This window comes from Chenopodium quinoa, unplaced genomic scaffold (genome assembly GCF_001683475.1).
Source record: "Chenopodium quinoa cultivar QQ74 unplaced genomic scaffold, ASM168347v1, whole genome shotgun sequence".
Lineage (NCBI taxonomy): Eukaryota > Viridiplantae > Streptophyta > Magnoliopsida > Caryophyllales > Amaranthaceae > Chenopodium > Chenopodium quinoa.
This window is the reverse complement of record NW_018742309.1, coordinates 5,262,348-5,334,436: the sequence shown is the minus strand read 5'-3', so window position 1 is coordinate 5,334,436 and position 72,089 is coordinate 5,262,348. Positions and strand designations below refer to the sequence as shown.

The window sequence follows — 72,089 nt, the reverse complement described above, 5'->3', positions numbered from 1 at the left end:
TGGTAAGTGGCCGCTTGATAGGTTGGTCTGTATACACGACGACTGCATGTGCCAAAAAGTAGGGCTTCAATTTTTTAACAGCCATGAAGAGTGAAAGACCAAATTTCTCCACTAAGGGATACCTCAACTCGGCATTTTTCAGTACGTGACTGACAAAGTAGACCGGGAGCTGACAACCGTCTCTTTCAGCAAGGAGAACAGCGCTTAACGCATGATCAAAGACGGCCAGGTACATGTAGAGTACTTCTTTGGGCAAAGGGCTGACCAGCCTCGGCAAGGAATGCAAGTGAACTTTCAATTTCTGGAAGGCGGCCTCAGCATCCGGCCCCCATTCAAACCTTGCCTTTTTCTTAATTGCCTGGAAAAAGTATAGGCATTTGTCGCCTGATCGGCTTAGAAATCTTCCCAAGGCCGCCAGACAACCTGTTAACTTCTGAACCTCTCAGATGGTACGAGGCGATTGCTTGTCAATGACCGCCTGCACCTTCTCAGGGTTCGCCTCTATTCCTCTCTGATTGATAAGGAACCCGAGAAATTTCCCAGACTCAACTCCAAATACACATTTCTTGGGATTGAGCATGACATGGTGCCGCCTGAGTGTGGCGAAAGTTTCTCGGAGGTCCGACAGATGATCTTTCTGAAGTTTAGTCTTGACAATCATATCATCAATGTATGCCTCGACATTTCTCCCAATCTGATCAAAGAACACAGTGTTTATCATTCGCTGGAAAGTAGCCGGAGCATTCTTAAGACCAAACGGCATGACCGTGTAACAGTATAACCCCTGATCAGTGACGAAGGCCGTCTTCTCCTGATCTTTCTTCCATAAAGGAATTTGATGGAAACCAGAATAGGCGTCCATAAAGCTCATCAAAGCATGGCCGGCTGTTGAGTCGACCAGGTTATCAATTTTAGGCAGAGGGTAACTGTCTTTGGGGCACGCCTTGTTTAAGTCTGTGTAGTCTACACACATTCGCCAGGTGCCATTCGGCTTTTTAACAAGCACCACATTTGCAACCCAGTCTGGGAAGTAACATTGCCGAATGCACCCTGCATCAAGTAATTTTTTAACTTCGGCGGCTGCCGCCTGACTTCTTTCTTCGCCATGGTTCCGCTTCTTTTGCCGTACCGGCTTCTTTTTCGGATCCACGGCCAGTTTATGTACCGCCAGATCAGGACTAATGCCTAGCATTTCATGGACTTCGAATGCAAAGATGTCCTTGTATTCTTTCAATAGTTTGTGAAAGTCATCACCAAGGTCTCTCAGAGCAGTCGTCCCAACTTTGACTGTTCGGTCAGGACGTGAGTCGTCTAAGATCAGGTCCGCATGCACACCAGCCGGCTGAGGGCGGAACTCATCCGACCGCTCCTCTGCCAATGATTGCTATTTTCTTTCTTTTCTTGCGGGCCCTGTCTGGGATGCCTTTCTCTTCTTGCCGCCTGCTTCCTGAACAGGCGCACTCTCCTTGACATTGTCAAGGTCTGTTTTTTCACCGCTTGACCCAGTGGCCATAACAGTGGTCTTGACATCCGAGAGATAGCACTCTCGGGCCATCCTCTGATCTCCCCTTAGGGAGCCGACTGTTCCATTATCCCTCTCAAACTTGAGCAACATAAGAGATGGGATTATAACAACCTTGGAATTATTCAGGGTTGGTCGACCCAGAATCATGTTGTAGGCCGAGAGTTCTTCTACTACCAGGAACCGGACTACCATGTGTCGTCCTTCCCCTTTTTCGCCCAGGCGGATGGGTAAATCCACTCGTCCCAGTGGGTGGACGACTCCTCCTCCAAACCCTACTAAGGGGTGGGAGGCCGGATGTATGCAATCAGTCTGATATTTTAGTTTCGACAGACATTTGCTACTGATGAGATCTGAGGAGCTTCCGGTATCTATGAGGATTCGGCCAACTCGCTGGTTGGCCACTTTACATTCAATAACGATAGGGTCGTCATGCGGCCCTCTTACCCCTCCTAGATCTTCTTCAGTGATGACAATCTCAGGAAATGAATATTTGGACGGTCGTTCTTGGTGAACGGAATTTACATCTAACCGCCTGATATTGTCTTTGTTGCCCCTAATAGTGAGGCCGCCTCTTGAGAAGCCGCCTGCAATGGTGTAGACGACTGCATCATCTGTATCGGAGCTGTCGGCCTGTTGATTCTTTTTGGCCGACTGCTTTTTTGAGGAAGTGTTCCCCGTAGATTTCTTGACATAAGTGTCAAGATCACCTTGCTCAGCCAGGCGGTCCAGATACCGCATGAGACTGATGCAGTCATTGGTGTGATGACCAACATCATCATGATAAGCACAGAATTTATCTTGGTTCCGGTTGTTTGCAGAACCCTTCATGGGGACCGGCTTCTCAATTGAGATATGTCCCTTGATTTCTTTTAGGATAAACTGGTTATCCTTGTTAAACGCATACTTTGGGGAGTATGGTTTGAATTCTTTTTTCTTTTTCTGGGCCGGCTGTTTAGAGGAATCAGCCGCCCAGACCTCTTTTCTCTTCTCATCTTTGTTTGACGACTGTTTCTGTCGTCCTTCTCTTTTGTCGAACCTTTTCCCGTCCGACTGTTTTACCGTACAAAGATCAGTCGCCTGTATATAGGCTTCTGCTTCAATCAAGGCCTCTTGAAGAGTCGCCACCCTCTTTCAAACCAAATCAAATTTGAAGGTAGACCCGTCTTTGAGACCCCTGAAAAAGTCCGTATAGGCTACCTCATCCGGTAACCCTTGAATTTGTATTCTCATCAAGTTAAACCGCCTGATGTAAGAACGAAGCCCCTCCTTCTCGCACTGCTGAATTGTTCCTAAATCAAGGGTCGTTTTCTTCGCAGGGATGTTCATGGCGAAGTTGGAGGTGAATAAGTAAGCAAGCGTCCTGAAGCTATTTACACAACCAGTCGGCAGGTTGCCGAACCATTGTTGTGCGATTCCTTTGAGAGTCGCTGGGATCATCCAACCCTTGAAGGTACATCAGGTTGGTGAATGCCATCAGATGGTCTTCTGGGTTAGTAGTGCCGTCATAGGCGCCTACTAGTACATTTTTCACTTTGGTCGGCTGAGCGGCTTCAGTAATTTCCTTGGAGAAGGCCGACGGCTGTTCACCAAGTCTAAGCAACCGTAGCTGCCAGTCCATAGGTTGGACGTTTTTTGCTGCAGGTCCACCAAACGGAGGTGGCTGCAAAAAATACTGTTGTTGCGGCACAAATGGTAAGTTTGGTACCGCCTGGTCGCTATGAAAGCCGGACTGACGGGAGGTGCCGCCTGACTGACTCTCATGATACGACTGAGTATGCCTCATCGAGGCATTTCGCAGACTATCTTGAAAGTTTGAAGTAGAGGCCGACTCTGACAATCGGTCACTCTTCTTCTGCTCTAGCAGTAGCCGAGCGTCTGTGAATGTTTGCTTCGACCCGTCCGCCTGAATATGACGAACAGGTTTCCTATTTCCTGTAGGAAAACGGAATTTTGTGAAATCAAGGGTAGGTGGCTCCCGCTTCCTAGATTTAGGATGAGGAGTCGCCTCTCGCCCTTGAACTGGCTTCCTCTTCAGTGAAGTGGAGGGTTTCTTAGCCGACTGCTCCTTGACTGGAGCAGGCGGCTTCTTATTGATCAACTCTTGAATCTCTCCCTTGAAGTTCCTCATGAAGGTCATGAGTTCGTTCCTTGTGATGGGAGCAGACCCATCAGTCGGCTGTTGCCGATCAGGCGGTGCGCCTGCTGGCTCACTTCTAGTTTGAAGATGTTCCCGTTCCCTCCTTTCGGTATGACGGGTACGTCGGGCCCTTAGGGTCCCGTCTGAAGCTGTGTGAGCTTCAACTTCAAATTCACTCTCGGTATCATGGTCCGACTGAACTTGAGGTTCGTCTAGGGGACGCCTCTCTTCAGGAGTCGGTACAGACTTGGATGCCATCTCAGAAGTACTCTCCCCACAGACGGCGCCAAATGTTTCGGGGTTTTCTGATGTCCTGCGGGAGAGTTACAATTCCGAGACTGGAACCGGACGCCTGTACCTGCAAAATAACGGAGACTCCTGGTGGTGGGAGCTCCGCCTCCAACGGTCAAGTTAGTACTTGATTAAGGAGTAATTAATGCGGAAATTAAAGTGATTGGGTCTCTCTAGGTGAGAGTGTTTAATGTAGGTAATCTGCTTTGTTAGCGAGATCAGCCGGTTATTACTGTGTGTAATTAATGTGTTTTTTCGTTATCCCTCCTTAATGAGGATTAAGGGAGGTATTTATAACCTTGGGAAACGTGCCCATCCTAGGTTTAGGTTAACCTAGGGCTGATTGGGCTTCCCTCGGAAGTTGGGCCTGGGTGGCCGGGTTCTCCATTAGGCATGGAGTATGCCACATGTCATGACATAACAGGTCCAAGGTGGACAAATAAGCGTGTGCCACGTGGCAAGCCCTGACAGTTCCAACTGGGGGACACTTGGCAGGACCTGATTGGCCCACGTGGCGCATTCCGATTGGTAGGAGCAAAATCCCCTAATCAGATCCTCCTAAAAAGAAGTCGGTAAGGCAAAAGAAGAGGAACCATGGTGAAGAAAGAAGCCAGGCGACAGCCGCCGAGGTGAAAAAGCTTTAAGATGTTGGGTTCATTCGGCAGTGTTACTTCCCATATTGGGTTGCCAATGTTATGCTCGTAAAGAAGCCGAATGGTACCTGGCGCATGTGTGTAGATTACACAGACTTGGACAAGGCATGTCCGAAAGATAGTTATCCCCTTCCAAAGATCGACAATCTGGTCGACTCTACATCCGGCCATGCCTTGATGAGCTTTATGGACGCCTATTTAGGCTTCCATTAGATACCCTTGTGGAAGAAAGATTAAGAGAAGACGGCATTCGTCACCAATCAGGGGTTATTCTGCTATACTGTGATGCCTTTTGGCTTGAAGAATGCGCCTGCTACCTTCCAAATAATGATTAATACAGTCTTCATTAATCAAATTGGAAGAAATGTGGAGGCGTATACTGATGATATGATAGTCAAATCCAAACTACAAACGGACCATCATACATTCGCTACACTTAAGCAGCATGCAGGTCGAAGAAAGTTGGTGTAAAAAAGAGAGGGGAAGCTTAAGCAGCAGGAGGGGGTTGTTTAGTATCAGCAGCAGCATCCTTTGGGTCCCTAGCCGGCCGTTGTTCTTATTCATTATCCTCCCCGTCCTCCTGATCATCCTAGTCTGACCCCCCGGATGCAGAATTAGACGACTCGCCCTCCTCCTCTTCTCCACCCTGGTTTTCGCCCATAATCTTGGCATTATATTCCTGGGTGCAGGCGGTAAACTGACTCTTCCAGCCTTCATAGCTGGAGTCCGGGAAAAGTGCTGCCTAGGTCATCTCCATGATGATGTTGCAGTCGTCCACCATGTCATTGACCAAGGCCTGCTTTTCCTCCTCGGCTTTGGAAGTGTATTTTTTGGCGAGCTGGTTTTCCTGGTTGGCTAGTCGCTGCTTCAGTTTATCCACCCAAGACCGGAGGCCATCTGCTTCCTTCTCCGCCTTTTGAAGAGGCTCGAGCTTGGCCTTGAGGTCCTTGACCTTCTGTTCCAACTCAAAGACCCGCTTCTTTGCAGCGTCCAAGTCAGCCTTGACCTGCAAGTTGGCAGTCGCCTGTGAATATAGTATGTCATTCGTCAATATTTCATTTTGGGAAATCTAAAACATGGCCTTGTCTTGAGAAGAGGCGAAGCGAGCATTTGCAGCCTTTACCTCCTTGGTCTTCTCATTGATTGTTTTGCGAAGACCATGCACTCGCAGCATAGACTACACTCGGCCAAAAACAGACGTCAGTTACAGCTGGCTCACAAGTTATATTAACAAGAAATATAAATTTTTTACAAGTATACCTCAGCAAGAAAAGCGAGGATGGCATCCAAGTTGAGGGTGTCGACTCCTCTAACCGCCTCCCTGTCCTCAAGGGAGACAGCTCTCAGCATGGACTTGGCCAGCTTTACAAGATCCGGCCTTTGAGAGGCATCTACACAATCAATACCCTGTAAGTACTTGGTGTAAATTCAGCCAATAGACCGACTGCTTTCAGAGGTGCTAGACGACAGCTGGTTGGATTTGACCCTCAAAGGGTAAGGGAAAGGAAACAAGTCTTTGATGCCTTCAGCAGCCGCCTTCTTCTCCTTCTCATTTTCAGGCCGACTGCCCTCAGGGACGACTCGGGATTTTGGAGGTGGGTTCATCCCTGGCCTTGAGGCCACGTGCTTCCTAGCCCTCCCAGGAGTCGTCACATCACCAGCCACCTGTTTTCTAATTTTAGGATTCGGTTGTGAGAAGGAGGAAGGCTTTGCTAAGTTGCCCTGCAATAATAACCACAATAAGTAAGAAGCAGGCGACAGAAAAGCTAAATGAGACTTGTTCAAAGTTGAAAGAAGTTTACCTTGGGCGCCTGCAAAGCAGGCGACTCTTTAGTTGGCCGCTTGCCCAGGATGGTCGAGCGGTACTGGGCAGCAGCTTTCTTCGATGCCGAGAGCTTTTCCATGGCTTTATCTACAAAAGATGAATCAAAGAGTTAGTTTGACACAAAATCAACCACGTCTTACAAAACACTTGAACATGCGGTCAACTATCTCTCGGCATCTCTTCACTAAGGCCACAGGCGGCCAGATTTATCCTATCGTATAGCCAATTATACTTGGGAATGTAATTTTGAGGAATGAACTCCCTCACCCTAGTCTCGGGGTTTGCTTGTATATCCACTTTGAAGAGGCTTTTGTCAAGGATCTCTTCTTTGGCTCTACGAGGAACAGGCGACAGCTCAGATCTGCCTGTTAGGAAAGGTGGGTTCTTGTTCCACCTGTTAAACTTTTTGTTCCTGACTGTGTCAGGGTTAGAGACAATGTATATAGTGTTCCTCCAATCTTTCCACTTTTTCTCCATCCCCAAAGTCATCATATATCCCTTATGGCTAGCAAATGGTACCAGCCGGTCCCGCTTGTTTTTGGGGTCCGGCTGAGGTAATGCATGTGGGCGAATGCTTTAAAGCTGGGTCTACTTAATGCATTTCACAGCCGGCAACATATCCTAATATATTGAACCAAGAGTTTGGGGCCAGTTGCCAGACACCCAGCTGGTATTCGTCTAGGATTCGCTCCACAACCAGATGTAGAGGAAATCTTAGGCCTGCCTTAATAGCCACCTCATAACAGCCAAAACATGCATCTCCGTAGCTAGACTTCTCTGGCCAGACTATAGTGTCCTCCGCATTCGGCGTTCATAGTACATAACCATGCCCCATGACATGGTTAGCTCTAAAGCTCCCAATTTTGTCCGTCATCATTTTCCGCCTGCCTGCGGGAACATGATGATAGTAGGAGGCATATTAATCTCGGCGGGTAGCAGATGGCTCCGCCCAATTTTCTCCCAATTTTACTGAGAGGGATTCTCTCGCTGTCTCTAGCCGAGAGTGCCTCTCTTTAGAGTCGTTAAAGAACTTGCTGGAGGTACTTAGCTCAGAGTCGCTGCCTGAGCTCTTGGACCTAGCGTCCGCCTGATGGGCTAGATCAACAAAGCCCGGCATGTCATTTTGAGCCTCCTCCCCTGATTCTTCTAAAATAGAATCACTTGGGGTGCTGGGGACGTCAGGCGACACGTCAGATAATTCATTAATAGGCGCATAGAGGAGGAGCCGTCTGAGTTTGTCACCCTTGCAATTCTCTTAGTTCTGGCCATGGTAACCTGCATAGACACATAGACAGTCGGACTTGGGGCAGTTCGCAAAGGGTGATCCAGCAAGGGGCAGTCAACACTCCTAGTTCTAGATTCAGCCGTCCCCGGTGACCGGCTGATCACTAACCTAGGCCATGTCATGTGCTTTTGGGAAACCATTTTCAAAAAGAAAAAGAAACAAAGAGAAAGTACGAAAGAAAAATAGGCGGTTACCTTTAGTCTGTGAAGATGAAGGTGCTTGAAAAATCTGCAGCGGCTGTAAAGCAAGCGGTCTGGTAGCAGGTGGCAGTCGTTCTTTCTCGAAAAAAGACAAATTTCTCAAATCAAGAAGTTCTGTCTGAAATTTTTTTGAAATATCCAAAAAATTATTAGGACATGCCCTATTTATAGGAGGGCGAATTTCAAGGGACAGTAAAAAAAAAAAAAAATTGTTGTCCAATCAGAGTGTGACACCTGTCACAGGCGCCACGTGGCAAACCACGTCACCCTTGTGAGGGGAAAATGATTAGGGGATTTAACCCCGCCACATGGTCCAATGAGATCCTGCCACGTGTCATCCACGTGGACCAACCAAAGCCCGCCACGTGTCACCTTGTGAGAGGTCCAAGGTGGACCAATCAGGCCACGACACGTGGCAGATAGATCGCCAACTAGGAAAGTGGCCTTTAATAGCCCAAATACCTAGGCAAGCTTAGTCAGTCCTAGGTTTCTGAAACCTAGTAGTTGGCGCGCATTACGAAACCCTATTAAAGGGAGATGTTTCCCCTGAGGAACATCATTCAGAAATTCCCAAACACACGTGTACAGAGATTACTGCACATTAAACCCAGCATAAATTGCACTCTTTGAGAGTTAAGGCTCGGATATTGAGACTGTCTTAGACATCGGATGATCACTCCCATTTTGAGAGGAGCCTGATCCCATTTACATTCCGCACTTATTACATCCGTACACGTTCTAACTTGATCGTCGGAGGCGGAACTCCCACCCACAGGAGTCTCCGTTGTTTTGCAGGTACAGGCGTCCAGAGGCCAGTCTTGGTGTTATAACTCTCCCGCAGGACATCCAAAAAACCCCAAAGCATATATAATGTTTACGGTCTTCAGAAAAAATAAAAATAATGTGTACCTCTCAAAAAAGGTAAAATAAGATTAATCCCTTAAAATAAATATACACATGAATTGATAGTCAATCATGTTTTTGGCCGAACAAATAAATGAATCTAATTATATCAACCAAATAAAACGTAAATCCTTGGTTTGATGATTATAAATTTTTAATTACCTTTTCTTTTCTATTTTTCGTTTTAGTACGCCGTATGAGGAATTGACTAGTATAATAGAGATGATAAGTGATTGATGGATTCACAAATTGGATATAATTTCAAGTTTGACAATAATGTATGCATGTGTTTTTTTGTTGCCTAAATTTAATTTTCAAGTCAATCAATTAATAATTGTTGGTAGTTCATATTTTGAACACTAACGTTTTACTCCTCCCTCAAGACCCTCACCCCTTGACTTATATAATAGAGATTTAAATCATACAAAGTACTTTTATGATTCCCTCCTTTCTTTTGTGTGCCTATCAACCTATCTCACTTGCATTTTGTACAATTTCAAATTCACTTTTTGATGAACTATTTCTTTAATCTTGAATTGATAGAAATTTGTCTTGTTTATAAGTATTAGAATGTGGTAAAGCTATTTTTTTTTTTGACAAGAACAAAAATAATTTCGTTAATAATAGACAACCGAACGACACTTACAAACAATTTCTAGGAAATCTAAAATTCCAATATAAGTACAAACCACCTTAAAACTAGTTACAATCGCAGATTCGATCAATGATCGTCTTAATAAAAAAAAACTCATCTAAAGCAATATAATCTATGAGCTAGCACTAATTCGGCTTGAGATCCACTGATGAATAGTTGTTTGAGTTAAAATAAGTATATGATTTTCTAGATGCTTCCGGAGATTATAAAACCCTAAATTTTCAAATTTTGACAGAATGAGAACAAAAAAAGAAATTAACCCCTAATAAAATAACCACCATGTTAAAGATGGGATCCATTTATTGAAATCAATTAAAAAATATTTGGGGCTTACCACCGGTAAAAACACAGGTGGAAACCCCTACAAAGATTCACATTGAGATCAAAAGAAAAGAGATGAAAGAGAAAGAAAGAAAAGGAGAAGAGAAAAAGAAAATCTTACAAAAAAAAAAACAGAAAAAATCTAACAGTGAAGGCTAGAAAACCCTCATAAGGGAAAAACCCTAAAGGAAACCAAAAAAACCCTCCCTATATTTACTTTTTGAAACTTACAAAAAAATGAATGGTAAATTTTTGTAATTTGACCTAGAGGTGAAAAAAAAAAAAAAAAGCACACACAAACTATTGGGTGCGGCTTGTTGCACCCAACTGTTTATGCGGCAACCTCAATCCTCTGTTCCCTTCTCTTTCTCTCTCCTATGCTCTCCTCCTTTTTACTATACTCCTTTGATTTTTTTTCCATTCATAATTTTCATCAACACCCACAAAATCAATCAATCATCAACCCTAATTGAATGATTTTCAAAGCATCAACGTTCTGCTTCAACAGGGAGTATTATTTCCTCAGAGAAGCGGCCGTGATTCGTTAGTTATGACTGATTAGTGGACACTTTGAATCGAAATTGGGACTGTGAGTTCGATGGTGGATCAATTGCAGACTGTGAGGGAGTGTATGAGGTGGCCTAATGGGAGCTGGGGTTATTTTTGGGGAGTAGGCTTGTTGTTTTCGTTGCTAGTGGATGGGTGAGGGTGGTTAAGGCTGCTTTGGTGGGTTCAATGGTTGGTGATTTGCAGTTAAGGTACTGGTATAGGTGGTGGTGGGTGGGTTCGGTGAACGGCGGCTGGTGATGTTGTGGTTGGTGGTGCGGTGGGTTGGTGGGTGCGGTGGAGGAGGAAATTAGGGGGAAGTGAGGAACGAAGGAGAAGGAGTGAGGGTGGCGTGAGGATTTGTGGTGAGCTGCTAACATGACTTGTTCCCATTCTCATGTGAAAGAGAGAGGAAAAGGGGAAAGAGGAGAGAGAAGGAAATAAAAATAGTTTGTATATACTTTGTATGTTGTTAATCATATTAGACAACAAATGTTGCATATCAGCCAATAAAAGTAACATAATCAGCCTATTGATGTTTGATATCAGTCAACATTAGGAACATATCAGACATAAATAAAACATATCGGCCAACAAAAGGAATATATCATCCAACAAAAGATACATATTAGCCAACAAGAGAAATATATCAACCAACAAAAGGTACTTATCAGCCAATAGAAGGAACATATCAGCTAATAAATGAAGCATATCAGCCAACAATAGGATGAAATCAGCAAACAAAAGCAATAGGTAAGCCAACAAAATAAACATATCAGCCAACAAAATGAAACGTATAAGCCAATTATTAAAATATACATATATCAGCCAACAAAATAAAGATATCAGCCAACTAAAGAAACATATTAGCAAACTAATGTCTGATAGCAGCCAACAAAAAAGAAAAAAATAGCCAACACAAAAACCATATCGGCCAATAAGTGAAATATATTAGCCAAGCTTGTCGCACGCAAATTTTCATGCAGCAGTCCGCACCCAATACCTTCTCAATAATAATAAAAAAAAAAATACAACCAAGCTGAAGTATAAAAATCCATACCAAAACCCACATATAATATAATCGAGCTTGTTGGGCCTAATTAAAGTGGACTTGTTTGGGCTGAACTCGAACTTTGGCTAAAAACATTTATTTTTTGAAAAAAAGTCTAAAAAGACACTAATTTTTATTGATTAGAGTCATACGACATCTACAATTGACAATTAATGACAAAGAAAATGAATTTAACAAAATCAATCAATAATCAACCACACTTTTTTTTATTTTTATTTTTTTAATTCAGACAGATTTGAGTCTAGTAGGTTAGATCATTGTTGATTATCTTTGGTTTGACCTCACGAATAATAATAAAGTGAAAAAGTTTTTTAAACTAATATGTGTATCTAAATCAATCATATGTAGACACTGGTATACAAATTTTTGACAACTTCTCCTCCTCTCATCCTTAAGATCGAAAAGGAAATTCTCCTAAAATGGGAAAAAAGTGTAAAACCTCTTTGGATGAATCTAGAACAAAGACATCTTCGAGTAACTCGTCACATTCGCATTATACCACTGACCTTATTAAGCCAAGAACAATTTTTCTACTTCTTTAGGTGATTTAACCTATTTATTTTTTTAATTATTAATTTGACTTGCAATAAGAGCAATTACCACTTATAGTCTTACAATTGGATTATTCACTGTTATTTGAATTACTCCATTTGTTCCAATCTTATCTAATCTAATATCATATCATATCACTAATAAATAAATCCGGTCTCGCAGCCAGACTACGAGATAGCGACACTTGGCATTCCAATATTTTGCCAAGTGTCGCGCCACATAGGCGACATTTAGATATTATTGTGACACATATGATGCTAAGTAAGCGATTTTTGGATAGATTTTTTAAGATAAAAATGTTGTATAGAGTTTTATTATCACTATACTTCTAATACTTCATATATACAAAATTAATGATAACTTTTAATAAATATCCTATACCCCGGTCTTATTTCCATCATAAAATTCGTTTCAAAAAGTTCTTTAGAATAATATCCATTTATAATATATTTAATTTAGTAAAAAAAAAATAGAGAATCAACAAAAACAAGTTTTGACCAGTAATAATAATTTTAGTTTGGTAAAAATATTTTCAGTTCAGTAAAAATAATTTAAGTTCAATAACAATAATTTCAAGTTAATATTAACATAGATATCAATTTTCAAACAAAATTACAAAAAGTACACTATTCTATAAATAAGCGATAGGATATTGTATGTCTAAATATCCTGCATTATCAAAAGGGATTACATGACCGTATTAATAAATATTCAAGCCAAAAAGTATATCCTAAAATTTTATCAACAATTCGGGCATCGCTCGGGCACAAAACTAGTCACTAATATATGAAGTTGGTCTCGCAGTCAGGCCACGAGGCAGCGACACTTAGCATTCCAGTTTTTCGCCAAGTGTCACGCTATGTAGGCAACAAATAAATATTATTATGACACATATGATTCTAATAAGAGAAGTTTGGATAGATTTTTATTTAAAGATAAAAATGTTGTATAGAGTTTTATCATCGATATACTTTTAATATTTCATATATACAAAATTAATCATAACTTTTAATAAATCTAATATCATATCACTAATATATTAAGCCGATCTCGAAGCCAGACCACGAGACAGCAATACTTGGCATTCCATTTTTTCAAAGTGTCGCGCCACGTAAGCGAAAAATAGATATTATTGTGAATATATTAGATTGGATAGATTTTGTAAGATAAAATATTGTATAGAGCTTTATTATCGATATACTTCTAATATTTCATTTATACAAAATTAATCATAACTTTTAAATAATATCCTATAACTCAATTCTATTTCCAGCATAAAATTCGTTTTAAAGAGTTCTTTAAAATAAGATCCACTATAATATATTTAATTTATTTTAAGAAAATAGAGAGCCACGTAGGATTTAATTTTCTTAGCGCGCTATATAGGATTATAAAGTTTACTGTTAGCCAATTAAATAAGAGATTATTAATTTTTTTTAGAGGTAAATTATTCTGCCACGTAAGAATAATTGGCGAATGAGATTTTTAAGTTTAAATTAATAAAATATAAATATTATGTTTTGATATTAGAAATTTTATCTAACACTTGACATTCCAGTTTTTCGCCAAGTATCACGCCACGTAGGCGACAAATAGGTATTATTGTGATACATATGATGCTAAGTAAGCGAAGTTTGGATAGATTTTTAAAGATAAAAAAGTTGTATAGTATTTTATTATCGATATACTCCTAATATTTCATATATACTTTTAGTAAACATCTTATAATTCGGTACTATTTCCATCATAAAATTCGTTTTAAAATGTTCTTTAAAATAAGATCCATTTATAATATATTTAATTTATTTACAAAAATAATAGAGAATTAGTGAAAATAAGTTTTAATCATGAAAAATAATTTTTGTTTTGTTAAAAATACTTTTAGTTCAGTAAAAATAATTTCAGTTCAATAAAATATATTTCAATTCAGTATGTCTAAATATCCTGAATTATTAAAGGGGATTATATGATCATATTTAACTAATATATAAAGCTAAACTTTTTGTCAGGCCACCAGATAGCGACACTTGGCGTTCCAAATTTTCGCCAAGTGTCATGCCACATAGGCGACAATTAAATATTAGTATGACATGTAGGATTTATTTGGATAAATTTTTTATGAATAAATAAGTTGAATTTCTTTGTTAGGATACAAACTTGGATAGATTTTGTAGGATAAAAAAGTTACTTTAGAGTTTTATTTTGGATAGATTTATAGGATAAAATTGTTGGTTTAGAGTTTTAATTCCGATAAAATATCAATATTTTACAAGTACAAAATAAATTGTAAGTTTAGCCAGAGACAGCGTCACTTGGCGTTTCAACCTTTCACCAAATGTCGCACCACGTAGACAACAATCAGATAATTTATCATATAAATTTATTTTTATATCATAATTTTTTTGGAGCAAAGGAAGTAGTTCAAAACGTACAACATTCATCTATAATTATTCTAATCGATTAAAATAAAATACTTCACAATCTAATACTTCATCCGTTCTTTTTTACTTGACCCGCTTTGACTTTTACACTATTCACCACCCTTCCTTTGACCGTGTTTTGTGAATAATATGTTAGGAAAAACATATTCATATTGGATCTTTTTGAATTCGTCTAAATAAGTACTATCATAATATATAACTTTTATATAATTTTTACTTATGGAGAATTAAAGTTATTGATCGTTAAAGTTTTGCATTGGCAAGCGTGATAAAAGAAACAGGTCAAGTAAAAAAGAACAGAAGAAGTATGATTTAATATGTAGACCTGTCAATCGGGTCAGTCACGGGTCATTTAGGGTCGAGTCACTTCATGTCACGGGTTAAGAAATGTTCACCGGTAGCCCAAAGTTTCGGACTCGGGTGAACCCAACGGGCTTAGAATAGTTTTATTTGTTTAATTTGTTTTAGGCTAATTTTTAGAAATTTCTAATATTTCAAGCTTATTTTGCTATTTTTTTATATAATTTTTTAAATCGAACATTTTCAAAAATATATTATTCGTCATTACATACCTACTACATAGTTTACATCGTCAAAAAATCACATCAATTCCTAACTAATTTTGTATCAATGATATATTTTAAAACTTGGTACATAAATAAAAAGTTAACAACCCGAGCATCGCACGGGACACCAAACTAGTATATATATAAGGGGAGTTTTTTCCCGAGTTTTTAGAGAGCCACGTAGGATTTAATTTTCTTAGCGCGCCATATAGGATTAAACTTTTACTGTTAGCCAATTAAATAAGAGATTATTAATTTTTTTAGAGTTAAATAATTCAAATGCCACGTAAGCAAAATTGGCGAATGAGAATTTTAAGTTTAAATTAATAAAATATAAAATATCATCTTTTAATATTAGGAACTTTATCTAAATATATAAAAAAATTTAGCACATAAATAAAAAAAAAATGTTTTAAAAAATTCAAACAAACCTTGCATCGCACGGGTTTCATCTAGTTTATTTTATATCGCAGTACTTTTTTTAACTTCCACTATTGAATAATAAGGTCTCTACATATATTTACATTTAATTAAAAAACTAGTTTTTATCCCGGGCGATGCCGCAGATCATTGTGAATATATCTAAATTAAACTTTTATGATAATTAAGTGAAATATTAATATACTCTCTCAATGTATTAATAAGTGTTACACTTTGACCGGCATATAGTTTAAGAAAATTTAATTGACTTTAAATAAAATAAGGCCCTGTTTACTTCACCTTAAAAAAATAATATTCAGTAAAATTGTTTTCAGTTCAATAAAAATAATTTCAGTTCAGTAAAAATAATTAGTGCTGAAAAAATAATTTCAGCTCAGTAAAAATAAGTTTAGTTTAGTAAAAATCAGTATTAAAGAGGAAATACAATAGAGAATCTAATTTCAGTACAACAAAAATATTTCAGTTCAGTAAAAATAATTTTAGTTCAGAAAAAATAATTTTAGTTCAGTAAAAGTAATTTCAGTTCAGCAAAAATAAGGTGAAGTGAACGGGGTCTAAGAGTTAAGTGAAGAAAAGTATTGAATGTGATATGAAAGAAATAATAGAAAAGTAGTAGTGGGTTTAAGTGGCATAAAAGTAGTAAGAAATAATATTAAAATGTTTCTTTTTGCCCAAAAAAAAGAAAGTGTAATTAAAACACATCCGCATTTAATTTGGTAAGTATAACACTTATTGAAACACGAAGGGAGTAGATTAGTTATATTTTATTTTAAAGATTAATTATTTTTATAATAGTACTTGTACTATTAATTTTTTTTTAAAAACTTAATTGAACATTAAAATTATCATCTAATATTGCGTATCCTACATATTATTAGTTTATTTCGTTCTTCAATTGTTACAAGAAACTCTTTAAAATTGACATGTATGTGGAAATAAATTAGCATAAAAAGTGCAACATATTTTTGGGTTACATATTTCAATACCTATAGGGTTGTATGTATGCATTATGAGTACGTAAATGAAAAAGATGAGATCATTTTTGTTATTATAGATTGTTATTAAATATATGTGTATATATAAATCTATATATATTATTAATTTTGAAAATTATGAACATTATTCACTCTTTTAATAACAAGGCAAAAGGTAACGAATGCTCCGGGGCGTTGGATAAGACAACTAAAAGTAGAAATATTAAATTAAAACGAACATTAATTACACCGATCGACGCGTGATTTTGTCATGCATTCACAAATTAATACCACTTTAGGAGGTATTTTGAATGCTTATCTAACGCCCCAGGAGCATTCGTTAGCAAGATCCAAATAGCATTTGTTGACAAAAAATATGTCTTTAGAGTGGTGGTAAAACTTGAATCATAATGAACATAAAGTCATGGGTTCAAATATCAATGCTAACCATTTTTTGTTTAAGAAAATAATAATGATCATTAGTGGACTGGTATGACATGGCGTCACATCATATACCAAATGAAAAAATTGGTGACACATGGCAAAATTGCATGACTTGTCATGAGTTTTAATACTCATCATTCCGTTTCGTATTAATCGCAATACTTTCTTATTACATCTGTTTCATATTAATTGCAACACTTCTATATTTGAAAATAACCCACCATCATTTTATAATTTCTCTCTCCCACTAACTTCACTTTCACAAATATTTTATTTTTTTTCTTTCCTACCAACCCCACTTATACTACATTTTTTTATTATTTCTCTCACCTACCAACAATACTTAATACTACGTATTATAAAAAATTCTCTTTTGGCCCCACCCTATAATTTTCTAAAATTTTGTGAACACCCATAGTGTTGCGATTAATACGAAACGGAGGGAAAATATACTAAGGAGCGGCCTGAGGGTTGCACCGGGTTGCCGCTTAGATTAAATTGTGTTTTTATGAAATTTATTTTCATCCCGTGTTTATTATAATTGTAATGTTATCAATCGATAAAGCATAAGTTGTTTAGGGTGAAAATACCCCAAACACGTGACCCAACCCTATAGTGACATGTGGCCCAATAGATGGGCGACACGTGTCCCAATAAGAAGTTGACACATGGTAAAACATGAGAGCACCTGAATGAGAGAAATGCCTCCTTACATCAGGAGGCCCAAATCCCGAGAAAGGTGCTAAAACGGCGCCCCTAAAGGACACTTATCCTCTCCTGATTGCACCGCCAATCAGAGCACACCTTTTTAGGGCACTAACCCTAAAGGGGCACACATTCCCACCCCTATAAATACCCCAATCATTTATGATAGGAGGTGTGGATTAAGACATATCATTCAAGAGTATAAAATTGCTCCAACTTCTCTCTACTTTCTCTCTCTAAATTACTTCGTCTTCCGATCACTAACTTGATTGTCGGAGGCGAATATTCCGTCAACGGAATATTTGTTGTTTTGCAGGTGTCTAAGATCGTCCGGCTGTATTTAAGTCTTGTATCCCGAGGGATTCCAAAAAAAACCCGAAACATTTGGCTTCGTTTGTGGTGATACACGCCTGAAATGCCTAAAGATGGTCATACACCCTTTGCTAGTCAGGACGAACATGTAGAGAATATCATTGCAACAATTAACACTAACGATCTTCTAACAACTTCATTTCATGAGGCGGAGGATCCCCCTGTCCCGACTACTTCCTTGAAGGCCGCCTTGGAAAAGCTCCAGAAGGAGCTTGAGGGTAAGATACCATCTTCTGCTAAACAACCGTCCAGAAGAGAAGGAGAGGGCGTTTGAAAGAGACCCCAAGGCAAGACGCCAACACCGAGGACACAGGAATACCCTGTTCAAAAGACATGTGAGGTCACCAAGGGTGCCCCAGAATGAACAGGTCTAGGCTACTTGAGAAAATACAGTCGGCTAGGGGGCAGACCAAGCAGCCTTTGAGGCAGCCAAATGAGCCGTCCCAACGCTGGAAGGATGCTTGGGACTATCTCTGGCTCGAGCGGCAAGAGCAGGCGCAGTCCTACTACTCGGACACTACATCCACTCCCACTATGCCGGATGATTTCTCCAACCACTCTCCAAACATACCAGCTCGACCAGGACCAGTAGGAGTCAAGCTCATCGTACTCCAACTCTAGTTCCTCTAACTCAACCACTTCAGTTTCAAATGCCCCATGATTATGGTGCAGTTGTACTGTGTCGCCTAATCCCCCTGCGTACGGGTAGTATGGGAAATATGGTCCGCCGTACAACTAGGCCGCATACCCTGGGCGGACCGGCTGCATAGCCATAGCCTATCGATTGGCAAATGCGCTTGTTGAATCTTGGTGACAAGCCGCCTCCGTTTTCTCAAGAAATTCTCAACTCTCCTCATCCAGTTAAAGTGAAAAGTGTACTTGTAGGTGCCTATGATGGTACGGGCAACCCAGAAGAACACATATCATTGTACAGAAATTTGATGTACCTTAAAAGTGTGGATGATTCCACCTGGTGAAATGCTTCCAGTCCACCCTCAAGGGTGTGGCTCAAGACTGGTTCAATAGTCTGTCGGCCGGATGCATCAACTGGCAACTCTCAGCTTATTGTTTGTTGGAAACTTCTCCTACAATATACCACCCTGCAAGACTAGTCTTAAGTTGGCAACCATCGTCCAAGGGAAGAAAGAGAGGTTGTGTTCGTACGTACAGAGGTTTAATATGGAGAAAGCTCAAATTCAGAATCTGCCGGATGAAATGGCCTACTAGGAATTTCTTCGAGGGTTAAGGCATAATGGTTTCAAATTCGATCTGATTTGAAAAAAGATTCGGACATACGCAGGTGTTCAGCGAGAGGTCGAATCATATACATTGAGGCAGCTGATTTTTTATCATTGAAAAAGTCAGAAGAGCTGGCCAAGGGCGCCGAGAAGAAACCATCTTCTCAGCAAGACTCGGCCGGAAAAAAGAAAGAAGGTAACAACAAAAGAAAAGAAGTTTGGGTGGCTGATTTCCAACAAATCAAGTCAAGGAAAGCCAAGATGTACAAGCCGCAATATGAGTACAACAAGGATTGTTATGCAATTTTTATGGAAATCAAAGACAAGTTCGAGTTCGAGAAGCCCCATCCTTTGAGAGGGTCGGCCTAGTACAGAAACAAGAACAAGTACTGCCATTACCACAAGAATGTGGGGCATGATAAGAATGACTGCAACAACTTGAAAAGGTTGCTGGATAAGCTGGCCGAGAAGGGCATGCTCAACTTTTATGTTTTGAAGTCCAAGTTCACATACTCTCGGACAGACAACAAGTTCGAGAAGAAGAAAGAAAAAGAAAAAGATGACGATGGAAACAACATAGACTCAGGGAATCAAGCAAGATACTTGGAATTTGGGAAACGTAATGCACGCTGAAAGGGTCAAGGTCGAGCCCTTTCCAGAGGTAACGGTCTCTGAGGCCGACCGAGGCAAAATCAAAGCCCCCCATAATTATTTTCATGGTGTTCATCTTGAAATTCGCTAATTTAAAGGTCGGGCGAGTGCTAATAGACACAGGCAGCTCGTCTGACATAATCATTTTAGCTTGTTTGAAGAATCTGAAGTTTCTAGAAGACGCCCTAAAGGATATCTCTCACCCGTTGGTTGGGTTTGGTGGGAGCATTATCCACCCGGTCAGACGTATAGACTTGCCTATCCGATTTGGGCAGAAGGAAGAAGGAAGAGACATGGTTGTCCACTTTCTAGTTGTTAAGGAGCTCACAGGCTATAATTGTAATACCCCATATTTTGTATACGTATTTTAAATTTGAATAAGTATTTCTTGAAGTATTTAAACAATATGAAATAAATTATTTAGGGTTTCTTCAGTACAAAAAAAAATAATTTTAATTAAAAATATATTTTATTATTTAATAATCTTGATAATATTGGATTTCATGATTTAAAATATTGGGGCACATTATTTTATATTAAATAATTTAAAAGTCAAAGTTTTAAAGAAAGTCAAATCCTAATTTGATTAGGAAAGGGATTACTAAGGAAAGTAAGTAGGAGGATTGAGAGAGAGGGTATAAATACCCCTTATGTGCCTAGGGTGGAGTTCACCCAAAGGTAAATTCTCTCTCTCCTGTTATTTTATTTTCCCCTTAATTTTTCCCTTTCCCTTTACTTAATTAATTTAATTATTTATTGTTTAACCACCACACCACCACCACACACTCCGGTCACCACCACCAACCTTCGCCGGTGGAAGAAGCCACCAGGCATCGTGGCAGCGGCGGCCAGGTGGTTGCATGTTGCGTATTCTCCGTTCGTAATTTTCTTAATCTCGATGTAATCACGATTAAATTCTAACTCATCCGATTTTTACAAAAAAAATAGTGTTTTTAGTGTGTAAACAATATTCTAAACAAAACTCACTACCATAGGTAGTAAGAACCACCCTTTCGTGGCCAAATTCAGCCTCTAAATATGGTTTTCGGGCAGTTTTTGATTTTAACGAAAGATATATGTTGTTTTTCTTATTTTAATTAAATCTACCCAAAATCCAATTGTTGTTTTTGGGTTTTGTGATGATTTTTAGGATGTTTAATAACAATTATTTTAATTATAATTTTCAGATTTTGGTTTTTAATTAAAAAGCCCCAAGATTGGAAACCCTAGGTTTTTAAATTAATGTTTATGGATGGAATTTGATTGTGGTTGATTGAAATTATTAAAATTAAAGTTTATAAACCAAATTACAAAAATTTTATAAGTTTTAATAATGCTTGAATTTTTATATATAAGCTAAGTCTAATTTAAGTCTCTTGAAAAGATCTTTAATTACCCATTTAATTGGGGAATAAAGTAAGGGTTTTAGATAAAAATTCAGATTATTTTAGAGGGGTTTTTGAGTGATTTAAAGAGAGTATATATTGCTGGAATTTTGTGTTAGAAGGGTATTAATACTCCTTTATAATTGTGGTTTGTAGGAGACTTCCAAGTGAGTGACTTTGTGTAATCGTGGCTATTTTGAGATCGTATTCGAGGTACGTTTGCGTACTTGGTGATTATTGGAATATGTAGAAGCATGCTAGGCTTTGTTAAATTAATTCCAAGTAGTATCATGATAGGTGTTGGATGAAATTTGTTGATTGGATTAATGTTGGTGAATGATTTGTGATGATGAATTATTTATGGTGATTTGGTGATTGGAATTAATTATATTGACATGTTGATATTGAAGCATACTTTTATTATTGGCATGTTAGAAAGCATGTTTGGTTAAACTGGATGTTTATCTTGGTTTGGATCATGGAAGAGGAATTTTATTATGGTTCATATAATTTTTGCTGATGCTATAAGCATGAGGAAAGAGCTATTTAAGTGTCTTAGTACACATGGATAAATTATATTGTGGTGCCTATGTGCACTTAAGGTGTTTCTAACACCGAGAAATAGGATTTGCGGTGCCTTATGCACTTAAGGTGTTATTTAACACCGAGGTAGTTTAAAAAGGATTCCACACTAAATTTATATGGTCACTAAATATTCAAGAATTAAATTGGTTGTTTGATTGCTTGAGTGAATTGTAATGTTTGGTTGTGTTGTGTTTGAGAGTCATCACCAAGTCTAATAATTTGTAAATCACGTAAAGTGAAAGAGATTACACACCAAAACTCTTAGAACGTATATACCTTGAGTATGAACATATGGGGGGGGGGGCGGTTATGCGACTTTATATTTGACCATAACTCTTACTGGGGGTACAGGACGCTGTACTTTCCATTTTTATTATTTATTATGCGCAGGATCAAGTCACTTCATGTGACATTTGCCTACCCAGTTAGCTCTCGTTGTAGTTTACCTCAATTTATTTGAGGCAGGTAGTTGGTTGGAAACTCGTTCGATGTGTAATCAAAAAAATTAAATAAATATTAGTTAGTAGTCGAGTCAAATGATGAATGTTGTGTGCTTATAAACAGGTGCATCGAGGTAAGTTGTATGTTGATAGGGTGAAAGCATGTTAGTGTGTGCTAATTACGCTTATGTACTCAGCTTTGCTGATTGTGTCTATTGTGTGTTTGTCTGGCTTTGTCTTTGCCTTGGCCCTACGACGACCCATTTCTAATGGCGAGTAGTGGGGACAAGTAGAGAGAAGCTTTTCAGGTGATGAAGCATACTCATGATGGGCCTGAGTGAAGAGGGAATCATGCTTAGTTCTCATAAGAATATTATGATGTGTTATTGCTTTGAATTGTTATTATTATTTATGTTGATTATGAGACTAACGCAAAAGGATTTTCAAGTGTTTTGGTTTAAGGGCCTAAAATGGTTCCAAGTTGTAGGTTGTCTTTGTTTGACTTTGTTTGACTTTTACTTTCGTTTGGTTTGACTTTTAAAGTTGACTTGATTTTAAATAGTTTTAAAGGTAGTCTTTCGCTGTGTGTCTTTGATAATTGCCTTAGCCGTTTTCACGGTGGCGGTAATGTCTTAGATTTTCCCTTTTCGTATTTTAAAAAGGGCAAAACAGGTATTTTAAAGGGAAGGAATTTCTAGGGTGTTACAATAATGTTATTATCGGCCACCCAAATTTGACCTCGGCAAAGGCTATAATCGTCCCTCACTTGATGTTGATGAAGTGTGAGCGGTTGGATGGAAAGATAGGTTATATTCATGGAAAGAAAAGGATGGCAAAAAATGTAACTAGCTGGCTGTAAAGCCAACAACACACGGACATGGAAAGACGTCCGAGCTAAATTTCAAAGAAGGGTCACTCTAAGCATACCAGGTCAGCTAGTAGCACAAGTCAATCAATAAAGAGCAAGCGTAGCAATTAATGACCGTTGGCTGGCCAGAAGAGTTGAAGCCCCAGCCGGCCGGCGATTATACGGACATAGTGCTAGATTCAGACCAGCCTGATCGGACAGTCAAAGTAGTCACTATGGCCATGGGTTTTCTTGGAGATGACTCGGTGAATCTATTAAGAGAATTCAGAGATGTGTTTGCATTTGAAGTTCATGAGATGCTGGGTATCAGCCTAGACTTAGCAGTTCATAAGCTGGCTATGAACCCGGCCGTAAAGCCTATTTGTCAGAAAAAGAGGAATCATGGTGAGAAAGGAATCAGGCGGCCGCGGCTAAAGTGAAGAAGTTTTTGGACGTCGGTTACATTCGGCAATGTTATTAACCGGACTGGGTGGCCAATGTGGTTCTTCTTAACAAGTCGAATGGAACTTGGCGGATGTGCGTAGATTACACTGACCTCAACAAGGCATGCCTTAAGGATAGTTTTCCCTTGCCTAAAATTGACTGCTTGGTTGATTCAACGACCGGGCTTGCCCTGATGAGCTTTATGGACGCATACTTCAGTTTCCATCAAATCCCTTTGTGGGAAGAAGATCAAGAGAAAACAATGTTTGTGACCGAGCAGGGGCTATATTGTTACAAAGTCATGTCATTCGACCTGAAGAATGCCCCTCCTACATTTTAGAGACTTGTGAATACGATCTTTAGAGATCAGATCGGCCGGAACATGGAGGCTTAAATTGATGATATGATTGTTAAATCAAAGAGGCCGATCGATCATCTGAGCGACCTCCGAGAAACATTTACCGAACTCAGGCGGCATAAGATAAATCCAAAGAAGTGTGTCTTTGGTGTTGAGTCTGGCAAATTTCATGGTTTTTGATCGATCAGCGCGACATTAAGGCTAACCCTGAAGAGATCTAGGCGATCTTAGACAAGAAATTGCCCAGAACCATAAAAGAAGTTCAAAGACTAACCAGTTGTTTGGTTGCACACGGATGATTTCTATCAAGATCAGGGGATAAGTGCCGCTATTTTTTCCAGACTATCAAGAAAAAAGAAATGTTCGAGTGGACGGAGGAGGCTGAGGAAGCCTTCGTACAATTGAAGAATCATTTGCATACACTTCCTCACTCGTCAGTCCACTTAAAGATGAGAAGCTACACATGTATTTGGCTATTTCAAATCACTCCTTAAGTGACGTCCTGCTTGCTGAAAGGGGCGGCCATCAGATCCCTGTGTATTTCATTAGCCACGTTCTGCATAATGCCGAGCTTAGGTATCCACCATCGAAAAGATCGGCTTGGCATTGTTCATGCCATCAAAAAAGCTAAGGTCATACTTTCTTGCTCATTCGATTGTGGTCTACACGGACCAACAGTTGAAGAACCCGTTCACAACATTGGAGGCCAACGGCCGAATGCTTTAATGGGCCTTAGAATTGAGAGGATTTGATATCACATTCGAACCTAGGAAAGCAATCAAGGGCCAAGCCTTTGCAGATTTCTTGGCTGAAATGACATGGCCGGATCTACAGCCGGCAGGGATCAGATCCGGATCTACACATGGATGGACGGAATAATCTCCTATCTCAAGGACGGAGTTCTTTAGGACGACCCAAAGGAGAATTGGCTAATGAAGAAAAAGACGGCATAGTTCGAGATGAAGGGAGAGGACTTGTTCAAGAGATCATTTGTAAAGCCCTCCTTGAAGTGTGTTACGCCCGAGAAGGGGCATGTGGTGCTGGACGACCTCCATCAAGTCCATTGCGGATCACACATAGGTGATGGGCCTTAGCTGAGAAAGTTACCCATCCAGGGTACTACTGGCCGAGCATGATTTCGGACGCCATGGAAATGGTGAAAAAATGTGATAAATGCCAGCGATTTGCAACCCTTATTCACTGCCCGGCAAACAGCTTGTCGGCCATAAGTAGTCCACTTCCCTTTGCAAAATGGGGCATGTACATACTGGGGCCGTATACTCCAGCATCCGGAAAGAGGCGGTACGTGTTTGTACCAGTCGACTACTTCACGAAATAGGTAGAGGTTGAGGTCGTCCGAGGAATCAAATGGAAAGATGTATCTGCCTTCATATGGAAGAATAATCACACGTTTTGGTGTGCCTCAATTAATGGTGTTTGATAATGGACCGCAATTCGAGATCGACCATCTCAGGGATTTGTCGAGTGACCAGGACATAGCACACTGCTTTGCCTCGATTGGACGCCCAAAGGCCAATGGCCAATTTGAAGCATACAACAAATTGATCTCCAATGGCATCAAGCGGAAGCTTGAGAAGGCAGGCGGCTTATGGGATGATGAGTTGGTCAATGTTTTGTGGTCCATTCAAACAACTACAAAGAGTTCAACAGGGGAGACCCTATTCTTTCTGGTCTATGGGGCTGAAGCCGTGCTCCAAATTGAAATGTATGAGCCCACTCTACGAATGATGCTATATGATGAATCGGCCAATTGGGAGGCCATGAAGACTGCTCTAGACTTTCTTCTGAAAGGAATGGTGTCCTTCGAACAAGTGTATTATTCCGATAGAGGGTTCAAAATTAATTAGGAAAGCTAATTATTCAGTGAGATCAAGTGATCGGAATCCCTAGCTGGAAGCCGCTTCCAATCAATAATATTAATGTATAATAAATTTTACAGCTTGCTCTTGACTGAAACCTACGGGTCACGCCCAATCGTATAACCGAACCAAAGCGACGAATTAATTCGAAGGATTAAATGAGTTAATAGAGATTTTACAAACTAAAACGTCGGATTTCGAGCTTAGAGTGTCGAAGCCGAGCGTCGGAAGTCGAGTCAAATTTAGGAATTGACGAGACGGAAAAATCAACCAACCAACAAGTCAATATATAGTCGTAGCCTCGCATTAGCCTAGCCAAGCAAGGGCTAGGCTATATAGGGTTGCTAGCCATAGCCGCTAGTAAGGCCGCAATCCCAACAGCCCCATGCGGGTGTTGGCTGGGGCTTGCTGGCCGAGCTCGCGTGCTAGCAGTGCTAGTAAAGCCAGTCGCAAGCTAGCGCTAGCTAGCCCAGGCTAGCACGCTCAAGCACTCGCACACCAGTGAGCTGTTGTTACCGAGCTTGGTGCGTGGCACGACAGCAATGCCCAGCAACAAGTAGCCCGTATATGTGTGGCTTGCTGTTACGGGCTTGTATGGGAAGGGCTAGCTGAGCAGGCCTAGCCGAGGGACCGGGCGCCAGCATGGCTACCTTGGTGCCCAAGACGGGCTGCCACTTAGTATTATGCATGCGATCCAGTTTTCGGGTTTTATTTCCGCGCGGTGTCGAACACCGCAAAACCCAACAAGAAGCTAAGGGCAATGCGGCGCTCAGACCTGAAATATATCGTCGAAGGATGACAAGGGCATATAATTGCAAAGTGTCAAAGCGGTTGCTTAAGATTGGAGACTTGGTCCTGAGAAAAATGGAAGCAGTAGGTTGAGCGAAAGAGGATGGCAAGCTAACCATTAACTGGGAGGGGCCCTACCGAATTAAGAAAGAAGTGCGAGATGGCACCTACCGTCTTGAAGCCTTGGATAGCCGTCCTATTCCACATACATGGAATACGGACAATCTCAAAAAATATTATGTGTAAAGTTTTTTTCACTTAGCCTTAAAAAGTTGTATATACAACTAGGTCTAAACTGCCGAGCAATTTAATTAAAGTCGTACGACCAAAAACAATGTAATTTTTTACAATATTAATGAAAAAGTCAAACATTGTTATTAAATTTTTGCCATTTATATTATGTGTGTTTTCCTAATAAGCAGAAATGCCACCTAAAAACAAAAACGAAGCTGCTTGCAACATAGCAGCTCGGCCCTTGAAGGGGCATGTTTAAGCAGCCGGGTAAAACGCCTAAGAAAGGCATTTCCCAGCAAAGCAACTCAGCCATAATGATCAGAATGTTATTAACTCCGTCCGGCCATATGACAGGTTGGGCGGGTAAAACATAAGGTAGCCTAGAAATTAATTGCCTAAGGCATTTTTACCATAAGGGAAAAGGCATACCTAGGCTCCCAAGCCCGACAAACACTTAGAAATAATCAGGTTGAGATAATATTTGAAATTTCATGAGTACGTTCGAGAGATAGTATCAAAGGACGACTCAACAGGAGCCAAGAAATCGGCCGCATACTTAAAATTCATTCGGCATGTTGCCTAGTCCAAGGACAATCATTATTATGATTTGATTAACTTACTAGTCTACATACCCTTCAAGGTATAAAGTTTATTCAGTTAATCAAACCTCTTTAAATATGGACTAGGCAAAATGCCGAATAAAGGGGAATACCCCCAGTAGAATTATTTGTACGCATAAGCAAATAAAGGTATAAAAAATGCTAAGTATGGATGAAAGAAGCAGAAGACTTGCATAGATTAAAGTCGTTCAAACAGACGGCAAATAAAATATTATATTACAAGACCGCTCAAAACAGGTGGTAGGAAATTGAAATTGTTTAAATACAAAGAAACAAAAAAAAAAGAACTAAAGCTTGATAACTGTAGTAGGGGGACTCGAGCTCCTCATTCATCCGGCGCTCTATCAAAATTGGCCTTGGCCGGCTCCTCATCATCTTTGGTCGGCTCTTCCTCCTCAATCGGCTTCTTTTCCTCCCCCCATCACCTTCCTCATCTTCATCATCCTCCGAACTAGAAGGAGTCTCGACGAACTCGGGAGAGGACAAGCTGACAGCTTCGGCCTCTTCCTTGAGGGAGACATGCTCGATACGGCTAGTAAAGCGCTCCTGATAATAGTCGTCTCGCCCTCGTCCACCATCATGGAAAATGCCTCGTTGAAGCGACTCTTCAGCTTTTCCTCGGCCTTGTGCTCAATCTGGACGACCTCCTCCAGGTCAATCGGCCGCGACGCCTTTTGTTACTCAGACAAGTCCGAAATGGACTTGTTCAAGAGCTGAAACTCAAGCTTGAGGGAGTCTAATTCGGCCAGGGCCGTTCGGAGAGCTTCTTGGGAAGAGGCTAGCTCGTTCCTCAATTTTTCAGTGGCCTCGAAGCACTATTTCCACTGAGAGGCGTTCGCGACCACCTCATCCCTCTCCAGTTGCAACGCCTCCCAAGCCAGCTGCTCCTACTTAAGGGCATTGCTAATTTTGACGATTTCCTCGGTCTGCCGAGCCGACTTCTCAGATAGTGCAGTAATGGCCGCTTTGTGCCGGATGTCCTGCATGGCCAGCGTCCCAGTGTTCTTGTCAGAGATCCGCCTAATGTCAGCCCAGGCCTCCTTGATTTTTTCCGTCTCTTTGGCCTTCCAGTCCAAGAAGGCACTGAGCCTAAGGAAGAGTTGCATTCAGAAGAAAATGAGTTAGCAAGAGCAAAGTAAAAAAAATAAACAAAGTATTAAGGCATAGGCCCAGTGTGGTTACCTCGGCGTTGCATTTGATCACTAGGTCGAGGAAGCCCTCGTCAATGCCGCGGAACTTGTCCCGCTACTCTTTGGGGATAGCCCGTTGCATGGCTTCCCGGATAGCTATCCGGTCAGCGCCTGTGAGCGAATGACCGGGCAGTTTCATGTGCATCTCCTCGGCAATGTCTGTGCCAAACAAGAAAGGGAGTTAGATTGTTGAAACAATTGATGAAAACACAAGTAAGAAGCATACATATGTCTCATGTACCTTCCGAGAAAGATGGAGGGGATGGGATGTTGAACGCAGTGGTATGAGGGGGCAGCGACTAATTCCCTACCTCTTGAGTGCGGTCGAGTTGTTCTTTGGCCATCTGAGCGGCATCCTTTAGCCACTCAGACTTGTCAATCACCTCGACATGCGGAGTTGAGGTCGTGTTGCCGGTCGTTTTAGCTAGGGACGACTTACCCCCTTTCGACCAAGTGGACGGATTCATCGTGGACCGCCTCAGTTTGCAGCTCCACGGACTTGGAGATCCCACTAGGTGACAGCTGGGGTGGCTCTCCTTTAGACTGCTTCGAGGCAGTCTGCGGCGTGGTCTTAGCCGCCTTGGGTGAAGACTTAGCCTTTGAGGTTGTTGTCTTCTTGGTCTTGGACGGTTGGGCGTCCTTGGAGGCAGAGGCCGACTGCTTCCTCTTTGCCCTGGGAATGGGAGTGGCCGCCTGAAAAGAACAGAATAAAGCTAAAGTAAGAAAAGTGTCCGAGCAAAATTGGGAAGGACACCCTTCCCAGCATACTAGCTCGGCAATGAAGTAAAACTAAGGATCCGAGCGAAATTGGAAAGGATAACTATCCCAACATATCAGCTCGACACACACGAGAAAAAAAAAGAAGGAAAATCATCAATACCTCCTTGGCCTGGTTAATTGATGTTGGTGGAGCTTGTACCGCACCAAGTCGAAGTTGGACATGTTGGTCTCTCCTTTTTGTTCAGGGTCCAACATTCCAAGAGCTTCGTCTGAAAAGAGAAGAAAAAAGAATAGTGTTAGAATATTTTCAAGTCGTAAAAGCATTCGAACATGCAAGTCAAAAGGTTCCACCTTGAGGGTAATTCTGGTATAGGCTGTAGGCCAACATGAATACCGGATTCCTAAGTCAGTCGGCCAATGGGATCCAATTGGATGGCACAGTCACCGTTTTCCCATTCCTAATCACCTTCTAGGCTTTGAAGTATTCCAGTTGGAAATCATTGTCAGGGTAGACGGGTGGCTTAGAAGGCTTTTTCATCCCACGTCCGAGCTGGATTGGATCAGCATTGAAGCGATTCATCCGCAAGTTAAATTCTTCGTCGTTGGTTTTAATGCGGTAAAATCGGTGCTTCCAGTCGCGCCACTTGGACGACCTGTTCAGCACCACCAAAAACTCTTTCTGGGTGCTTAGGATAAACCAGCCGTCCGTCTCAGAATCCAGGCGGACCATAGAATGCATCTCGCAAAAGACTGGGATGTTCGGATTGAAGCCTTGCCGAAGGCACGACACTAGATAGCCAAAAATGTTTACCCAGCTGTTCGGCACCAGCTGGAAAATGGCGTTGTATTTGTCCAGTAGAGCTTGGACAAATAGATGAAGGGGGAAGCGAAGGCCCACTTCCAAGGCGGCGCGGTAGACACTAAAACATTTCTTCCGCTGCCTCTTACTCTCCCAAGCGGCCACTGAGTAAGAGCGGGTTGGCGCCACAATCTCGTAGCCTTTTTCAAGATGGAGGAATTTTTCAAACTTCTCAAAGTTTAGATGCAGAAAAGCCAAGGGAATGTCGCCGACCATACAGGTGTATGGATCCTTAAAATTTTCAGCGTTGGCTTCTTTGGCCGCCTGATCGGCGTCCGGATTTTCAGCTTCTTGTTCGACGACCTGGGGTTCAGGGGCCCTTGCCAAGCCGAACTCATAGGACAACACTATGTCCAATGTAGCAGCCTCGGCCGAGCTCCCTCCCTTGGAGCCCTAGCCGGCTTCAGTAACAATAAGGCACCAAGGGTTTTCTTACCCTTATCTTTTATTTCCTCTAGCGCCTGCCTGATTTCCGGAAGGAGGAGCGCTGCAAGGGGGCAGGTCGGACGGCTCAGCAATATAAATGCCAGTTCTAGGCTTGATCAATCTGGTAGTTTGGATTGAGGGTTGTTGGGGATTTTGGTCGGACGATCCCCCATGACCGAACTTAGCATCCGCTTGATTTCCTGAAGGATGCCTTTCAGAAGATGGAAGCTTGGACGACATCAAGACCGAGTTGGTACGCACTATAAATGAACCCACTCGAAAGAGAGGAGGAATCGTCTCCGTCCACTCTAGACTCCTCAGTCCCAGGCGAACGGCAGACCTCATGAGGAGAAACGGACGAAGCCGAGTATTAAGCCAGTTCGTGTTTAAAAAATAAAACAAGTATGAAAAAAAGGAAATAGTAAAGAAAAGCAAGCGGTTACCACTGCACGAGTAGAAAACTTTGAAAGTTTTTTAAGATCTTCAAGGTTGACTGGAAAACTCAAAAAAACTCGAACGGAAAAATCAAAGGCACGGCGAAGCTCTCGAAGATGTGAGGGAAAAACACTTTCTCTCTCTAGAAGCTCTGACCTCTCTCTAGAAAACGCAAAGTTCCAAAGTAACAAAATGAAGTCAAACAAGTCCTATTTATAGGCAAATTTACGAGGGCAAAATAGTAAAATCACTTTTCCCGCCTAAAAGCTCAAATGGTTAATTTTTGAAAAGTTAACCTAACAATTAACTTAACTTTTCCGTCAATATAGATGGGAAAGACGTACGGTTGCCCAAACGACACGTCAAAATAGACGGCCAGGTCAGCAATCCCAAGCCATTGGCCCGAGAAATACGGAACAGGTGTCCCACCTGATACCAGGCAGTACCATTCGTCTGACTGGTTTCAAGACTTAAGTCCAGTGATGAAATCAGACGGACCGACTAAGGCAGATAGCCCAAAAGGAAAAATCTCATGATTAGACGGACGGTTCTGTCTGCCTCCTTTTAATAATGATGCTCCATCCACCCGACACTCGGACAATACTGGATGAGTAAAGATCAAATGAGGCGGCTCGTATGGTACGAGTTACCCCCCCTGAAGGACAAATGTTTAGGGTAAAAATACCCCTGACACATGGCCCAATTCTATAGTGACACGTGGCCCAATAGATGGGAAACACGTGTCCCAATAGGAATCTGACACGTGGCAAAACATGGGAGCACCTGAATGAGAGAAAGGCCTCCTTACATCAGGAGGCCCAAATCCCGAGAAAGGCGCTAAAACGGCGCCCCTATAGGACACTTGACCTCTCCTGATTGCGCCGCCAATCAGAGCACACCGTTTTAGGGTACTAACCCTAAGGGGGCACACATTCCCACACCTATAAATACCCCAATCATTTATGATGGGAGAGGTGGATTAAGACATATCATTCAAGAGTATTAAATTGCTCCAACTTCTCTCTACTTCCTCTCTCTGAATTACTTCATTTTCTGATCACTAACTTGATCGTTGGAGGCGAATATTCCGTCAACGGAATATTCGTTGTTTTGCAGGTGTCCAAGACCGTCGGTTGTATTCAAGACCTGATCCCGATGGATTCCAAAAAACCTTGAAACATAATTTAATTATGTATTGTTTGGGAATTGTTGATTTTATTTTTCTTAATTTTTTTTTTTCTTTTCAAATTGCATATCTAGTCTTTCCTTTTTAATTGGTGCATGTCATTTATATTTGTATTTATTTAATTTGTATAGATGACATTAATTAATATTGGCTCAGATGGTAAGAAGTTTGATCTTATTTCGGTAAGGTCTAGTGTTCGAAACCCATCAAATGATTTTTTTATATTAATCTATCAATTATAGTTGTAATGGTTTGTTAATTGGTGGGGGAATTGAATGATGTGGCACATAAACGTTTTTAGGAACGTTTTTTAATATATAACCAGGTGTGTAATTCGGGCGATACGCCGGATTGCTAGTTTGTACTTTTTTGATTTAAAAATTATGTTCGAATGTTTGTATAGCTAGTGTATGATCCGGGTGTTGCCTCAGATGTTACGTTTTGTTTTTTTTTTTTTTTTTTTTTTTTACTTCATATGTATTTATTTCTAATCTTGTGAAAATTAAATAAATTACATAACCTCTAATTTACTTAATAAATTAAAGGAATATATTGTTAATTATGTGAAATTTAAAACACTAATAAAAGCTGGTTGAGATGCTAAGTGTATGACCTTTATTTTTTAGAGCTTATGGGTTCGAATCTAGCTCAAAGAATAATTTATTTATTTTATTAAATGAAGTTGCAAGTTTACGTGGCACATGTACTTGGATATAGATAATGACATGGTGCATATAGAACGTTGAAGAGTGACATGTGGCACCGTTCCTTTAAAAAGAACGTCTTTTAATATATAGTATAGATAAAATGTATAGAATCATAGATATAAATATAAATATATTGATTAAATTTTTTTAATATATAATAAAAAGTATAGAAGTATAGATATAGATATAGATATACGTACACAAGTGCTTCACTATCTCTTATTAAATTTTTTTTTGTATATATATAAATTAACAATTGTTACAATCTCAAACTACACCTAAACTAGTGTACTTTGATAAAGTGCGAACTAAATTGAAATTTAGGAACATTTGTTTAGTTACGCCATCGTACCATATTGCAGGAGTGATGTTATCATGATAAGCTATCACCACATAAAATATTGAATAATGGTGACATAGGAAATTGTCGACATCAATTATAAACAAAAGGAAAAATTATAAACAAAGGAAAAATGTTACAAAACGACATCTCAGACGGACACATCAACTGCACTACTTTATAAATACGTGGTACATTGCATGTTACATTGTTAATCCACAACTACAACAATAATAATTAAAATAATAATTAAATTAAGTTCCACTATTAATAAACTTAAATAAATCTAGTTTAGTTTAGATAAGTTTGAAAAAATTCATACAAACTCAAACAAGGTGATTTGAAATTTTAAATAAATTTAAACTCTTAAATGATTTTAATTCATACTAATTTATTATGGACCATTAACATTAGAGACACTATGATTTTTGTATAATAAAATAAAAAAGGTCATTATGTTGAAATAAAAGTCATTTTGTTATTATAAAGGTTATAAGAGGTTAATTTTTATTTTAAAATAATTTTTTTTATATATTGGTCAATATGAATAATGAAGGTCACTATATTCAACATAACGTCGTACTTCATTCAGGTTCACAATAATATTAAAGGTCACACAATTTAAATAAAGGTTATCATGTTAAAAAAAAAAAATAGGATTATTATGTTAAAATTAAGATCACCATATTCAATATAACATAAGTTGCATGCGTATACACCTCAAGTACATAATAATATTATCGTTGACTAGATCCACGCAAGCTTTTTCTTTGAATAGATCACAACCTTACTCCATCCATTTTTTTATGTTTTCCTTATTCGGAGTCTTAATGGATTTTAATGCAAATGAAATTCTTACTATTTGATAAATATATAAGGCAAGATAGACATGTTTATGTATGATTTTATTTGATTTTTTAAATATTATTTTTTGATCAAATGTTATCTTTTTATTTTTTATAATTTAAACAAATTATATATGTACAGTGGGTCATGTGTGCGGCTGGCCATTCCATGTGTCCTCTTGTTAAAAAACAAATTAACCCCGATAACGCTGATCAAATAACCCTATAACACTGACCGAGTAACCCCTATAATTAACATTGATGAGTAACCCCTGTAACATTGATCAAGTAACCCTTGTAACACTAATGAAAAACCCAATTATAGCTGGTCACATACAAGACTTTTTAAAAAAACAGATCACAACGTGTTACCACTTGTAAAAAAATAAAGTAACCCTATATCACTGACCAAGTAACTCCTATAATATTGACAACTATTTTAAGACATTATGAAATGAAAATTTTGAAAATAAAATTGAGACTAAGACCCTGTTCTTTTGAGCTTCTGGGCAAAGCAAAACATATTTTATTAATAATAATATTATTATTATTATTAAATATTAATTATTGTTATGATTATTATTATTATTATTATTATTAATCATTATTTTTAAGTAGAATAGAGTAGAGCAGATTTTAAACAGAGTAGAGCAGAGCAAGATTCAGCAGAACAGAACCGCTTAAAAGAATAGGGCCTAAGGAGGAAGTCTGACTACTCTAAATTCATTTGTGAGAAAATGTTACTACTCGCCCAAATTTGGGCTAATATTATTTGACCGTTAAACAATAAAATTCGTGTCATTCATTAGAGACCCTCCAAAGTTCTAGTTTTTGGACCATTATTACTTTTACAATTATATTTAATAATTTTTTCTTCTTCAACTTTATATTTTGTACCCTCTCTCCTTTCCAAAATAATTGCCATATTTTTATCCTATATCTCTATTATAACTACGGAGTATAACTTAACCGTGTAATTTTACTAACATAGTATTTACACACTATCATGTACAATGCTGTTAAATTAATATGACTATATATTTTTATAATATCAAATTTTTACTGATATACTCGTAATTTGCATACAATAATAAATGTGTATCTAATCAAACTGTGTCAATTATTTTAAAACAGAAGAGTAGTAAAATTCTAATAAGAATCCTGAAGAAGCTTCTATGAGGGACCTAAAGTGAAACAGGGGTGAAGGATTATTTATATAAATAGGATATAGGAGCAAACTAAAAAAATGCGCACAACTTGACTTATACAAGCTAAGTTAAGCTAAGCTAATCTAAGTATATATTGTTGATCATCCATATCACCTCCTTTAAAAACAATTAATAACAAGGAAGTGTTAAGTTGTTGATCATTATGGCAGCAAGTGCAACAACAATGTTGCTGAAATACCCAACTACTGTATGTGGTATACCAAATTCATCATCAAACAATGATACTTCAAATAATATCGTCCCAATTCCACAAACTAGTACTAATAATCCGGTACTTAAGTTTCGTACCCCTAACAAAACCATTAACGCCGTCGCTGCCCCGGCTTTTCCTTCTCTTAGCACCACCACTACTCCTCCGTCAATTCAATCACTAGTCCATGAATTCGATCCTCGAATCCCAGCCGGAAATGCTCTTACGCCTCCTAGCTCTTGGTATACTGAGCCTGCCTTCTATGCTCATGAACTTGACCGTATCTTTTACAAAGGATGGCAAGTCGCAGGTATTATACCCTTTAATCTTATTTAATTTAACTTAATACGGAGTACTATGTTTTATTAATTTTATTTGTTAAAAAAAAGCTTTATTTTGGTTAATTTATTTATTTATAGAACAAAATTTGGACAGTGGAAAAGTATAATATATTACTTGAGATCTTAAACTTCATCATTTGACAATTTTGGACCCTTTACATCGGACATGCATATGAGATATGACGAAATACTCCTTTGTATCATCATTTTTTTTTTGCTACACTTAACTTGAATTATCATCTAATAATAATAATTAACATACTAAATTATTTCTAATTCTAAAGATTCAGCCTATTTAAAAAAATAAAAATGAAGAAATGAAATTTGGACCAAAAATAAAAAGCTCATTTAGAAATATTTTTGTACAGAAATCAATAAAAAAAATTCACATAATTTATAAGGAAATTAGGAATGTTTAAGCAAAAAATAAAAAGGAAGTAAAGATAATAATGTTTAGTTAGAAGTTTAGATGAAGAAACTTGGGTGGTGTTTAGTAACGGTTCGACGACATGTCAACCGAGTTTAGTAGTTGCAGCAAAGGAGTCAACGGTGGTCTGGTGGTGGTTGCATGATGGCGGAGGAACAAGCCGTAGTGGTGGCCTAAGCTAGTCGCAGAAGATGGTCAGGTGGTGGTTGCATGGTGAAGTAATCAGGAAATAGAGAACAGAGGTGGCTGAACCAGGGTTTCCATTTCACAAGTCCTTGAATAAATTTTGATTTTCAATTTATTTATTTATTTATTTTTCGGTTTAATAAGATCTACAAGAGGCAATGATGTAGACGACACTTTGAATATACTTTTTTTCCATCAATCAACAAAACTAGTTGACACTAATTGACTAACTATATGCATGTTTCTTTTTTGAGGTTTTCCGTGGGAAAAAAGATTTACTAAAATACACTAATGTAGGCGAAATTAGTTCCATGAGACCATGATTTTTCTTAATAAAGCTTGTACTATTCAAGATAGCTATCCGTTAATATCTACCTATACTTAGACATCTAAAATTGTACCAAAAGCTCGAATAGGATATTCGTTGCGTGGTATGGAGTATAACTTATAACCATAAAATAATTCATTTTGCTTATCACACGGAACTACAAAAAATAAAAGGCAATGGATATAGACGACTTCTAATTACACATACCACCTTCCAAAAAATTAACCTAGAGGTATGTTTCCATCGTACTATCCATTTACTCTATTTCAACTTTTATGATGGTTAACAAATTATATAGATACATAGAATTTTGTTTGATTCACCTCGAATCCTCAATTTGTACTTCTATAATATCAAACTCAATTCTATAATTTTAAGTTATTTGTAATAGAAGGACTTTGTAATTAGAGTAATGCATTGACAAGAGTCAATTGAAAATTGATACAACTAATTAAAAAAAAAAATTGTGAAAACAAACTTACAGATAATATTAAGTAGAGTAATCCATAGACCATAGAAATAACTAATTATATCAAAGTGGGTGTGATTTTATAATTCGTAAAAACATGTGTAAACTTCTAAAAGCAACTGAAAAGCATAATAAAATAGTCAATCCATGATAATCTTAAAAATAAACCATGCCAATTGCCAACTAATAAAAAAAACAGGGGTCATGACTCGTGATAGCCATGTTTTAATTTTATTTTCTTCACACCTCACATACCCAACGAATTATGGACAAATTTTGTATTTGCTTTAGAAGTTGGGCCATGTCGATCTACGGCATCTACCATAATATAATATAAACATTGGATCATAAGAATGTTATTATGTTAGATCTTAGCTGAGGATACCATCTAAACAAAACTACGTAATGTAAAAACCAACTACTTGGATAATTAAAGTTTTGTGACCTGATATTCATGACTCGAGATCATATTATGTCTACATCACTACGCTTTGTAACCTCTTTTAATACCAAACCAAACTAGTAGTTGTTGGCTCCCGTGGTGATACTCTATGCCATTGTGTTTAATACAAATTTGGTATATTGACAAGTAAAGGACTATTTCTCCTGTGGTACTTGTGATTTTGCATTTTTGTATCATATTGATTCTATAATTATGCTCGTGTAAAAATATGTTACCCTATGAATTTTGTTAGATGATACATGTACATTTAAGAACTATGGTAAAGTAAAAACCAATTCAGAAGGACTAGTTTTCTAAAAGAAGACTTTGAATGTTCTTCTGAAAGAAGAAATACTACTATGTGCTAAAATTTTGGTTTTCTACTCGCAGGGTACAGTGATCAAATTAAGGAGCCTAACCAATATTTCACCGGAACGTACGTTATTTCATCTTGAAATTTAAGTTTAATTCATAGCAAAATTGCTAAAACGGTAAAGATACTAATATGAGTTTGAAACAGGTTAGGAAATGTTGAATATTTGGTGTGTCGAGATGGTGAAGGAAAAGTTCATGCATTTCACAACGTTTGCACCCATCGTGCTTCGATTCTTGCTTGTGGAAGCGGCAAAAAATCGTGTTTCGTATGCCCTTACCATGTAAGTTTCTACTTATGAAAAACCGAAAACTGTTTTCTTCGATATTACTATACTTATGGTAAATACAAATGCAAAAATTTCAATTCATTTCCAATTTTTGTAGGGATGGGTGTATGGCATGAATGGATCGCTTACGAAAGCTTCCAAAGCAACCAAAGAACAGTCACTTGATCCCGATGTATGTGGTCTTAATCATTTAATTAGTATCCAATTTTATCTAAACAAATACTACCTTAATTTCATATTATTTGCAACGATCTGACATAAAAATGTGAGTAAAAAAATGTCTAATCGTTGCAAATAATTTAAAACGGAGATAATATAAGGATTTGATTTCAATCCATTTTAATCTATAGTTTATATAGCTAAAATGGTGATTCTTGTTTTAGGAACTTGGGCTTGTACCCCTGAAAGTTGCAGTATGGGGCCCATTTATACTCATCAGTTTGGACAGATCAAGCCTTGAAGTAGGTGATGTTGGATCTGAATGGCTCGGTAGTTGTGCTGAAGATGTTAAGGCCCATGCTTTTGACCCTAATTTGCAGTTCATCAATAGGAGTGAATTTCCAATGGAATCTAATTGGAAGGTATTATATTAGTACTCTACTCTACTGTTATTAACAATTTAATGTTAGATTAGTAGAATTGTTATGTGTTTAATTGCGCGACTAACATTTGATTATATGATTTTTCTTGTTGTAATTGAATTCAGATTTTCAGTGACAACTATTTGGATAGCTCGTACCATGTTCCTTATGCACACAAGTACTATGCAACTGAACTCGACTTTGATACTTACCAAACCGATGTAAGCTCTAGTTCTTACATAGTTACATTTATTCTAATGATGATCCTTGTAAGATGTCATTTATGTGTACAAAAAAGCCGATGAAAGTCATGAAACTAAGTTACTCCTTTCAAATTTTTTAAGCGCGCCACTTCTGTATAGAAATCTTCTACATTTTTATGTTATGGACTAAATATTGAATGTTTCTATGATTATCTTTAGATGATCGGAAATGTCACGATTCAAAGAGTGGCAGGGAGTTCAAACAAGCCAGATGGTTTTGATAGACTTGGATCTCAAGCATTCTATGCTTTTGCATACCCTAACTTTGCTGTGGAAAGGTACATTGGTTATTAACTCTTCTTACCTTTTCATATAATGGTGGAGTCATTTAAACACTCTTTGATAATGACATTTTGGCTACTAATTTGAAAATTTTGGAACTTTTTGTGGTTTTCTTTCAGGTATGGCCCTTGGATGACAACAATGCACATTCTTCCATTAGGACCTAGGAAATGCAAATTAGTGGTGGACTACTATATTGAAAAATCAATGCTGGTAAGTTTTCATTTGTGTAACTTCTAACAGTGTTTAGCAGTTTAGCGTTTAGTGGTGGAAAGTAAGTCACGAATGTTGAGCACTTGAGCTTATCTTGAGTTGATTTGGTTCGAGTCATATTTGGGTGTAAGACCAAATTTGATTTTGTTCTACTCAATCCGAGTTCATAATAAATTTTATGAATAGCAATCAAGAGTATACATTCATAGTAATTTTTGGGTTGATATGTTTGGGAACAATTAAAAGCCGATTTTTTCAAAGTATGTACTTGTATTTTTTTTAATGTGTATGTCACATAATTGATACCATGAAACATATTTGGCTTAAATACTCGACATGCAGCATTACTTGAAAAAATTTATAATTTAATATAAATTATTTTTTTGGTGAAGGACGACAAGGATTACATCGAGAAGGGCATATCAATCAATGATAATGTACAGGTACGTTATAAATGAACATGTGACTTTGTTTATCATGGGCTGTGCAAACTTGACAGTGTTTTACCTCAGAAATTTAAAGATTAGGTGCAACCGTAAATGTCCATTACTATGCATAAATAAAAACGAGTTTTTGGTGCACTTAAAACTAGATACACTCATACACGCATACGATTTGGTACATAATAGACGCGCTAATTAAAAACCACAACCACATATAGACATTTTTGTAAATATTGACATATGTATAAATTGACATGAGATAGATAAATATTACCAATAAATAGTCTAATAGTTTTCTAATGTTACAATTAAATTTTTGTGAACAGTACATCATATTTTATACCATTGTGAGATTTAACACGATAACATGTACTCTAATGTAATTATATACTGTATTATTTTATGGCACAAAAAAATACTAGTATAATCCAAAAATCTTCTATCAATGGCCATTACCTTGTGTGAAATGACTAAAATACCCTGGTACGATGCTACACGCGCCCAGAATGACTTGAGATGCTATATTGACATATAATAAGGAAATATCTAACTGATAATTGTGGTGCAAAATTGCAGAAAGAAGATGTGGTGTTGTGTGAAAGTGTCCAAAAAGGGTTGGAGACACCAGCATATCGTAGTGGAAGATATGTGATGCCAATTGAGAAAGGAATCCACCATTTCCACTGCTGGTTGCACCAAGTATTGAAGTGATTGCAGCAGATCAGATGTTCGTTTCTTAATTTCCTTTTATTGGAATTTGATATTATAATAATAAGTAAAATTATAAAGTCATGTAGTTGAGACTGTTGCCAGAGTTGAGCGTATGCTCCTCATGCACTTAGTTATCAAGTGTGTATGTGTTTGATCATGGGCAAAATGTTTCTTGCTAGAATTTATCATATTATGGTGCTAATGCCCAATATAAATAAACACCATAGCACCCCTTTCCCTACTTAAGAAATTTTATCCCATTTATTTTCAGGGGATCTATGAGATAATCGTCTATGAACATTAACTTTCGACTCGTGTATGGTATTCATCCCTTGTGTAGGATGAAGCAAACAATGAGTGTATGAAGTTTTCATTGAATTTCTGTTTTACCCATTTTTGTTAAATAAAATCACGAGACAGTTGGTGTTATTAAATATTAAGACAATACAAAATATTTCTACTATGGTTAAATCTTTACAATTATATATATCTTTTTTCCTAATTAATCGAGGAGAAGTCGTTGTCAAGAATAGCCATACTCAAAACAATCCTACCTTTTGTTTAATTAAGGGTAGTTACAATTTTAGAAGGTATCTTTCTATTGGCAGTGCCTATTTTATATTCTTATATAAGCAATTTACATGTTCTTCTCTTTTCTTATTGGCTCCTTTGTTTCAAAACCTCTCCTCCCTCTCCTGCTTCGTAGACGAATTTGCTGACTATTACACCACTCCTTAGTCCCAATTCTAACAATCACAGACCTCTGTATCCTCTACTTTAGGTAAACTTCAAATGTTTTTTCATTTCCGTGTATTGTGGGTGTATTTTCTTTCTTTTGTTCCCTCTCCCAAATCTTGGATTTGTCCTACGTATAGAGTTGAGCATTAGTTAAGATAAAAAGACTTGATAACAATATAAGGTTTTTAGTAAATAATGTCTATTATGCGTTTTAAGTATCTTGCAAATAATTAATAGAGTTGCACCTTGTAATAATCAAATACATAGTAATTGACAAGGGAATCAATTATGCCCAAAATTGCTCCATTTTCAAGGTGTAACTTTGTAAAGATTTTTATGAAGAAACAAACTTGATTCACTTATCACAACTTTTCAATGTGTAACTATTAACGGAAAAAATGGAGATAAAATAGATTATTTAAATTCATTATAAATACTTGTATGTTCATTATGATTTATAACGTGTTAAATGTTCATTTAAAATATGTTCATTTTATTTTTATCAACCCCTTTGGATTACCCCGAGTCAGACTCACTGCTGGTTAAGTAAACTCTTCTCCACTGATTCATCGCCAATTGTAACTCATCCCGCTTCATTGGTGCATCTTCTTTCTTTATCCCCGTCATTGACTTCACTGCCGGTGGCAATAATGCGACATCAAGAGAACATAGCACCGAAGTACGACGACTGAAAACGTCGACCACCAAGGATCGAAGAATCAGCGTGTCAACTTTGGCCAAGGATTCAACAATGGCTCGCTGATCTTACGCGGCTGAGAATTTGAGCACCGTTGAGGATAGAAGTTTAATTGGGAGGCGGCACAGCTTTGGATCAAAGTTTGGAGAAGGCCTTCTTCAGAAGTTTGTAGATGACGAGAACACCCATTGAGACCTCTTCCCTATATCAACAACCTCACCTTCCCCGTTCACCGGAGTAAGGCTTAGAGAACGATGTGAAGGGTATCTTGCGGGGTGGCAGAGATGGCAGTGATGGTAGTGGAGGAAGAAGACGAAGATCGGAAGCTAGGGTTAGCGGTGGTCCAGCTATCTGCACTAGGGTGAAGCTTAGAAATTGTGATCGCAGAGGACTCCCTAGGCTCCAACTCATTCTCCTACCAATAGAGCTAGACATTCAACATGAAATTCATCAATGCCTCATTTATATGACAGCTATAACATTATTATGTCATAAGTTTGGAGCAACGGTCACACCGGAGCAGACTTCCCTTTATATATAAAGTAGTAATCTAGCATATATATCTACTCTTCTTATTCCACAAGCAGAAAATACTACAAATGCCATCCTTCAGCAGTATCCATATTCCAGAAGGCAGAAAATACTACAAATGCCCTTATTTGTTTGTTCTTTGTTTTCTACTAGTATGCTTAAATCCGTACGAGATAAAATCTGAACATTCTGGGATAGTTGACTACAACAAGCTGGTACATTTTCAACATTCACCATACCGCTTCTTTCAGGAGAATAGCAAATTAGCAATAACAGTCCTGATACAAATGGCCTAAACTGCAAACAAAAAAATTGGAGATGACAGTTCAGTTAGTAAAGAACTAATCACTTGGGAATTAATAGTCACAAAACCTATTTTAGACTTTCCGAGAAACCTGTCACCTTCCCTAATATAGTAATGGTTTCAAATTATATACCAGAATATAGCCAACTAAGATAAAAATGATCAGGATAAGATTAAAGTGATCCAAAAAGGGTCCTTTTGTAAAAACACGCCATATCCTGATCCATGTTGGCCTGTTGGGTATAGGTGTTGTCATAACTAATGTTGGAGCTTGGAGGTGGGATTGATTGATTAATATAAAAGAGGAGATGCATGGCCTTAAAGTGCTAATTGAATGTATTACAACATTAAAAGTCGGATAGCTTTATATACATAATTAAAACAAACAGTAGGAGTAAGAAACAGAAAGTCAGACTGAAGCTAATGCAGATGGCCATCACAAGGCTTAATGAACAAAATGTTGAATCAAAATACAACAAGAGCATTAGCAATGAAGAGTTGACAAGAATTTAAATGCATTTCAAGTATACTTCCTTGGCCTTTACTCCTATGTGGTACCCAAGACTTGCAATTGAATCCCGTCTACTTCCTTGGCCTTTGTGGCTCTTTCAACTTTTCACAACCAAAAAAAAAAATATACTCCGTGTATATATTTTTTATTTGTTGATATTAACTGTTCTAACAGTAACTTACACTTTCATTTGTACATGTATCCTAAAAAGGAAATGAAGAGGTATTAGGTGCATCAATATTAATATTCCCACAAAGGATGATAATCTTGGAATGATAATCTCTCAATTCCATTTTGGTTATAATGCGGATTCTGATATATTTATATGGGTGGTGGTTATTCATTGTTAAAGGCACTCTCCTAGTTACTTGAGCATTTAAACCTTTCAATAAGCTGAGAAGTTTAACAAAGTTTCCTGGGACACACATTAGCACATTAGTAACACTTCCATACAACTAAATCACAAAATTCACTTTAATATTGGCCAGTCATTGCTAGTGTGGTGACTAAGTTTGTCCAATGCCCTTCCCTGATACACAACTCGAGTACCTAACTCCAAAACATCATATCCCAACAACAAATCAATAACTAATGTCCTATATTTTCTGCAGTACACCATTCCGCCATCCTCTTTGAGTTGAACTCAAAGTATAATTGATACTACCATAACTACTTTTTTGAAGGAATAACTCAATGGCTTTGCACAAAGATCATTGCTTTGTACCACCTCCACCTGAATAAGAAATACAAACATAATTGACTTGCCACTCTCTATTTCCTAAGTTGAACCAATATTCCAATTTATCCTTCACATTGAGCAGTGGGGAAGGTCAGGGGCTCACTATCTGGAATTCTGGATCTGCAATTTGTTTCATTAATTCTAAATTTAATGGGTTTCTAGCAATTTCTCCACATCTATAATCGACCCCTTGATACGTTAAGCACAAGATTACGTCATTGCTGTTGAATCTTGACCTTGGTTCAAAACTTGTTGATTCTGTTCTTTCTATATTAGATCCCAAAAATTAAAAAAAAAAAATAAAAACAATACTCCGTTTTGCACTACAACACTACCAATTTGAGGAATTGAAAATAATCCCACCATCTAACAGCATGAAAAAATTGAGGCCACACGCTTTGTTATCATTTAGTAAATTAGTAGTGCTAGACTGCTAGAATCATATTGAGTTAGATTTCAAAAGGTTTCTGTTACAGAAATTCTTCATCATAGGCTCCATGTATGCATATACTCTTCATTCAATTATATTTTACTGATGTGAAGATCAATCAACTAACCTAGGATTTGGTGTTATCTGGGGCATCTGGTTGTTTTCCTGGCTCAGCACTCTGAAATGCTGGTAATTCAGAATATGCGCCATTTAACTTCTCTAATAATGGGAACTCGGCCTGAGAACATTCCAAGAAAAATAGATAGTTTAGGGGACTTAACAGGAAATTAATAAGTACCATAATATAAATCAATGGCAATCTGCTTAGTACACGAAAAAAGAACACTCTTTTACTATGAACAAAATAATATGAAGTTGAAGAAAGCTAATAATACCATGTTTATGTTGAATCTCTTAACTGCTCCTGCTATTTGGGGAGCAAGAAACAAGTCTGCCTGCATATAGGCAAATAATCTGCATTACATTACTGAAATGACCAAAGGTCCATCAAATGTCAGACCTTTGCATCTACCATAAACTAACCCTCTCACTCGAGGAGCAGGGGCCTTAATCTATAAAATTAAGCGCTATCCTCAACCCCCCCCCCCCTCCCCCCCAAATATATATATATATATATTTATATTTATTTATTTATTTATTTATTTACAACTCTAGGATAATGCTCAACAATAGAAATGTTATCAGATTGCAATTCTATTATATAATTGAATACTAGCAGGAGAGACAAACCAAGGCAACTTCATCCCCAGTAGCATATTTGCCAGTGTGTTCAGCTAACAGCTTCTCCAATGCTGAAGTTAAAAACAAATGGAAAGCAATTAACGGTCAAACTGATATAATTGCCACATATGGATACTATGAATTGAAACTCAAAAATTTGTCACAGCATGCATTGACTGGTAAAAGTTAGCACATAGTTGACAACATTTTTTGTCAATTCGAAAGATGTACACCAACTTTTTCGGACATGAGGTAAAAATACTTAAAGAAAAGCAAACAGATCAAAGCCAAACAGAATTTTAGGGCAAAACAATCATTTAGAACCATGCCCATTCCCAACTCATCTATACTAGCTCCTCGGTAAGTGACAACAAAAAACTAGAGTAGCAGTGGCAGTTGTAAGATTAGAAATTTAATTATACGAAGTAATTCCCATTTGCTTGGATAGGCAATAACTGGATAACTATCTTACTTAAGTAAATTGTGGCCAAACAAAGTTGATAGGCCTCTTTGGATTTTAGAATAATTTTCTGACAAGAGAGCAAGTTAAATGGTGTCTTAGGTATTTTAGTAGTCATTATCATACCTTAGTATTCCTATCCACTCTTACACAAACACGTGGGCGAGCCCATATTATTTCCGATCTGCTTTATTTTAAGTTCTTTTCACTTCAGTCTATTATTATAGAAGTGAGAATCAAGCCACATCCTTGTTCGTCCATGCCAAACAGGCATTGTTCTCATAATCACAATTAGTATTGGTCTCAGAGAAGTTAGATAACACAATGGCTGTGCAACTCTATAGAAAGGTGTGGTTAGAGGTTTGATTTGTACTTTGACAAATTATCTAGTACGCCTTCCCAGCAAGTATAAAAGATAATATAAAGCAACTGCTTTATTTCATGGTTTGTGTCAGCATTCAAGCATATATAGTTCCCAGCAACTTATGAGTCATGACACAGTTTCATGAATATAACAGATACATATCTTCAGACTACAACATATCTGAAAAAAGGGCATGATTCAAGTGCGAAACAGTGGTTCTTGACATAAGCCTATTGCAATTATATCATGCAAGAATATTGAATCTTAGAGCAGACGGGAAAACATTCTAATAAAAATGAACAAAGCAACACCACAGTTCTTTGGAACGGTTCTTTTCACATGAAGGAATACCACCCGTAACCCTAGAAGTTAAAACAAAGAAAAAAAACTATTAACAAAAAAACATCTGTAAGAGGATAGCATGTAAAGGCTAACCAGCAAAGCCTTTTTTGATATGATGTTGCACCCAAGAAAGCCTTTCATCAGAACCAAGTTTTTCTTCAATATACTTCTGCATTTAGAGAAAATGCATCATATACGCTGCTCTACAATGTATGAAAAAACAATGGTACTGTAAAGAACAGAAAAATATAACAAATAATGAAAAACACATTAGTACTAACCGCTACAGCTAAGTTCTGGAAAGGTTGTATGTTCGAAGCCACAATATTTGCAGCCTAGAAAAAGAGAGAAAAAAGTTAGATCTGATTTTAAAATAAGTGCTCCTACCATTAAAACACGTCAACATAAGCCTGGACTGCTAGGCCAGCCATTCTACACAGATCATTCTTCCCCCAGCTTGTGTCCGGCCTTAAATCTAATATTATACACTTACACTCCCTTCTTCTCATAAAGAATTGCATATTTTCTATTTTGGATGTCCAAAATTAATTTCAACTTTGCTTTTCATGGTACTCTACTACTCTCTCTACCCACTTTGAACCAGGTTTACTGAATTCCACACCAACAGAAGAAAGCTTATTTTAGATGATAGTGGGGAAATTTCATGTGCTTATAGTAGCAGAATGCTCCTAAAAGGCTACAAAATTTGGAAATATTGAATCTAATTGCAACCTCACAATAGTTAACAAGAAAACTATCAGCAATTGATGACAAGGTTATTGCTAATTTAATTCTTGGCGTATAGAAACATAAAATAATAGAGACAAAAAAGTAATATTTAAAAATAAATATATATATATAAATACAACAAATACATACACACATAAAGAGATACTTGATAATCAACGATTTTATAATTTATCTGGGTAGATGTAGCCTGCAAATATTATAGTGCAGAAAGACAAAAGATATACACTACATAAACTAGCACAAGATTGAAAAAGTAATGAAACAAAGAACCGTGGAGAGAGAGAGAGAGAGAGAGAGAGAGAGAGAGAGAGAGCGAATGGCAGCGACAATATGGCATTCAAATGATTATGACATTTGTTTATAATGAAAACTGTTAGAAAAACTAGCAAGTGCAACCAGTAATATACCCAATTGATGTTTGCCTCAACACAAGACTACATGAGAGTGGATTAATTTCTATCAGACCATACTAACATAGTAACAGCTTATACATGACACAAAATATGCAATCAATTTACCAAGTTTAGTAAAAGAAACATATGCTACACCTGGTAATTAATAGCTCTTTTCTGAAGATTCTGGGGCAACAACGAATGTTGTGGGTACTTTTCTTCTAGATACTGCGTATTGAATCATGAAGCTTCTTTAGTAAATACTTTAAAATGCTAGAATAAGAGCTACAAACTATCATCTTGAATAATCTGACAGCGTATACTGACCATTATGATAGCAAATGAATCCGCAGTCACTATATCCTCATCCACCAACACCGGCACATAACCAAGAGGATTCAATTTTTGAAACTCTAACAATTAAAAAAAAAAAAGTGAAAAGGAATTATTGCACCCACAAAAGCACTATCAATTCTATCAAAAAATATAATAATATAATTGAAAAATAAAAATAAAGAGTTAACTAGAGTGCAATCTGTGCATTACCCTAAGGCCGGAAAAGTTAAATGCCTGTCTCTCACAACTTCTATAGCTCAATTATATAAGGGAAAGGATGAGGGATGAGTAAAAAGTTGGTGTCCAATTTATGAACTACCCATAATTTCCCTTCTTCTCTAATATAAAAATAAAAATTAATAAATAAAAACAATTATGATTGCAAATATTGATTTTCAGAAATCATCACAAGATTTATTTAACCTTAGCAGAGATAGCCAACAGCAATTGAAAGAGACAATGTTACTCATTGTGGTTGCCTTAAATAAAGATAATTATTCCGGTTCCATATCTACTAACCTAAAGGGTAAGGGCATTACTAACATCTTGCCATTGCCTTATAAGAAAATGAAGTTATCTCCATACAATATTTGGAGAGAGAGAAAAACTATCATTAGTTGTTATAGAGTTTGGGGATGATTGCCTTTGTTATAAGGTCCCTAACCCTAAGAAAGCTAATTTAGGTCAGCTTTCAAAAGTAATTTTGTGGGATATGTGAAAATTTGAAAGGCTTATAGGCTTTTTTTACGAGGCTATATATATGATATGTTGTTCAACAAGTTTGTCTACATATGCATGATCCTCGAGATGGGCATATGAATGCTCTAAAGCGTATCATAACCTATGATTAGGGCACTTTAGATCTTGATTTACACATGTATCCTTCGAATCTTGTGATTGGAATGATTCCTATTAGACGATCAACATTGGGTGATAGTGTAATTTTGGCTGACAGTTTGATCTCACGGTCATCCAAACACCAATGTACGCTATCTCATTCTAGTGCATAGGCCAAATAAAGGGAAATAACAAATGTTGTTTGAGTGTGCAATCTACTGTTAGAGCTAGATTATCTGGTTAGTAAAGCTACTCTGGTCTATTCCAACAATGTAAGTTTCATTTAACTTCCAAGAACCCCGTTAAACACCAACACACAAACCACATGGAAATGGATATTCACTTGGTCAGGAAGAAAGTGGTGAAGTACATGCTAGGCATGTGCCTTCACATTATCAAATTGCGGACATTTTCACAAAGGGGTTGTCTCTTATTTTATTTGATGATTTCCGGAACAGTCTAAGTGTTTGTGCTCCTCTCGTCACAAGCTTACAATTGCGAGGGTGTGATAGATTACTGAACTAATCTTCTGTTAATATCTTTCTATAATCAGTAGTTACCTTTGACATAGCCTAATTTTATGTTAAATAGCCTATTGGTAGCTTAATTATTAGCATTGAAACCACTACTTAGTTTTATACATATATAAATAATTCAAGGAGAAATCATCACGAAATTATATTCTTTCAGTATTTTCTTTAGTTGCCATCATTGTAATTTCTAACACCACAAGCTCGTTCACATTCAAAATAACAAAGCATACCCAAAACAAAAAAAAAACAAGGCAGAACACTTAGAACCTTACCATCACTAAAATGATCTCCTTTTAGCAAATTCACAGTTTTGTACTCATAGTCCAACCCTGCACCAAAATAAACAGGGAAATATTACTAGTCCGTAATTATACAGAATCAGAATACCAAAATTATTCACAGAAAATTATAAATTTCAAATTAATTTCTGAAAAAAATTTAAAAGAGAGAGACCTTTCAAATTGAGAGCAATACGGACACGCCAGGCGCAAGAACTCATCCAATAGGAGTAGAGCTTCAACTTTGGTTTTTCTCTTTCTTCTGAATTCGCCTATTTGTTCATCAAATTCAATTAATAACGGCAAATTTATCAAAAAATAAAATTAAAATTATGCAGGAAATTTGAAATTCAATACTAATAAATAAGCGATAGTTTTTATATTTCGAACATTAGATCAAATTTTGAAGTGAGATTGTGTGGGAGAAAAGGATGTACCATAATCACTTGAACAGGGATGGAGAATTGGGAGACTGGAGAAAGAGTAGAGCTCTTTCCCAAATTAAGGTCAAGAAGAACCGCAATTCCCAAATTGCAGCCAAAGTTTTAAGAATTCCCAAAGTACCGTCCACGTCACCGGTTCAGGGGGAAGAAATTTTAAATCCGGTCTACAGCAAAACCGCTACCTGAAGTAGCGGTTTTTACTAATACATCGCTACTTCAGGTAGCGGTTTCTTTTTAATAAACCGCTACTTTAAGTAGCGGTTTTTGTTTAATAAACCGCTACTTCAAGTAGCGGTTTTCTAGCAGGTATAATTTCCCGATTTCACTTTCCTCTTTCATTTTCGTCTTCTCACCAAAATCCCATCCACGCCTTCCACCAAAATCACACCTCCTTCAACGGAAGCCGGCGCAGCCAAGGAATCCACCGACGCCGCCGGAGCATTCCTCAGCAACGAAGGCCGCCGCTGTTGACGCCGAGGGTTCGACTTTAGTGGTCGGCTTCGCTAATTTCAGAAGAAACGTGCTGATCTTCTTGTTTGTGGTAAGTGCCCTAATTATTTTTTGTATTCAGTTATTGGGTTTGTTGTTGTTATTGAGTTTGTTGTTGTTATTGAGTTTCAGAATTGTATGTATGTGTTGTTGTTGTTGGTTTTGGTTGTGTTGTTGTTGTTAGTGTTCTTGTTTATTGTTGTTGTTATTGAGTTTCGGTTTTGGTTGTGTTGTTGTTGTTAGTGTTCTTGTTTATTGTTGTTGTTATTGAGTTTCAGAATTGTATGTATGTTTGTGGTTGGTTTTGGTTGTTGTTGTTGATTTACTTACCTTACATATAACCCTTGTAGAATTATTAATGGTTTCGATCACATTACTCAGTTTAGGTTGCTATAATTGCTGATTTTGAAAGTGAAAATAGAGCTTCTATACACAAAGTACATGAGCTCAAAGTACATGTAGTCATGACTTATGCCCATGTTGAGCTTCAAGAGGTATTAAGACCTTCATAGCTCAGTTTAGGTTGCTATAATTGTGTAGTTTGCTTGCTTGATGTTAGGACATTGCCACACTGTTAATGAATTTTTGCAATCTAATATCTTTGATTAATAATGGTCTTTTCTAGAATGAAACATGGAGGTTCCGAACTACCCTCTATATTGCTATTGGGGTGGAGAAATTGTCCACAAAGATAGCGATATAACGTATAGGGGTGGGAATCAAAAATTTGTGTTTGTACATTCTGCGATGACATATTCACAAGTTCTGAACAAGCTATATGAAGAATTGAGTGTTGATCCTAGAGGTGTGGAGTTGAAGGTGGTTATGCGTTATCCTATGGCTGGGGCATATGTTGCAATTCCGTTAAATGACGACAACGCTGTTAGAGCTATGTGGATTGCTGTGACTCAGAGTTCTTCTGTTGCAATGCAATTGTTCATTGAACAAGTTCCAAAGGAGCCAGTTGTGCAAACTAACACTGGTTCCTTTCCGGGGATGGATTTTTTTGGTAGTGTGGATCAACCGTTTTCCACTGGTGTTCAAAGTGTGGGCATAGGGTCATTTTGATTTCATTTTACTAACATTAAAACTACACTTAAATGTAGGCACATGCATTTGCTGATTTGCACGTCCAGCTATCGGGAGCTACTGAGACCATCTCCCACTTGCCACCAGAGACGGCTATACCATTTGCCATACAGACGATGCAGGGTTTTACATCATTTTGTGGCCAAACCTTGTCTAGGGTGGGGCAGTCACACCTTATTCAGCAGCCTCGACCGTCCACGTCTTCATCTTCTACAGTGCACACTATGCCGATCAGACCACCACCTCATCGTGGAGGCCATTCAGCACGTGCCTTCCGTCCACCGACTCCTTCTCAGCATACTATCATGACATCTCCTCCACTAGTGCATCGCCAGTATCAGAGAAACCGACGGCGTAGCAACACTACGTCTGGGGTTGGAGTTGGCCTGGATGACATTCCAGAGGAGACAGCTGCATCATCTTCATCGTCACCTCATGGGAAGAAGCAACGCCCGAGCTAAGTGTATATTTTGGAACTAAACTAATTTTTTTGTAAATGCTTAGAATTGGATTTTGTTATATTTAATCAATTGAAAAATATTCGACTTTGCAATTTCGACTTCCTTAGATCTTCATAAACTTGTTATTTATGGTGGTTGTGTTGAAAATATGCTATATATCTCATGTTTTACAGGTACACAACTTGCAGGTTTTTTTTTTTGAGTGATTATGCAAGTTTGAAAAAAAAACCAGTCCAGGGTAAACCGCTACTTCAAGTAGCGGTTTTTCAAAGTAAACCGCTACTTGAAGTAGCGGTTTTCCAAAATAAACCGCTACATTAAATAACGGTTTTTTTGTAAACAAACCGCTACTTCAAGTAGCGGTTTTAAACTAAGAAACCGCTACTTGAAGTGGCGGTTTATTGCAAAGAAACCGCTACTTCAAGTAGCGGTTTACCCTGGACCGGAAAAAAAAAAAAAAACCGGTTTTTTAACCAGTGCTTACGTGGACGGTAGAATGGGAATTCTTAAAACTTTGGCTGCAATTTGGGAATTGCGGTTCTTCTTGACTTTAATTTGGGAAAGAGCTCGAAAGAGTATGCAACTGACATACGAGATTGACAAGCTATAGCCTCAGCATTTGAAGTCAATGCTATAACAAGGGTAGTTTAGTCTTTTTAGGTTTTACAAGTTCATGAGTCATGACTAAATTAATGTAATCTTGTTGTGATTTAGGCAATTTTAATCGTGCAACATACTCCCTCCCTATTTTTCTTTTACTCCTCCGCTAAAAGTCGGATTAAACTTTGAAAACTTTGATTATAAATTCTCATTATTCTATAAGGTAGAGGTAATATAATCATGTAAGATTTTATTGATTCGTCTAATTGTATATTTTATTAATATCAACTTTTTATAATTTTTACGTGTGTGTAAATAGAGATATAAACGTTTTAACACTTATTTTAGATATCGTAAAAAGTCAAATACAGCAAACAAAAATAGAGACTAAGTTAGTACTATGTAATGAATCTTGCAAAGTACAACTTTTTCCATATACACACACAACTTTTATATGCACGCGATGTACATTACACATTCATTAATTGAAGTAAATTACATCATTAATTTTGAACAATATATAAATATCATAATTTAATGAGTTAAGAATAAAGATGGCGCAATATGTTAAAAAGTTTAAATTAAAACAATGGATAAAAGTAAACCTACCATATTATTCTCAATCTGTCCCCCCTTTTTTTTTTGCATCATTGACTTTTCACGCTCTCTAATACACATGTTAAAACGTTTATATCTCCATTTCCATATGCGTTTAATTTAAAAAAGTTAATATTTACAAAATATACAATTAGACGAATCAAACAAAGTCCCACATGACTATATATACTACCTCTTATAGAACAACAAAAATTTGTGGTCAAAGTTTTCAAAATTTGACCCAACTTTTGGCAATGTGGTAAAAAAAAAATAGGGACAAGGGGAGTAATTATTATCAAATAGAGTAATATTTAATCATCACAGAATATACATGTAGTTTCAATTAATTTTTTTTGGGTATTTAGAGAGCCACAAGGGCGGAATTGAGAATCGATCCCGGTATCTCCTAGAACTGGAAGGGAACCGGGAGGTAATAAAAAGGGCAAAAAAATAGTCTACTCCATCATCTTCTATTTATTTTACACCAACATTAATGTTCGATTAATTCCTAATAAATAAAAGCAACACATGCTCATACATAAGAGAAGGATATATAAAAAAAAATAAAAAAAAATAAATAAATAAAAATATGCGAGATAGTGTACGTAAAAGAAGATAAGGTAGGTATGTTTATACATCCAAATGAAGGAATTGAAACAGTTAGATTTATGAGAACATTTTTAGAAAAAAATAATAAATAATTATATTTTGTAGGTGAGAAGATTGATAAAGAGTATAATCTTGTTTTAATTAGAAATTTTTTAATTTGATTCATTGGGTGGACTGATTTGTTAGAATCACTAATTACTACTTTTCCCCATTTTATTTACTTGCAACACAACACTTTAGCACACACTTTAAGGGATGTATTAGATTATGTAAATGGACAAATTGATTGACAAAATTTTACCACCAATAAGAAAGAAGTGATAAGTTATTATGAGTTAAATTTTATAGCTTAATTCATTTATTTATCTAGTTTAATCACATCCTCAAATAGCATGTCTTAAAGGTATGTTTCAAATATTAAAAAATAAATAAATAAAATAATAAAAAAAAAAGTCATTTATAAAATTACAGTAGATTTTATTTGAAAAAATTACTTTATTAAAATACAATAGAAGATGATGGAGTAGACTATTTTTTTGCCCTTTTTATTTAATACTTCCTCTGTTCTTTTTTACTTAACCTGTTTCTTTTATCACGCTTGCCAATGCAAAACTTTAACGATCAATAACTTTAATTTTTCACAAGAAAACTTATAAAAGTTATATATTATGGTAGTACTTATTGAGACGAATTAAAAAAGTCTCACATGAATATATTTTTCCTTATATATTATTCACAAAAAACGGTCAAAGGAGGGGTGGTGAATAGTGTAAAAGTTAAAGCGGGTCAAGTAAAAAAGAACGGAGGAAGTAAATTGTTGTGTTTTAATTATTGTACTAGCAAAGAGGGCCATGCGACAAGGCTACTTTTGGCCCACTCTACGTGCGATAAGTGCCAAAGATTTGGCTGACTCATACACCGTCCGACTACTGATTTGACGGCTATCTACAGCCCGGTTCCATTAGCAAAATGGGGCATGGGCATCCTGGGTCCATATACGCCTGCCACAAGCGGACGGAGGTATATCTTGGTGGTTGTAGATTACTTCACCAAATGGTTTGAGATGGAGGCGGTCAAGGGCATTAAGACAAAGGATGTCATCTCTTTCATCTGGAAAAACATCATCACCCGGTTTGGGGTACCTATGTCTATGGTCTTTGAAAATGGCCCTCAGTTTGAAATGCCTACCCTCAAGAGCTGGTTGGGAGATCAAGGGATCTCACATTGTTTTGCATCAGTCGGCCGTCTCCAAGCAAACAGCCAAGTTGAAGCCTTCAACAAGCTCATCTCAGACGGCATTAAGAAGAAAATTGAAAGGGTTGGCGGTCTATGGGCGGATGAGTTGCCTCATGTCCTATGGGCCATCAGAACAACTGAAAAAGGGGCAACCGGTGAAACCCCGTTTCTCATGACATACGGCACTGAAGCCGTCCTGCCAATTGAACTTTATAAGCCAACACTTCGAATCATGCTCTATGATGAAGAGGCAAATTGGGAGGCCATGCGTCTAGCATTGGATTCACTCCCGGAGCGCAGCGGCAATGCTGCCTTGCGTCATGAGATATACCGTCTGAGAATGACGAGAGCCTACAACAAAAGAGTACACAAACGACCTCTAAAAGTGGGGGACTTTGTGTTACGAAAAATGGAGGCAACCGGTAGGGCTAATGAGCAAGGAAAGCTGACCCCCAATTAGGAGGGCTCCTACCGGATTTTTGAAGAAGTTAAAGGCGGCACCTACCGCCTGGAAACTCCAGACGGCAGGCAGCTAGCCAAAACTTGGAATGTAGATAACTTGAAAAAGTACTACTTCTAAAGACTTGTAAATCTTTGTAAATAGAATATATTAATGAAAGAATGCTTTATTTTCATTATCTTTTGTACGAAGTCCCATCTGTGCAATGTACAGCCGGGTAACCGTCTACTCTAAACTGAGTAGACGTAAGCTAAGTATCAAACTTAGCAGATATTTACATGGCCAATGGCCGGATAGTTTTCAAACCGCCTGCTCCAACGTGATCAGGCCACCGGCAACGCCCATTTGGGTGAATTCGTCGAAGAGAGCATCTCCAATTTGGGTGGTACATTGTTCTATAAATCATAACTCAAGCGGCTTTAACCGACTGTCTAGGTTAAAGATAACTCACGACCATTTGAATGATCAATTGAAACCTAGATACAACCGGTCGTTGCTTCAAAGCAACACAGACGGTAACTTAAATCTTGGTCGAATGTTGCCGGTCTTTGCACAAGAGCATTACAGCTGGTTCCAAACCCAAGTTAAGCAAGGTCAAAACCTTAGCAATTACTCCATAACTTGGTTATGATGCATACGCTCGGCCAACGGCCGCTTGCATCCCAACAAACGACAATGACGGACACCCAAAGGGTAATCCGCAGCCGGTTAAAAGAATAATCTAGGTTGTCCCTAGCCGGCACCGTCTGCTAATCCAACTTGGAATAATTCTACTTCTTTAAATAAGGTCAATGACCGCCTATCTTTCCGTCCGGATGCTTATTTGGACGGCTGCCTGGTTAGAGTTGGGTAATATTAAGCAAACAACCATCCAGGGGTAGGCAGAGCCAATGCATCCGGCATACCGCACGTACCGGATTAAATTGAAAAAAGAAAAAGATTTGTACGAGCAAAAATTGCAAAAATTGAAGCAAATAACATCAAAGAAAAAACCGACTCAGTCGGAAAAATATATTAATAAGAAATGATTGTCAGCCGGACCTATGCCTGAGGAAAGGAGATACATCTAAAGTACACGGCTCGCAGGCCAGAAGTAGAAAAAAGAAACAAATCAAGTTACTGATGCTGTTGCTGCTGGCATTGAGACGACTAGCCCTGGCCAGAAGGAGAAGCGTCTTAAGTTTGCTGGGCTTGAGCTTCGTTAGTCTCACCCAGCGCTTGATCTTCCGCCTGCTCCTCCTCTTCTTCCTCGGCAATGCCGGCCCATTCCTCAAAGGGAGCCAGCTTCTCTGTTCAAAGAACCTGGGCATCGAACACCTCAGTGGCGTACTTGTACCGCAGGTCAAAGAAAGCCCAGTCGGTGTCCGGATGGATCATAGACCAGGCCATCTTCATGCGCTCTTCACAGTCGCGCTCATTCTCGGCGATCAGCCGGTCTTGCTCAGCCGCCAGCTTTTCTTTATGGTCTGCATGGGTCTGGGCCAACTCATTCTTCAGGCTATTGACCTTTGACCGTAGCTCAGTGTTCTCCTTGTTAGCCTCCCCCAATGCTTTGACATCAGCTTCGAGGTTTTTGACTTGAAGTTCAAAGTCGGCTGCCTTCTTGTTAACCGTGTCAACAGCAGCCGTGAGCTCCTTGATTAGCTCCTCCTGTTTCATCTCCCGGCTTTTAGTTTGAATTTCATACATAAGGGTGTTGTATTGAGTAACATCAATAAGGTCGGCTGCCCTTCTATTGGCATCCCTTACCTCCTCTTGCTTCTTCCGCAAAGGGACCTTCATGCCGTCCACCCTTAGCATCACCTGCACAGTCAGCCGGAAAAGGGGTTAGTCTTTCAATTAAGCTACAACCGGCAAAAGAATAAAGTGGAACAAAAGCACCCCAATCGGTCAATTACCTCAGCGAAACGTGAGTTGATGCGGTCTATGTTGACTTGGTGCACGCCCGACACCGCCTCCTTCTCGGACCGGGTGAGGGTCCTCAGCATTCTCTTGGCATAATTTTAAAGGTCCGGCCAACGAGAAGAGACATCTGTATTAATAAATTTATTGGTTAAGTACTGAGCATAGGCGTCACCTACATTCTACCGGCTGCCTGAAGAATCCCCTGATTGGGTAGCTTAGGACTTGACTCGCATAGGCCCAAGCAGCCAGGGGGGATCAAAGGTGATAGTCGTACCTTGATTTTCAGGCTGAGGGGTCATCCCACCCCCAGCCGCATTGGAGCCGGACGCTACAGCAAGCACCCGGCTTGAGGATATTTCGGGCTCCCTCGCTTCAACCTCAGTCGGCCCTATGCTAAGGCCAAGGTCTTTCAGGCTTTTTCCTGTTGAGGTGGGCCTCTTAGGCACAGGCGGCCTTCTAGTAAAGGCAGGGGCAGCCAGAGCCCTTCGTCTTTTAGAAGCAGGCTGGGAGGGCTCCTCTCTCGGTTTCTTCTGCATCTGTCTTAAATAACGAGGAACATTCTTGCTCCCCGTCTGAAAAGGAAAACAAAACAGCCGGTTAATATCAAAATTAACTTCAAACCATACAGACGGTAAAAGAGCTCAGTCGGCGCTTACCCCATCATCTTTAGCCGCCAGTTGGGCCATTTTTCTCTCCAACTGATCCTTCCGGATATCTGAGGCAGACTTAGCAGGCGTCTTCTCATGAGGCACCATCTCTAATACTTTCTCTACAAGAGAAGAAAATCAAAAAGTTAAAATCCATTCAAGCATGATACAGACGGCATAAAGTGCATGTTAACAGTCAACATACGTCTGCTTCACATTGTGCTAAGACCACAGGCGGAAAGGAACGCCTCGTCCTTTAGCCAGTCCGGATGAGGGAACCAGTTCTTGGGGACAATGACTTCTGTCCCATCATCCAAAGGCAAGGAGGTCTTTTTGAAGAGACATGTCTCCATTATTTGTGTCCAAACCTTTTCCGACACTCTAGGAAGGGTGCACTTCTTTCTAAGGAGAGCCGGGTGTGTTTTATAGCGACGCAGCTGGCGGTTTTGTTGCAGCGATGGGGAAGAAACCATGTAAAACTTGCTCTCCCGGCTGCTCCACTTTAACGGCTTGTCAAGCGTCATCATGTATTCCGGATGCGTGGTCATTGTATACCACGCATTCTAGTCGCCTGGGGCACGGCTGAGGTAGTGCATATGTGCAAACGCCTCCCAACTAGGCGTTATGTCCTGCATCTCGCAGGAGGCTATATATCCTAGTATATTCACCCAAGAGTTGGGTGTTAACTGCCTTACACCAAGGTCATAACCCCTTAGAATGGCTTTTATTTTATTATGGAGGGGGAACCGGAGGCCGGCTTTGAACACCACCTCATAGTAGCCGAAATAATCATCGGCATGATTAAGGTTGTCATCCCAGACGACGGTTGCCTCAACAGGTGGCACAACAATCTCCCATCCTACTCCAACCGGGCGCTTTTTCAAAAATGCGGGTAAGGTGGCATTTAGAGTGACCACATCCCGGGCGGTCATGTGTGCCTCTGTTGGATTGTTGATAAAGGGCCATTTATATGCCTCCTCATCCTCTTGAGGGGCATCCGGTTCCAAAGTAGACTATGTAGAGTCCGATTGCTGGACGGTCTCTTCGCCGCCTGTATCCTCGGATTCGTCCAAGATATCATCTCTGGGCATGCTAGGTACGCCCGGCTGGTCATAAGGTACAAAGTCAGCCGGAGCTTCGACTAAGCCGTCTGACTAATATTTGGGATCTATAGCCGTCCGTCTCCTCCGAGCCATTCTGTCCTGCACATGAACAGAGACGGTCGGATTTGCAGAAGAGTAAGGGTGGTCCAAACACCCCCCGACGGCATCCCCAGTCCTAGACTCAGCCGTATCCGGTGACCGGCTGACAACTGTCCTAGGCCATGCCGTGTGTGTGTTGGGTGAATCCATTGTTCTTTACAAGCTATATAACCGGAAAAAACTTATAAAAGTTGCAAGGGGTAGAGACGGTACGTTGAAGATGACTTTGAGTGAAGAGAAAGTAGGCTATCTGGATCAGCAGCTGGAAATATTTTTGTTGCTTGCTAGATACACATACGGAAGTACGGATGTATCCCCTTGAAGCGCAACTGAAAATCAGAGAAGAAACCCAGACGGTTGCCCGGATGTACCCTTTTCAAAGAGCAACTGAATTGTTGAAACAACCCAACCGTTTTTCTGCAATATTGCTTAATGATACCCTAAACGGTAGACCGGATGAGGGTATATTAAGAGCAAAGGGAAGGAATTTGAGTATGGACAGGCGGGACCTATGAATTTGAGCAAAGAGCACTCAAACGGTGATCGGATGAGTGAAGAAAAGGAAGATGATTTTGAATAAAATAACAGTCGGTATCAGAGCGTTCTCTCAGAAAATTCTCTCAACAAAAGTTTGCAAAGTGGGCAAATGAGAGGAGGGGGGTCTCTACTTATGGGGAACCCTAGAAGGCGAACCATCACCTCCCCAATTCAAATTCAAAATTTAAATAAAAAAAACAAAAAAAAAAAAGAAGAGAGAGAAGGAGACAAAACGTCACCTTCTCAGAGCGTGACACCTGTCACAGGTGCCACGTTGCAAGCCACGTCAAACCTTTGAGGGGCAAATGTTTAGGGTAAAAATACCCTGTCCACGTGGCCCTATAGCATGCCGATACGTGTCAGCCTCAGAGAGGTCCTAGGGGATCCAATCCTCTACTGACACGTGGCACTTTAACCCTTAAAGGGGAACTGATCCCTTTCCACTATAAATAGAGGAAAATCCTCATTTATTACACATTCATAAATACACACAAAAAACTCGAGCAATATTAATTGCAGAATTCTCTCGGAATCCGAGAAGAAACCCTTTACATTCCGCACTTTTATACATTTGGAAGCGTTCTAACTTGATCGTCGGAGGCGGAGCTCCACCCAACCAGATTTTTCGTGGTTTTGCAGGTACAAACGGTCGACGCTCATTCTTGAAATTGTAACTCTCCTGAGGGACTCCAAAAACCCCGAAACACTAGCAAATCTCGAAGTTGCCTTTGACCTTGACGTGAAAGGTTGATAGTTATGAGGGTTTGGTCCCAAATCTATATTTCAATTTTTATTTGATTTAATCTTTCTTGAAGTTTACTAACGTGTGTATTGTTTTGATAAAAAGAGATACGAGACATCAAAGTAAGTAATTCGATTACTTAATTGTTCTTTTGATAGAAATCATGCTTAGAATATTATGTTGATTTCTAGTATCATGTTTGGAATAATGCTTTTATTATGATTTTTTATTAGTGACATGCTAGGATTTGTTATTAATCCGTTTAGTATCATGCCTAGGATCTTACCAATAATGTTAATGATGTTTCGATTATAATGATGATTATTGTGTCAATTATTATATGTTGCTTAAATATTCATGATTGATTGTTATTGCTTGATCACGCCCTTCTTACAGGTTTTAGGAGAATTGGCACTTGAATCACGCCTAATAAGATAATTGATAATTTGATTTAGGCTAATATGATTTTAATTCAAGTGATCACCAGTAATAGATTTGATTGTGCATTAATAATCAACTAATGTAGATTAAATATGCTTAGGATTAATTTGATGGATGTATGTTGATTGAAAAGTGCACATGAATATCATAAGAATTAAGTAGAGGCCGATTTAGGGAGGGTTCAATCTCTTTTGGTTTGTTTCGTACCATCATGCCCAAATACCCAGTATGGTTCCGGACCACTATGGAGTTAGCGATCTCCGTGATCGTGAATGGGGTGTAACCTTTACACCCGTGAATGGTTTACAAGTTCATAAAACTTGTTTGCGACTCTTTTATCTCTAGCTTCCTTCCCTTTGGATGCCACCATACTTAAAGGAATGATCACACTGGGGCTCAAAAAGTTGAGTTTGAAAAATTCCCTACAAAGGTACAATATTATTTGAGGATGGGTGCTAACATGGAACGATGGTTAACAAAGATGACAAGCCGACTTGAAAAACCAAGCCTCAACAAGGAGCCTTAAGTATTGTTGTAGACATCACCTAAAAATGTCTCCTCGACCAGAACCCAATGATGAATAAAAGCCTTTCATAGCCATTTGGTCAGGTCCATTCCTTATATTTCTTAGGCCCGAGGCGAAACATGAAATAAGGCCCCTTATATATTGGTACAATTAATTTTGATATTAGATGGGTCAAATATTAATATACTCGTAGAATTAATTCACCGTACATAAAATCAAGTACTCATACTAGTATTGTTTAAAACTTAGGAAAAATTGCCAAAAATAATACAACCTTTGGCCAGTTCTTTTTTAATAATACAACTTTTGGATTATACTTGAATATTACAACTTTTAGGGGGTGTTAATTTAAAACAAGACATACCCGTTTGGTAACCTGTTTTTACAGGTTACCGTGACACATGTCATCGTTTTATTAGTTTGGTCCATTTAATTAATTAATTAATTAATATTATTATTAATTCATTATATTATAAGAAAAACCACCACCTGACCACCACTTCTTCCACCACCCAGCCACCTCCTCTCCCCCCTCCCCCACGCGCAGCGACTCCCTCAGCGATGGTACGGCCGACGCTCAGCTCCCCCACCACTGGTCGACCCACCTCTCTCCCTTTCCTTTTACCCCAACCTCCTTTTCTCCTTACCCCGACCTCCCTATCCCCTTACGGCGCCGCCCAGCTCCCCCTTTCGCTTTTGATGCTTGAGCTGATTTAGGGCAGCAACAACGAATGCCGAAAACTGATTTTCCTCACTTGGGATAGCAATAATTGCCCTCGAATTCGAGTCTAAGGTTGCTGCTGCTGTTGTGCCTAATAGGGTTAGGTTTTGGCCTGGTATGGTGACGCAACTAGGGAAGGGGGAGGTCGGGGTAAGGGGGAAAGGGGAGAGGGTGAGTTTTCCGACATTGGGGAAGCTGGGCGCTGGCCGTAGTGTCCAGGAGTTGCTGTGTATTGAAGAGGGGAGAGAAGAGGTGGCTTGGTGGTGGAAGAAGTGGTGGTTGGGTGATGGGGAGGGGGATGGGTGATTTATTTATTTTATTTTATTTATAATTTGCTAAAAAATACTAAATTATAATTAATGTCTTAATTAGGTATTAATTAAATGCTAAACAATTTTATTATAAATTAAAAATCTAAAATTATTTATTTTTAAAAAAATTTGATATTTAGACCAATTACATGACGACACATGTCATGTGCAACCGGTTTAACATGTTACAAGTTTTTTGTCTCATTTAAAATTAACACCCCCTAAAGGTTGTAATATTCAGGTATAATCGAAATGATGTATTATTAAAAAAAGAACTGGCCAAAGGTTGTATTAGTTATGATAATTTTTTCTTAAAACTTAGTAAAAAAAAAATGTAAAACTTTAATACTTACATAAAAATAGAAATTAAAAAAAAAGATTTTTTTAAGTGTACAAGAGATTTAAATATAAAAATATTATTGATTTATAAATAAAAAGTGTACAAGAGATTTAAATCTAACAAATAATTGACAATTAAATCAAATAAAAACATAATTAAGAAAAGCTAGCTAAATTCGTTGTTACAAATCGTATATTATTCATGCACACTTTCATATCGCTCCCTAGAGAGAAAAGAGAGGGAGGAGAAGAGGCGACTTCCTACCCTCTAATATTTATCAGAGTTTATTTGTAAAAATCAATGGAAAATGTTGAAAAGGTGATACTGAAAATAAAAAAGGAAAAATTGTCATTAATAATACCACCTTTGGGCGGTTGTTTTTAAACAAGACAACCTTTTAATTATTTCTGAAAATTACAAACTTTAAGGGTTGTCAATTTAAAAAAAGTTCAATGACGACTCATGATTGACAGCACAATACGGGTGGAACACGTGTATTAGGACAATGTCATTTTTACATCATCTCCCATAATTTGGGCCTTTAAGGCTTTACTAATGTTGCATCATGGGATTTACCAATCAAGGACACGTGTCAGGCCTTAATTATTGGCTCGGTTGGGCGCTGATCTAGGACATACGCGTCAGTGTTTAAGTAAGCCTTTTGTTGCCTTTCGTTTGGACCATGTGGCATGGGTAATTTTACCCTAAACACTTAACAAATGTTGTAAGACTCTAAGTATATATTTTAGACATGAAATAACTTATTCTCAATGGTTTCTTCCAAGGTAAACGATCACTCACGACAATTCACTAAGTTGGACATACTTTATAAATGTAGAAATTAAACACCAAAAACAACAAATTAAGGGAAACAAATAAACATTTTTAGCATCATTATTCACTTTCATGCTTTACATCAAATAATAGAGAATTATAATATTAATGTCTTTTATTCCTCTTATAGTAAAGTTGTTCATCATTAACAAAAGATTTACGTAAGATGGTGGTAAAGCAATCAAGAGATATAAGTACTTCAAAATGCATAGTCAATCAGTAGTAATGCACAAACATGCCAAAAACAAATTATTTTAGTAAAGGATAAGGATTATGGAAGGACATGTAATTATTCCAAAACTCGTACTCAAGTCATGGAACATAAAATAAATTGCTAAAAATTAAAGCAAAACCACAGAATACATAATCTAGGACTTTGAGTCCAACATTATTTCATATTTCACTTTTACCCACATTGGACGAGAAGGTTGTAGACATCTACTTTTGGCCTCCTGTCCCGACGGGAAGTGCGATGATGTTACACAAACTCGTTCTTCATGCTAGATCAAAGTTGAAGTGTTTATGGACTCTAAAATGTATTATGAAGTAAGTTAGAACCTATATTTGAGACCAAATTATCTTACAGCCTAGTCCGATTACTAATTAGGCCTAAAACATGTTCATACATGTTTAATCTTGATTAATAACGGACCCAAATGCGTCAAATGCAATGATTGGATCAAATGGATCTCACATTGTTAAAAACAGAGCAATACCAAACATTTAACCCCCCAATATCCGTTCAAAGCCTATATAAATGGATAGCCCTTTCAAAGAGCTTTCCAACGGTATATGATAAGCCCAATTCCGAGTTAAAACGATTAAGTTATCATCAAAATACTAAATCGGGTCCTAAACCGACACCCTTGCACTCAAATGACCATATCTTTTGATCCATAATAGATTTTAACCTAATTCTAACGGAATTGGAAAGTAGACATTTAGATATTTGCAATGATATCTTATTTTCCTTAATCCAACTTTGCAATCAAAAGTTATGGAAGTTTTCAAACGCGTTTTTGTATAAGGCAAACCGCACCGTGCGTAGCTCTCAAAGTTGCGAGCGCCTGACGCGTGCAAGTCTTAAAGTTGCGCTTGGCACTCCAGCGTGGCTCTATGAATTGCACGCGCCACTTGACGCCGTGGATCTAAAACCCTAAACCTAGATTCCTACGCCTATAAATAGGAGTGTTCGTCATCCCTAATCACAACAAAAAATTCAGAAATTAAAACCCTAAATTCTAAAATCCTTAATCTCTCAAACCCTGACTATTGAAAGGAATGGTGTCCTTCCAACAAGTGTATTATTATGATAGAGGGTTCAGAATTATTACAGAGCTAATTCTTCAGTAAGGTCAAGTGATCGGAATGCCTAGGTGGAGGCCGCTTCCGATCAGTAATATTAAGGTATAATTAATATTACAGCTTAATCTTAACTAAACCCTTCGAGTCGAAACCAATCTAACAACCGATCCAAGATGGCGAATCAATCCGAAGGATTCGATGAGTCATCGGAGTTTTACGAACACAGACGACGGATATCGAGCCTAGGGCGTCGAAATCTAGCGTCGCAAAATCACAAGCAACAAGTTCGAGCGTAGCCGTAGCATCACTATGGCCTAACCATGTGGACGCTAGGCTTGCTCGAGCTAGCATGCACAATGCGTATGCTAGGCGCACCATGTGTGCCAGGCGCACAAGGCAGAACCATCGCTAGCACTAGGTGCATGCGTGTGTGCGTGCTTCGCATGGCAGCACCATCGCAGCAGCGTGCTTGCGTGTGTGCGTGCCTTCGCATGGCACAACACCACCGCAGCATGCGTGCTTGCATGCCTAGGTGCTATCGCAAGCCCTCGCACAACCTATGCATAGCACAACACTATCTCATGGCTAGGCCTGTGCGTATTTGCGTGTGCGTGTAGGCCATCGCAGCAGCATGATCCCACATTGATCATGAAATGGGATTCAAGTCCCCATCCTCTATAAATACCCACTTGGTTGGGATTTTGAGAACACACACTTGAGTGGAACTATATAGGCATCTCCATTGTTGAGAACACCTAAAGTTCGTAAAACTCCAATCTTTTTAGGTCGGGCCCCGACTAACCTTCGGGGCTTGGGCTGATCAGGTCGGTTTCGAGGGTACGAGCCGTCAGAGACCTTGCGTTTGCGGGGTTCAAGTAAGAGCTCTTTTAGCGAGCAAAGCACGCGTCTAGGGTACGAAGAAAAAGGAAGGTTCATAAACATCCAAAACATAGATCTAGCAAACAAAAGAGAATAGCTAGTTTCCTGAGCACTTAGATAAATCACTTTTCTTTTCTTATTTAAAAAAATCTAATTGATTAATTAGTGTTGTTTGATCACTTTAAATAAAATTTAATTAATTAATTTCACATAGTATTCTTGCGTTAATAAAAGACTGGAATTGAATAAATTAATTGAATGTTTTATCACCTAATCCAAGGCGAATCTTATTTATTTATTGTTCTTTTCACGAATTTGGAATAAATAAGAATAACGACAATAGTTGCAATGTAATCTTTATGTGATTGACCCGTGTAAATAAAATCAACTAACTTTGTTTAAGGAATCGCATTGCGTATATTAATTAATAATGAAATTGTGAAAAAAGGAAGAGCTAGTAGAGGCTGCGCTTGGGCTAGGATAGCGATTCTTTCCTAAAGGGAACATTATTTTAGTACCCTCGCTGCTGAATTCATTTCTGGTACAATTAGACCAATTTGGTCATGGGTAAACTTATGATTCATGCTAAATATCCCTTGAACTCTACTTGGGTGAAAGACATGAACGAGGTTTATGATTTTTCCTAAAACTCATTGGCGACTCCCTATTAGTTTCTTACAAAAAAGTGTAATGATAGAATTAATTCTAATTCAAGGTCCCCCAAACAGTTAGGAATTCAAATCCTAACACACCTTCAAAAGTGTAAAGTCCTAGGCTTTTAAAGGGCCACGAGTACCCTCCTCACAGTGGCGACTCCACTGGAAACTTAGAGGTTACAAGATTAGCTTTTGGTTATGGCTCAAGGTTTCCAACTTAGGTTACCTATGAGTTGTAACAAAGGCTAACTTGGATAATCTCTACTTAGAGAGCGAGACTTGAACGCGTAATATCTTACTTTTTCATAAAAGTAAAAACCAAATAAGCAACATTGCATCATGCATAATCATAGCACACTTTAACCTTTGGGGATTGGCTCATTGACTAGGCGTCGCCAACACTAGGCTTCTATCCCAAAATCAATAACAATCATCCCACCCATATCGCCAACAAAATTTTGGGAGAATCATGACATGGGTCAACACGTTGAGTGATTGATTCGTGCATCGTTCTTAAAATATGGTACCTTTGGACACCCAAGCCTTGACCATAGAATGACATTGTAAGCTTTGATGGTTTCTTTTATGTGCTTATGTGACTACATGAATATGTGCTTATATGCTTCGTGTCTAACCTAATTAATTCCATTTTTTCTTTTGAAGGAAATATAAAGCTTTATTTCATAAAATCAAGACATGTCCATTTCCTCCAAAGTTAATGTACTTTGGGGAAAGGAACCCTAACTTACAAGTTCAACGACATTATCACCCGTGTCCCATCATGCTATAAGATGTGCCACCGTGTTACAAGTTCGTTTAATATGTGAACAAGTACAAAAATTAAACTTAGCTCTATCGGAACAAATATCATTATAGATGGAAAAAATGGGAGAAAGACCCTTATCAGCCATATGTTACGGCTTTAACCACGTTGATGGCATCAGATTCCACCAAAATCTTTGCATAACCCAGCCTGTGAGCAATCTGTAATGCATACCAAATGAACATTGCTTCCACAATCTCAGGCAAAGATAGACCAACTCTCTTCGTTGCTGCTGCAATTATCACACCCTCTAAATTCCTGCACACCACACCAAGACCAGCCATACCACTCACTGGATCATGGGCATCAATATTAATCTTAATGGTATCAATCGGAGGGCAGCACCAATGCGAACTACTTCTAGGTGCCATCACAGAAGCCATGCGATTGAAGACATTGATAGCATGCGATTGTAGTCATGCACCAACCTGTAATAACCAGCCGCAAGCAACATAACATTTTGTCTTTCATTCTCAAATATGGTAAGGTTCCTACAGGGCCATGCCGCCCACATCAAAGCAGCTATGGTAATCAAGACCTCTGCTTTACATTTCTTATATAGCCACGCCCAAATTTCAGCGAAAGATTGGTTCAGAGCATCAACAAGGTTCATTTTTAACTCACTAGATTCAAATAGCAACAGCCATGTCACATTCAAAGAGGGTATGCCAAATTGTTTCATTTTGATTTCCACAAATTTGGCAAGTGGAATCATTAATAATGTGATGTTGAACAAGTCTAGCCTTGACAGCTAGGTTGCCTTTGACTACGCTCCATAAGAAGTGTTGAAGCTTCGGAGGCCCTCTTGTTCTCCACACCATTCGCCATACATCTTTGTCAGATAATCCCTCCAGCTCACTCCCCTCCCCACCCTTTGCCTGCCAATAGCCTGATCGCACAGAATAAATCCCATTTTTGGTCTGCCACCAATACATACCATCAGCACGTCTTATACAAGGCAGCGGGGTAGCCAAGACCTTAGCCCCTAATTCGTTGCCAGCGTCAAGCAAACCTTTTCAGTATCCCACACACCCACACCATCACACATCAGCTCACGAACCAGCATGTCTTCATCAAATCCATCAGGAGCAGAGAGTATAGCAGGCCGCCCATCTTGCAAAACCCAAGGATATTTCCACACTCGAATGCAGCCACCATCACCAACTCTCCAAGCAAGGCCATTCCGCAAGAGACCATTTTCTCCCCATATACTTCTCCAAGTGTAACTTAGGTCATATCCTCTTAAAGCCTCCAAAACATTCGAGTTATTAAAGTATCGTGCATGCCTTAAGGATTTTATGAAGTAAGGATGAATTATTTGTGAGTAGCCACCAATTTTGTTTTGCAAGAAGTGCTTGGTTGAAACATTTGAGATCCCGAAAACCCATACCACCCTTTTCTTTCGGCATATATAATTTCTCACAGCTTTGCCAATGTAGCTTCCTCTCATTCTTCCTTGAACCCCACCAAAAACGACAAAGTAATGTGTGAATTTCATCAATTAGACCATCCGGGATTTTGAAGACGTTCATCGTATATGTAGGAATTGCTTGTGCCACCGATTTATCTAGGACTTCTTTCCCCGGCTTTGAGAGTAGACGTTCCTTCCACCCATTCAATTTCTTCTAGATTCTTTTCTTCAACATGCAAAGATAGCCTTTTTCGACTTACTAATCATTGTCGGGAGCCCTAAATACTTTTCATGTCTCTCCACTTCCCTAATACCCAAAGTATTAATAATCTTATTTCTTCTATCCACCGTAACATATTTGCTAAAGGCGACCTCTATCTTACTCAAATTGACTTTCTGACTAGATGCTCTCTCATATGAACTGATGATTTCAGCTATTTTCAAACATTCCTGCACAGTAGCTTTAGCGAACAGAATACTGTCATCGGCAAAAAATAGATAAGACACTCTAGGTGTAGAGTGGCAAACTCTAGCCCCACTAATCTTCTTCTCCTTAGCTGCATTTGATAAAAGACCAAAAAAAGCATAAGCACATAGGAGAAATAAGTAGGGAGATATAGAGTCACCTTGACGGATTCCTCTCAATGGTACCACAGAACCCGCAATTTTCCCGTTCACCTTGAAAGAAAAAGAGACACTCGAAAAACCCAATTTATTCATAACCTTCTCCAAAAAAACACCACTGAACTCGATCATACGCCTTACTCATGTCAAGTTTGAGTGCCATCGTACCATCTCTTCATCGAATGGAAGATTTCAAAAGCAACAAGAACATTATCTGTAATTAAACAGCCAGGAACAAAAGCACTCTGATTTACAAAAATAATCTCATTGAGAAATGGCTTAAGCTTGTTAGCCATAGTCTTCGAGATTATTTTGTATATAACATTGCAACAGCTAGTCGGTCTAAACTCAGACATAAACTTAGGTTCATCACATTTAGGAATCAACACAATACATGTCTTATTAATCTCTGAAATATCAAGCACACCTCTCAACCAATTCTTGACCATCGCAACAATATCAGAGCCAACAATATGCCAAATTTTTTGAAAAAGAGAGCATGCATACCGTTGGTACCAGGAGCTTTGTTAGGATGCAATTAAAATAATGCCAATTTTACCTCCTCCGCACTCGGCTCCTCAAATAGCTTTTGATTAATGTCGTTTGTGACCATCGGCTCAAGTCCTTCCAAAGCCGCCGCAAACTCCTTGGGTTCATCGGATTTAAAAAGAGTTGAAAAATAATTTGCAACAACCCCCTGCAATTGAGCATCATCGTCAATCCACACCCCATCCGAATTAAACAAGCCTTTAATGCGGTTCTTCTTCCTTCTTTAACTTGCTTTTCTATGGAAGTATGCCGTATTTTTATCATCATCCCTCATCTCATTTGCACTAGATCTCGTATGCCAATATGATTCCTCTTGACAACGCAACTCATTAATGGACCCAGAATTAGCTATTGTTCTTGAAAAATGACCAGGTCTGGCCCATTCCTCAAACGAAGTTTTTACGGGATCCCTATCTACCAAAATTTTTACTTCTGGTTCCGGCGAACGAATAATCATTGAGTCCTCCTCTTTCCGGACAGGACACATTTCCTCTAGCCCCCTAAAAAGATATTATATGGACTGGATTATAAGGGTCAGTCTTCTTAAAAATTGGGATTCATTTCTTGTCTCAAATATTCACTTGTAGAATACCATATCTCAATGGATTGACATAATTTTTCTATCGCATGGATATTCCCATAATGGTGGTGCTTTTCCAAAATCAAAATTTGCTGCTCAGCATCTTGAACTAGCCATCCTTTCGAAGGTATTGTTAAAAGATCATCAATTCCTAATGAAATGGATGTAGCGGTGGCTTGCTGGAAACCCAGAGTCTTTAGTTGATCCAGGATGTGTGACGTATAGGCCATTCCAAAGTGATCTATTAATTTACTAATAATTCGTTTCATGGAATTTCCATCTATCGCTTTATTGTGAAAGACCAAATTGGCCCGTTCTACCATAAGTACCTCCATATTCCGCTGAGTAGGATTCGACAATGAATGGGGTTGAGTTAGTGATTAGAAAACTTCTTTTTCTTGATCTTAATTCACCTAAAAATTCACAAATTATGATCCTAGTTGAACCCGAAAGACTCGAATTCCAAAAAAATTTCTCACACAGGCGCAATGTAGTAGCATCCATATGACCCCCCCTGTGCCGCTTAGAGTTCAGTTTTAAGTGCACTAATTTTCTTTTTCATATCTCCAAAAAACTTGGCAACCCATCTTGTCAATGCACTCGCATACAAAGCTACACGCACATGAGGAGCATTCTCAGCCCCCTCCTCCCACGCCTTACCCACAACCTCTCTACATTCAGGTTTAGAGAGCCACATAGCCTCGAACCTATAGAGTTTCTTTTTCCTCCCTCGTTCATAATAATTGATTGTGTCAAGGAGAATAGGAGCATGGTCAGAATCTAAACGAGCAAGGTGTTTCACTTTAAAATTTGGGAATAATTCACACCATGGATCATCACCAAGAAATCAGTTCAATCTCTCCCATACCAACGTTTCCTCCGTTCTCCCTCTTTGCCAAGTGAAAATAGTACCCGTAAAGCCCAATTCACGCAAGACACAATCATCAATGGCACCTCTAAAAGCATATGTCAAGCACTCACGTCTCATAGCACCTCCACCCTTCTCCGCCATACTCACAATTTCATTAAAATCCCCGAACATAATACAAGGTATAGAACACTCCCCTTTTAAGAGTCTCATCATGACCCATGTCTTGTACTTACTCTTGGACTCCAGCCACCCATACACACCTATTTCCCTCCACTTTGGAGCCCCAAAACTATCACAGATATCCGCCGCAAAATGGTGTTCGGAATATAAGACCATAGCTACATTCTCCTCACGCCACCAAAAC

At 38.5% G+C, this 72,089-nt stretch overlaps 3 protein-coding genes across 3 annotated transcripts; 2 read left to right on the top strand and 1 right to left on the bottom strand.

Moving 5' to 3' along the window:
- The first annotated feature begins 35,321 nt into the window (after positions 1 to 35,321).
- LOC110688533 (choline monooxygenase, chloroplastic-like) lies at positions 35,322 to 41,042 on the top strand. Its single transcript, XM_021865306.1, has 10 exons — positions 35,322 to 35,816; positions 38,090 to 38,135; positions 38,220 to 38,355; positions 38,459 to 38,533; positions 38,745 to 38,942; positions 39,068 to 39,163; positions 39,365 to 39,483; positions 39,607 to 39,700; positions 40,093 to 40,143; positions 40,720 to 41,042. Exons 1-10 carry the CDS (start codon positions 35,459 to 35,461, stop codon positions 40,852 to 40,854), a joined length of 1,308 nt encoding a protein of 435 aa, XP_021720998.1. The 5' UTR covers positions 35,322 to 35,458; the 3' UTR covers positions 40,855 to 41,042.
- A 1,743-nt stretch (positions 41,043 to 42,785) lies between these two features.
- LOC110688543 (glutathione S-transferase 2-like) lies at positions 42,786 to 50,440 on the bottom strand. Its single transcript, XM_021865316.1, has 11 exons — positions 50,275 to 50,440; positions 50,013 to 50,109; positions 49,832 to 49,888; positions 48,181 to 48,266; positions 48,010 to 48,081; positions 46,993 to 47,046; positions 46,805 to 46,880; positions 45,555 to 45,616; positions 45,200 to 45,259; positions 44,932 to 45,042; positions 42,786 to 43,117 (listed from the first exon to the last, which is right to left on the bottom strand). Exons 1-10 carry the CDS (start codon positions 50,275 to 50,277, stop codon positions 44,932 to 44,934), a joined length of 678 nt encoding a protein of 225 aa, XP_021721008.1. The 5' UTR covers positions 50,278 to 50,440; the 3' UTR covers positions 42,786 to 43,117.
- A 143-nt stretch (positions 50,441 to 50,583) lies between these two features.
- Positions 50,584 to 51,837, top strand: LOC110687203. The gene is made up of 2 exons (XM_021863817.1): positions 50,584 to 50,821; positions 51,395 to 51,837. The coding sequence occupies exon 2, from the start codon at positions 51,403 to 51,405 to the stop codon at positions 51,835 to 51,837; it is 435 nt and encodes a 144-aa protein (XP_021719509.1). The 5' UTR covers positions 50,584 to 50,821; positions 51,395 to 51,402.
- Positions 51,838 to 72,089: the final 20,252 nt, after the last annotated feature.

What these genes read in the sequence shown, in the direction of transcription:
- LOC110687203 (XM_021863817.1), top strand. Translation starts at nt 51,403, where the DNA reads ATGGAGGTTCCGAACTACCCTCTATATTGCTATTGGGGTGGAGAAATT.
- LOC110688543 (XM_021865316.1), bottom strand. An exon ending in AAAGAGCTATTAATTACCAG is followed by an intron (nt 47,047 to 48,009) that starts GTGTAGCATATG and finishes CTCTTTTTCTAG; the next exon opens with GCTGCAAATATTGTGGCTTC. An exon ending in CTGGGGATGAAGTTGCCTTG is followed by an intron (nt 45,260 to 45,554) that starts GTTTGTCTCTCC and finishes GCCTATATGCAG; the next exon opens with GCAGACTTGTTTCTTGCTCC.
- LOC110688533 (XM_021865306.1), top strand. Translation starts at nt 35,459, where the DNA reads ATGGCAGCAAGTGCAACAACAATGTTGCTGAAATACCCAACTACTGTA. An exon ending in CAAAGGATGGCAAGTCGCAG is followed by an intron (nt 35,817 to 38,089) that starts GTATTATACCCT and finishes TTCTACTCGCAG; the next exon opens with GGTACAGTGATCAAATTAAG. An exon ending in TTGATACTTACCAAACCGAT is followed by an intron (nt 39,164 to 39,364) that starts GTAAGCTCTAGT and finishes GATTATCTTTAG; the next exon opens with ATGATCGGAAATGTCACGAT.